This window comes from Sarcophilus harrisii, chromosome 3, assembly GCF_902635505.1.
Source record: "Sarcophilus harrisii chromosome 3, mSarHar1.11, whole genome shotgun sequence".
In the NCBI taxonomy this organism is placed as follows: Eukaryota; Metazoa; Chordata; class Mammalia; order Dasyuromorphia; family Dasyuridae; genus Sarcophilus; species Sarcophilus harrisii.
The window spans coordinates 568150127-568220840 of NC_045428.1; the positions used below are offsets into that span (position 1 = coordinate 568150127).

At 45.1% G+C, this 70714-nt stretch overlaps 1 protein-coding gene across 3 annotated transcripts; it reads right to left on the reverse strand.

The window, feature by feature from the left end:
* Nucleotides 1-1432: 1432 nt before the first annotated feature.
* Nucleotides 1433-58380, reverse strand: PLEKHM2 (pleckstrin homology and RUN domain containing M2). Of its 3 annotated transcripts, none has more exons than XM_031962808.1 (20): nucleotides 58203-58380; nucleotides 27478-27584; nucleotides 25657-25766; nucleotides 24935-25034; nucleotides 22881-22968; nucleotides 21962-22148; nucleotides 20310-20369; nucleotides 16234-16459; nucleotides 13923-14741; nucleotides 13503-13572; nucleotides 13004-13094; nucleotides 12251-12315; nucleotides 11686-11774; nucleotides 10306-10438; nucleotides 7600-7790; nucleotides 7405-7470; nucleotides 6388-6547; nucleotides 5820-5999; nucleotides 5622-5738; nucleotides 1433-2545 (listed from the first exon to the last, which is right to left on the reverse strand). In XM_031962808.1, exons 1-20 carry the CDS (start codon nucleotides 58260-58262, stop codon nucleotides 2408-2410), a joined length of 3057 nt encoding a protein of 1018 aa, XP_031818668.1. In that variant the 5' UTR covers nucleotides 58263-58380; the 3' UTR covers nucleotides 1433-2407. The 3 variants fall into 3 exon arrangements, with proteins under 3 accessions (XP_031818668.1, XP_031818667.1, XP_031818669.1); XM_031962807.1 differs by having other exon boundaries at nucleotides 20310-20390; XM_031962809.1 differs by lacking the exon at nucleotides 20310-20369.
* Between the last annotated feature and the right edge of the window lie 12334 nt (nucleotides 58381-70714).

The window sequence follows — 70714 nt, forward strand, 5'->3', positions numbered from 1 at the left end:
TTGGCAAAGTTCCTGACACACAGTAGGCATAAGCCAATCAATAAATACCTACTATGTACCAAGATGTGCTAAATGATGAGCAACAAAAAGGAATGGTAGTCCCTGACCTCGAGGAGCTCAGTCTAATGGTGAGTAATAAAGGTGATAAATCAATATTTGTTCAAGTATCAGTCTTATGCAACATCTCCCTGGGCTGAGTGTGGTGCTGGTTTGAATATGCCCTTATTCCAGGTGAGCCCTGACCAGGATAGGGGATAATAAAACTGTTGATATCTTGTTAATTCCTGATTACTCCATCTATAACTCATTGGTGCACAATAATTGTATTTTCTTTCCTCCACTAGATAGTAAGTTTTTTGAGTGACGAATGTCTTTTGCCTTTCTTTATATCCTCAGTGCTTAGCAGAGAACCTGGCATACAGTAGGTGCTTAATAAATGCTTACTATTCTCTGGTCGAGTGGGGCATTTGTGGGGGACTTCTGGCCCGGAGAGTGGGAAGAACAGCACCAACTGCATTTGGACTCAGTGGATTTGGGTTCCAAATCAGGCTCTCCTGTTTGATCTTGGCAAAATCAGGGGACTCCTTGGGAGCTTAGTTTCTTCTTCCACAATGCAGACTGGCTGGCTGATCTCCACAGGCTTCAAATCTCCAGATCTGTGTGGCTGGGTTATAGGTGACAAGTCCCCAGAGCACAGGAGCCCATTGGACTTGAGCCCCGAAGGGGTGTCATGGTCCTTGATCTCAGGCAGGGCAGGTCACCTATCCTCTCAGGGCTTGACTTATCGTTAAATTGAAGGGGCTAGACTATATATGAGAGACCTGCTACCTGGAGTGCACATCCCATGAAAAATAGGTCATTCAAGAGAGAGCCGTGACCCTTGGCAGCTGGCGCACACTTGTGGGTGCTTCCAGGATGGGGGGGCAAGCTGACCCCGATGCAGGAAAGGGGGGGTTTAAGGGACCTGGCAGCCACCAAGACCCATTGCCTTGTCTTCTAAATGAAGAGGCTGAGTTCTGCAAAAGTTGTACCTTGTCCAGGGTCCCCAAACAAGGTAAGGAATTCGGATCCTGAGTCTTTGGTGCCTCTTGTTCAGCTCTGACCCTTTATGAGCTCCGTGATCTGCTCCCCTCCTAGCATAGGGCGTCCAGCACCCCCTAACTCATGGATTTATTCTGAGGAAAGTACTTTATAGAAGCTATTTGGGCTGGGGATGAACAGCTCCTGTTTTTGACCAGTAGTCAGTCAATAAGCACTTATTAGGTGCCTACTGTGTGCTGGGCACTGGGGACAGGACAAAAAAACAAGATATTCTTCATTCTCAAGCTTAGAAATCTCTAGGAAATCAGAAATAAAAGAGAAGGGAATTCAGAATCCCAAGCTCTTGAGGAAGGGGTGTCAGGGGTGGGGATGGGAAAAAACTACAGATAAACTGGGATAATATAATGTCTTTTATTTAAAAAAAATATCCAAACCCTTTCCCGTCCCTCCTTCCCGAGGGGAGGGGGAGTTGTGGCTATTCCTGTAAGTTCCTGTGGAGGAAGGGGCAGTGGCGATAGAGAACGGGGGGCCCCTCTGCCCCAGGGCCTCCTTTTTATCCTGGCCCCTCTTCAGATCTCGCCTTGCCCCGTGTTGCCTCGAAACCCCTTCCCCATGGAGGAGACAAGATCAGGGATGGAGGTGGGGAGGGCTGCACCCCCTTCCTCCTGACCCCCAATCCTCTAGCTTCCCCTCCTGGACTGCGACTTCGGGCATCTCCTCTGACCCTGTGCAGGGTGGTCTCTGGGGGTGGGGAGGAGCTGTGTGTGAAAGGCGCCAGGCGCCCAAAGAAGGCACCCACCCACCCTCTGCACGGGACGCGGGCATGAAGCCGTGCACTTTGGGATGAGGCTGAAGAGATGAAAACATGCAGAAATCCCCCCGCAAACTCGGGGCATATGTGCAGGTGAAGTGATTGGGTGCTTGGGGGGGGGCCGCTCCTGAGATGTACCCGCTCCGCCCACCCCTGGCCACTGCCCAATGCCCAAAAGCGGAGACAGGACCTCCAGCCAGCTTGGCGAGAGCCTTTTATAGGATATCTGTATATTATTATTATTATTATTATTGTCATGGCTTAGAGCCAGCAGGACACCCCCCCAATCTGGGGTGTGGGTGGGGAGGGCAGCTGCAGAGCCCACAGGGCTCACTCTCTGTCTCTTCCCTGTTCCTTTAAGACGGGCACCTGGAACACAGCCCCAGGAGGCGTCCAGAAGACCCAGCCTTGGCCGCAGGGGGCTGCATCGTCCCAACCCAGAGGCCCTCCAGAGCCAGAGGAGGGAGCCCCTCTGGGAGCAGAGTGCTCCGCCTGGGGCCCTCGCTGCTCCCCTCTGGGGGGAGGCAGAGTCAGGGGCATGGTCCAGTTCCGGTCTCAGCACCAGGGGTCCCGAGAGGCTCGGCCTCGGCACAGGCTATCGCTCCTCTGCCAGGCACTGTGGATGAGGCTCAGGGCGTCCTCGAATTTCTTCTTGTTGGAGATCTCCTGGATTGCCTTGTGCGGAAGTTCTACCTGTGCAGGGAGATGGGGGAGGGAGGCAGAAGGAGGTGAGGAAGCTCGCTGGGGATCCGGGCCCAGCCTCCCGGCGCCAGGCTCCTGACTCAGAGGTAGTGAGGTGCGGGAGGAAGCAGGCAGGGAGGAGGCCAGGCTGAACGTGGCTTCCAATCCTGCCTCTGACACCAGCTGGCTACATGAGCCTGGAAAATGAATGGGGGAGACGCAAGGGTTGCCCACCCAAGAGCCGGCAACCCCTGAGACTGCTGCCTGTCCCAAGGTGCCAGACAAACTTGAGTCTCCTGCTTTGAACGTGGGGTGCACCCAGAGGAAAAAGTGGGGTAAGGTTTGGGGTTGAGAGACTAGGACCATAGGGTTCATAGATTTAAAGCTGGAAGAGATCTTAAAGGCCATTCAAGTCTAAACCTTTCATTTAACAGATAAGGAAACTGAGGCATTGGAAAAAAAGGGGGAATTTAAGTGACTCCCCCAAAGTCACAAAGGAAAGGATCAGCAGATGAGAATCTAGGTCCTCTCACCCCCAATCCAGTACTCTCTGAAATGCTCCATTCATGGATTAAAACAGGGAACTAACCCTAAATGCTCGACCGGCCTTTAGAATTAAAGGCTCCAATCCCCTCTGAGGCCCCAAGGTGATCTTGGGTAAATCCCACCGCCTTCTCCCCGGGTCTCAGTTCCTCCTGGATAAAGTGATTGCATTGGACCCCTGAAGTCCCTTCCAGCTCCAGAGTTACAAATTAAAGGCCTGCTTTTTTAGATTAAAACACAACTGCAGCCTGACCCAGATTGGATCCTGGGATTCGGGCCCAGCTTGGCCACAAGCAAGGTGAGCCCGAGCCCCCGCTGGCCCTTCTGCCCCTCTCCATCTCGGCCTACAGCTGGGGCACAGATGGCGGGCGAAACGGGTGTCTGTCTCAGACTGTAAACTCTGAAGTTCTAGATTCCAAGGGTTCTTCCAGGCCCCGGGTTCTATGACTATGAATTATCAGTATTAAATGGGTATTTATGAAGCAAGCCCTTAAGAGGCAGTGCACTGGATGACAGATTAGTGAAAAGAGCCCTCATTTGGGAATCTAAGAATCTGGGGTCAAATCTTGGCTCTGGATTGGTCAGCTTAACCTCCGGGAGGTCTAGGGGGGGAAACTGTCACCATCCTGGAGAGCGCCTCAATGGAAAGGGGCTCTGGAGAGCAGCCGGGCCAACTCAGACCTAAAAACCCAGTCTCTTCCATAACCTGTCCTTTAAAGGGTCTTCTTGCCAAGAACATCCAGTGAGCACTTCCCACTTTTGGACATTAAACCGCTTCTCTGGGACTTTAACCCAGGGGTCCTGATGTGAGGCCAAGAAGAACACTACCAATCAATCCCTCTTTCATGGATGGCAGTCACGTGCTTAAAGACAGTATCACATCCTCCCCCTGGGAAAAAAAGCCTTCTGGGAAAGGAGAAATTCTGGGCAAAGGCATTTTTGGAACTCTGCAGATTTTATCTGAGGGACAGAGGTAGCTGAAAGGGGATAATATAACTGGTATTGAAGTGTTTCAAAGGCTTTAATCTACCTCTTTTTTTTTTTTCTTTTTTTCCTCAAGTCTCCCAGACTATTATTGATAAGCCCTGTCCAATGACTGTCCCCGAGGTAGGGATTACAGGAAGAATTTTCACACTTTTACAGATGGGCAAACTGAGGCTAGCCGAGTGGAGAACACACACCTCACAGTGTGAAAGTGGGGCAGAAAGCGGTCTGGCTTTGAAGTCAGAATGAGAGACTTCCTTTATAGAATTGCTCTGACCCTGAGCCTGGAAAGTTCCCCCTCCCATCCTGGTACTAGAGCAGAGTTCAGGTCGGGCTGGGCATCATGTAAGCTCAGGCAAGGACCCAGGTGACTCTACTCTGGATGATGGTATGGGCAGGAGGTCGCAAAATGGCACCAGAACCTGAATCTGCCCCCTCCCCCCCCGGATCCTCTCAAGGCTACTGCAGGGCCCCAGAAGTGGAGAGTGGGGAGAAAGGCGAGGTTCAAGTCCATGGCTCCCTGTGCCGTGGACAAATATGGGAAACCATGTTGGACAGGACTTCTGATTTCAACAATGCAGGGAACTTCCAGCGTGGGAACTCTCTTCACCAATGAAGATCAGCTATTCTTCTGAAAACTAGTCTTAAGGGACATGTATGGGCCCCTGAGAGATCATGGTGGCTGGGACTGAAGTACACAGAGCACCAGGCCTGGAGTCATGAAGACCAGAGTTCAAATGTGACCTCACTTAGGTGTGTGACTCTAGGCAAGGCACATCTCAGTTTTCTCATCTGTGAAGTGGGGGTAACAATAGCACCTGCAGCAAAAGGTTGTTGTGAGGATCAGATGAGACATCACAGACCTGGCACATAGTAGGTGCTATAGACATGCTAGTCATTATCATTCTGATTAAAATAGGGATAATCATGGCACCTATCTTCCAGGAATGTTGTGAAATCAAATAAGAATATTTATGGTTTTTGTAAAGTAATTGGCACATAGTAGGTACCATAAAAATGCCATTATCATTACTATTAAAATAAGGATAATAATGGCCCCTACCTTCCGGGAACGCTGTGAGATCAAATGAGAGTATTTATGTAATTTTTTTTAAGTGCCTGGCACATAGTGCTATTAAAAATGCCATTATCATTTTTATTAAAATAGGGCTAATAGCACCTACCTTCCAGAAATGTGAGATCCAATGAAAATATGGTGTTTTTTTTAAATGTCTGGCACATCTGGTACTCTAGAAAAATGCTATTATTCTTATTAAAATAGGGATAATAATGGCACCTACCTTCCGGGAATGCTATGAGACCAAATGAGAATATTTATTTTTTTAAGTGCCTGGCACATAGTAGGTGCTATAAAAAAAATGTCATTCTCATTCTTATTAAAATAGGGATAATCAGGGCACCTACCTCCTAGGGATTTTGTTAAGACCAAACAAGAATTTTTTTTAACTGTCTGGCACACAGCTGGTGCTCCCTAAATGAAGCAACATAAAGTGTTTTCCCATTCCCCCCTGTAGGCCCCGGGCTCCTCCAGGAGCGTTACCTGGTAGATCGTTCTCCACCCCGAGGTCAGAGCAGACAGGAATCGGTCCAGTTCTGTAGTGCAGCTCAGATAGATGACCCAGGGCGGGAGCAGCTGCTGTTGGTCCTGGGAGAACTCCTAAGGGCAGGATACACGGTTATGGCCCGGGGATGTGCGGGAGGTCACCCTCCCCACCTCCCAGATGCCTCGGGCCCTCACCAGGACGCAATACTCCTTGCCGGGCTCTGTGGACACCGCCGCCACATCGGCCAGCTCCACGGTTCCCAGCGAGCGGAAGAAGCTGGTCTGACAGTCCTCGTGGCAAGTGAAGAGCCGGTCATCCGTGATCACCAGGCAGCAGGGGAGGCAGGGGCTGGGGGCGACGCCCTGGGGGATGACCTGGGCCAGAGACAGGGGAGGCAAGGGTCAGTGCCTGGCCTCCCATAGCCCACCGCGGCTTTTCCCTCCTCTTGGCTGCTGAGTCAGGGAGAGCGAGCACAGCTTTTAATACTAGAAGGAACTAGGTCGAACTCCCATATTCTACACAGGAGGAAATCCAGGGCTGGAAAAGCTAAGGAACTTATTCAGACTCTCACAGGGGGTTAAGTGGCTGAGGCAGGATTAGAATCCAGCTCTTTAGCCAACCGCAGGGTGAGCCGGCCTTAGCTTCCCACACCTCCATCTCAGTGGTAGCTGCAGGCCCGGGTGGCCCCGGGAGGCTGTGTCCAGGCTGTCCCTCCCCTCCCCTGGGGGTGGGGCTGTCGCTGACCGGCCACAGAGAACTCACTCCCTTAGAAACAGCCTGGCAGAGGTGCTGCATCCAGTCGGCCATCTCCAGTTCGTTGTCGGCGCTCAGCTCCAGGGACGGCCGGTCCGTGAGGATCACCTGGAAGGCGTGGGGCCGGTCTGTGGTGTTGGACCTTCGGCAGCCGCCACATTGCTCCCCTCTGGGGCCAACCGTGAAACAGGGTGAGGGAGGAAAGGGGAGGGGGGTGGGGACCCCAACCCGCCACCCCAGACGCCTCTGCGGGACGGGGCTTGTATGCCACAGGCCAAAGGAACCTTTGGGCTTTTTTTCTGCCTATTCTCCTGAAGGCCGGGCCCCCCAAGTACTCAGGAAGACCAGACAGCTCCCTGCCTATGGCCTGCCCCTGACCACAGTGCTCATCAACCTTAGCGCTGCTCCAGAAAATTCTGGGGCTCCCGGCCCTGGGTTCAGAGTCTGCCCATGTTCACATATTTCCTCCTGTAATAGCTTTCTCCTAAGGACAGAGAGGCAGGGGACAGGAGACGGCCTCAGGGTCAGTCCCGGTGGCCAGTCTCTTAACCTCTCAGTGGCCCCGGCAACTTCCGTGGACTACATTGCAGAACAGCTACCTGCACTAGTGAAAGAACTTTCCTCACCTTGGAGGTCCCAACCATAAAGAAACCACAGGTGGGGACTTTCCCTCTGGGAAAGTCTTTGTTGGAAGGGATGGCTCCTTGGGAGGGGGTAAAGGGAGGAATACAGGGGGAAACTTAGGTGATATCATTTTTTTAAAAAGCCATTGAAAGCTATCTTGTGTTAATAAGACCCTTCTCTACAACGTAGATGATGACTGGCTAGTGAGCCTCTGCTCGGATACTTCTCGTGATGAGGAACTCACCACCTGTCTATCCAGGCAGGCTGCTCCATTACTCCTGTAGTTCTGTCCTGGGGCCCTTTCCATGCAGATGGTTTTCACACCTAACTAGGCCCCAAAGCAGGGCCCTGGGGGGATGAGCAGAGGAGGCTGCCAGGCTCCTCCCTCTCCAGAATACCTACCCCATGTTCACGGAGAGCAGAGGGATGACGTCGGTGCGGTCTGGATACTGATAGAGGATGCCGTTGCTGTAGGGCGGGGAGGAGGTGGGGTTAGAGGCTTCGAGGAGGCGGGGCATCCCGGCAGCAGGGGGCCGCCTCCCACGCCGACCCCGAGGGGGAGGCGGGGCCAGAGGGCTCGAGCCCCGCCCGACCCACCTGAGGACCACGAAGCAGGACTTCCAGTGCTCCTTGCCCAGGTACGAGGTGCCCGCCTTGTAGTGCAGCATCCCTTCTTTGGTGACCGCGTTCTCCAGAGAGGAGTAGTGGCAGGGGGCCGGGCCCGGGCTCTCATCCAGGGGGTCCTCCCAGTGCACCAGCCCATAGAACCGCACCGTGACCGCCGACGCCTGAGGGTGGGGGACAGAGACGGAGGCAGAGGGAGAGACAGAGAGAGAGTCGGAGACGACAGAGGAGAGATAGAGGGAGAGAGATTCAGAAAGACGGGGAAAAGGAAAGATAGAAACAGAGAGAGGGAAAGAGACGGAGACCAGAGAGAGGAGAAATGGAGACAGAGACAGAGGGAGAGAGAGAGACAGGGAGAGGGAGAGACACAAAGAGAAATTAGAGAAACAGAGAGAGACAGGGAGAGGGAGGAAGAGAAAGAAACAGAGAGAGAGGAAGGGAGAGAGAGAAACAGAGACAGAGAAAGGGAAGGAGGGAAGGAGAGAGGGAGAGACAGAGAGAGGTCATGAGTCGGCTGCAGAACAACCAATATTTATGATATTCCCACTGTGTGCAGAAAGCCAACAAGCACTAAGCACCTACTGTGTGCTCAGCACTCAGTCATATAAAGGGAGGGAAAGAGGAGCTGACAGAGCACCGAGCTAGACACTGGGGAGGAAGCAAGGTTTGGCTAAAATCCAATGGCTAGGGGGCGCCCCAGTCCACAGGGTGCCCGGCCTGGAGTCAGAAGAGTCGAGTTCAAATAAAACCTCAGATGCTTATTAGTGGGTCTCCTAACCTCTGCCTGCCTCAGTGTTCTCAACTGTAAAATGGGTAAACAACAGTGTCGACCTCCCAGCCTGGCACACGGGAGCACCAGGCTGGTTTGTTGTCGTTGCTGCCATTATTATTATCTTCATCACCACAGTTAAAGGAGCCTGTCCTCAGGGGACTCAATCTCAGAGGGAAGAGTTCCCATAGCCTGCACTCCTCTCCCAAAGTCTGTGCTCCTCCCCTACCGCTCCTCCCGGCTGGGCCCTCCAGGCCTAGGCTGGGAGAGCACCCTCAGGTCTCTTCCTTCCCTCTCCACATTCTTAGCCTGGAGCTGGCCCCAGCAGCTCTGTAAGCCTCAGCCTCCCAGGAGCTGCTGATCTGCACTGGTGGAGAGAGTTTCCTCACTGGGGAGTGCCCCTTCATGGAAGTCCCAGGGTTCCTCCCTTTAACACCTCAGGAATCTTTAGGATAATTTGAAGCTGCTCCGCCCAGGGCTGGACGCTCTCTGTGGCCCCGTTCCAAGCCTGCTTTTCCGGCTTCTTCCAAACAAGCCTCCCCTTTACCTTTGGAAGCTGCAGCCAAGTTGGCTCCCACAGGCCTCTCCCCACACTCAGGCTGCCCTCCTGGCCTCCTTCCCAGAGCACCCTCCCCAGCCCTGCTTCTCGGCTGGCTGGAGTCCTTTTCCTTCCATCACCCAGATCAGGGGCTGCCTCCTCCAGGAAGTCTCCCTTGTCTCAGCTGAAAATGAGGGGGGCTCTCCTGCCTGACTCTTCCCTAAGATCAGTCACAGGATGGAGGTTCTGGGATACCAGAAGGCCCAGGGGGTTATGGGACTTCCCCATGATCACCCAGGTGGGAAGGAACAAACCCTGGGCCTCCAGCTCCAACACAGGCAGAGCCCTAGTATCTCCCAGCACAGGAGGGGAGGGGTCTCGAGGTTGGGAATGGTCCACTTTGGAATCCCCAGGACCAAGGCCAGAGGCCTGCATGTACCCTGAGCCCAATGCACGACCCTTGGCTAAGCTGCTCCTCCATCCCTCAAACTGCAGTGGCTCTGATCAGATCCGTTCCACTCCCTTCTGCGCCCTTCCTCCCTGGGCCTCATTCTCCCCCAGACCAGCCTCCTGGTCCATCCTCGTTCCTCTCTCCCCGGGCCATGGCACGGGAGAGGAGGGGGAGCAAGATGAGTCTTTCGGGCTTCTTTAGTTTCACCAGCAGCCCACATAGAGTTAGAGCCTAGTGGGACAAATCGGGGGCCTGCCTCGTGGCCTTTAGTGGTTCTACAGGGCGTCAAGGAACAACTCTCCCGGATGTGTAGGCTAACGAGCATCTCTGCCCTCCCGCTCCAAACCCAACCGAATCTGTTCTCTCCCCCCCCCCCCCCCCCCCCAGAAGTTCTGTCTCTGTGTAGATTAAGTATCTGTTCCTAGGAACACGTGTTACTGCTCCCAGGAGAACACAGTTGCTCAAGGCCGGGAGAACACAGCTCCTCAAGGCCAGGAGCCGTTTTGTTTTTGAAAGGAAACAATGTGAAATAAAATCCAGAACGCAAATGGGTTTCTGTTTCATCCTAGAGGTAACGGGGAGCCATTGAAGTTTCTGGAGCCCTGCCTAGCACAGTGGCTGGCATTTAATAAATGTTTGTTAGTACCCCTCACCCTCACTCCTGGGAGCTCAGGGAGCAGATCTGGCTCAGAAGGAGCTGAGAGCTGATCTCATACGTCTTAGCCTTTTGGGGAGGATCCCCCTCCCACTGCCAACTTTAGCAGAGAGAAAATCTCCCCCACTCACTGCCCGGGCCTTGAGTCCCAGTCTTCACCCTCGCTCTGTAAGGATGGCAGGCAGCCTGTCCTGCCAACAGCCTGGCTCCCTGGCCCCATCAATCAGCCCCTTCCCTTCCTCTGTCCCACCCATCCACACTCCTACCTCACATTTTGATTCCTGGGCCACAAACTTGGCCAGTGCCAGCTTCTCCATGGTGGCATCGGTCAGAACACTGGGGTACGGGGGCTCCCGGCAGCCTTTGATCATCGCCGACTTGAGAGAGACCAAGAAAAACCTGAGGAAGGAGGGAAATAAGTGCAATAAGAGGGCATGTGAGGAGAACCCCCCCCCCCCCAAGGGGGATCCAAGGCCAGGAAAAGAAAAAAATAAGCACTTATTAAGCACTTAGTATGTACCAGCACTATGCTAAGCACTTTACATCTCATTTGAACCTCACTATAGCCCTGGACTATTATCACTCCATTTTTACAGGTGAGGAAACTGAGAGATGCTTGCCCTAAGTCACTCAGGTAATAAAAGGCAAAGGCAGGGTTTGAACTCAGACCATTAGTGCCCACTGTCCTCCACTGCCTCCCATTGCTCCTGTCCCATCAACCAGAAGCTTCTCCAGGGAGCAGCCCCAGCCTTTACCTTTGTCCCAGAGCTCGGCAGGGGTTCTGCACAGAGGGTCAGAGAGCGTGGACCCAGAGCCAGAGGGGACATCCCTCACTATACAGATGAGGAAACTGAGTCCCAGGGGGATTTCCGCTTCCCAAAAGTCACACAGGTGGTGAGCGGGAGAATTCGATTTTGAACCCAGTTCCTCTGACCCCAAATGCAGGCTCTGCTGACCCAGCATTTAGGTGCTGTGTTCTATGCTGTCTGCTGGGGGTCCCAGAAAAACAAAGGGGGGGGCTGGTCTCGAGGAGCTGATGTGAGAGGTGGGAGGAGGGGTAACAGAGACCATCTGACAGATCCCAGGTCACGCAAGAGAGGAAGGAACATCGAGGGGTCTGTCCAGGAAAACAGCCTGTGAACTGCTCCTGGGTGAGGGAAAGCCAGAACACAGATCCTGGAGATGGGGATGGAACACCTAGCAGAGGAAATGACAGCTGGAGCAGTGAGACCGCAGTGCAAAGTGGACGCAAAGGAATGAAGTGGAAAAGCCCAGAAAGGGAGACTGAGGCAAGAGGGAGCTATCGAAGGTGCCTGAGGGCTGACCCTGGGCTGTGACTTTGTGTCTGGACAGAGGGGCTTAGAGAGGAAGTATGTTGTAGAGGGAAGCACCAATAAAATGTGGCAAATGATCAGATATTAAATCCTTTATTTGGCATTCAAGGCCTTTTATAATCTTATCATCCATCCTTCAGTCTTAGACCTTATACTGAGGGTGTGATGGATAGAACCCTGGAGACCAGGGTTCAAGTCCTGTTCTGATGTTAATTCGAGTCATTTCCCTTTGTAGCCTTAGTTTCCCTAGCTGACGATTTTTAGAGTTGGACTGGATGATCTCCAGTCCAAGGGGTGGGATGGAAATCTTACTCAGCCAGGGTCACGTCAGCCGTGTCGAGAAGAAACTGCTTCCTTCGGTTGGTGCAAACGAGTTTCACAGTCTGCTGATCCAGGCCGACCTGGTGAGAGCCCCAGAGAGAGCCTGTGAATGTTCACCGAGGATGTGCATCTGTACAAACGCGGGATTCTGGGGGCTCCCCGGCATGGGACTGGGGAGAGTGCGGGGGAAAAGGGATCCTGGGTCTGAGAAGCTCCTCGGTGTCAGAGGCTGCAGCAAACCCCAAGAAGGGGCTTTTGGTCTCGGTGCCCACAGCCCCAAAGCTGATGTGCTGCCAGGCCTGGCAAAGCCTCTGAAGCTGCTGCCAAAGTACGTGTGAGTCAGCCTCCTGACCTTGACCTCAGACGGCCAGGGTAGGGGATGATGGCAGCAAATGCCCTTCTCTGAGGCTGCCCGAAGGGATGGCAGCTGGCTCAGGCGGTGATGACCCCGGGGGGGTGGCAGCCCCATCTCCTGCTATGAGAGCTAACGGGGGAATAATCGGGGGCCAGAGATCCGGGGGACCCTGTCCCGTGCCCCTGGACAGTGAGAACTCACCGAGATGTAGTCCAGCTCATTGTAGGAAACTGCCTCTTCAACCAGGTATGGCTTCTCTGTGGCCCCTAAGAGAAGCCAGAGGTCTGTCTCCAGAGCAGCAGCCCCCTCCCTTCCTTCCCTTCCAGTGGGGAGTGGCTCCCTTTCCTGCTCCCTGGCCACCAGATTCTCCCAAGAGTCTCCAGGAGGAGCTATGGAATGCATCCCTCCAGGGAGTCAGGACTGTACTAGCTCCTGCCAACGCATCAGGCTCTAGGGCATCCCAGGAGGAGGTGGGAGCCACGGGGGAGCCCAGCCTGGGCAGGAGCATCGGAATGGATTCGACCTAACTCAAAGCTAATCCCATCCAGTCTAATTGTCCAACATTTCTTAAACGCCCACCGAGTCCCAGACAGTGTGTTAACTTGGAGATCCAGAGACAAAAATAAAATGGTTCCTGCCCCCAAGGAGCTTATAGTAAAAGAGTAAATGCAAAATGGGTACAGTTATTGGGGGGGAGAAAAAGTGGGGGAGACAGCAGCAAAGTCTTCCTTGAGGAGGGAGCCTTGGATCTTAAAGGGAGCTAGGGATTCTGAGAGATAGACATGAGAAAGGATGGACTTCCAGGCGTGGGGCACAGCCTGGGCAAAAGCAGAGTGGGAGGCCACACATCATGCCAGGTGGCCCATTACAGCCAGAACCTAAAAGGGCATCCAGGGGAGTGAGGGGACATGGAACCTCCCCGCTGCATCAACAATCAAGGGAAGTCAGAGCTACCTTTTCGGAGCAGGTAGATATAACAGTCGGTCAACAGCACGTACAAGAGCTGGAGGTTCCCTTCCATATGCCCTGTGCTCATACGGATCATCTGGGTGGCCAAAGGGAGAGAAGGCCCCTGCCTGTTAGAGACCAGGGGCTTTCAGTCTGTCCAGGCATCCGTGCCCCAGCCCCCCACCACGACCCACGTGGACACAGGCTCCAAGTGCTTGAAAGCACTTCAGGAAAAGAAATCAGAGAAAAGCCTGGACAGAAAATGGTCAGCAAGGAGGTTCCCAGTCAAGGTCCTAACTTCTAGGTCCTTGCCCAGTGAGTCCCAGTTCAACCTGCCTTGTAGGGCAAGAGTGAACCCCAGCTTCCTGGCCCATTACCTCCCCGAAGATACTGGAAGGGTATGAGAGGGTGTGTTGACTTGCGCCTCCCCTGCCCCACAGTATCCTGGCCTTGCACCCCTGCCCCTACCCATGGCCTCCCTCTTTCCCTCAGCCTTTGGACTTACCCTGAAGAGCTGCTCTTCATTTTCCCGAAAGACGTGAATCATCAAGAGGAGCAAGTGGTTGTTGTCAACTCTGTGAGGGCCGGGGAGAAGGGAGAGGAGGGGGTGAGAAGGGGGGCAGGTGGGTGCAGCGCAGGGCATGCAGAGGCGGGGAGGGCACCAGGGACAGGCAGTCCCTCGCTATCTGGGAATAAGCCATATCCAAGAAGAAGAAAAAACAGAGCGCCAGTGGGGGCCTCTTGGGGACTCCTAGCTCGGGCAGGGCTCCACTGCTCCATTCACAGCCAACAAAGTCCCCTGCTCGAGCCTAGATGAAGCCCCCTTAGAGGGAGGGTCCTATGCCCGATAATGGGGGCCCCCCCAGACCCTCCCTGTGCAGGGAGCTGCTTTCTCCAGGTGGGCGGATGGAGACGGCGCCCTCACCTGAACTCGGACGGGTGACTCATTTCCAGAGGGCTCCCCTGGCCCTCGTCCACTCCGGAGTCCTCTGCGCTGCTCACACCTGGGCTGGGCTGCTCCCTCTTGATGGTCTCTGGGAGTCCGGGCTCCGGCTGGGACGCAGGGCACTCTCTGGCCGGCTCTGCTTCTGAGGGGGCATCCGGGGGGCCTTCTACAGAGGCAGGTGTCTGTACGACTTCTTCTCTTCCTCCTTCTCTTCCTCCTTCTTCCTGGCCAGCAGCCTCAGCGCTACCAGGAACATGTATCGGTTGGCCAGGCCCTGTAACGTCATGGTCGCCACTACCTGATGTAACAGTGTTTGGACTCTCGACGGTAAAGCGGTAGAAGTCCATTGGTGCCGGAATCCCCTCGCTAAAGTTGCAAAATGGTGGCCTTTCCGGGGTGTCCCCGGGAGAGCCGGTCCGAAAGGACTGCCCCGTCCCCTCGACGTGGGAGGGCCAGCCGCCAGGGTCCAGCTGCCCGTTGAGCCGGTCAATGACCTTGCTCAGGGGCTGGCCCACACTCTCCATGGATGTGTCCTTCATCTCGGGGATGCGCAGGCCCATCTGGCTCAGCTCCGAGCGGTCACTGCTCCCAGCCGTGCTGCTCGGGCCCTCGCCCCCCTCCTGGGGAGATGTCGGGGCCGTGCTCGGGGGCTCCACTCGGGGCTCGGGGCCGTTGACGAAACTGTCGCCGCCGCCTTGCTTGGTGCCTTTCTCCTGGGCCATGCTGGGGGGGAGGGAGCTGAACTCTTCTTCGGACCTGGCCTTCTTCTTCTTGCCCGTTTTCTTCTTCTTGGTGACCCTGGACCAGAGTTACAGGGATGGAGAAGGGCAGATGCTGAGTGGAGCTCCGGGAGCTCAAAGACCCCAGAACCTCCTGCAAGTGCTCTCCTGGGTGCATGAGCTAGAACAGGAAGGCAGAGGGCATCTGGGCAGGGGAACCCTGCAGGGGGTCTATGGGGAGAGTGTTAGGGCAATGGTGATCACCAGCACCCTGCAGAGGATCCATTGGGAAAACACCAAGGGGACAGTGCATCATCCAGCCACCCCTATACATAGCATCTCATTTGAATCTCCAAACAGCCCTGTGGGTGCTATTATTATCCCCATTTTACAGCTGAGGCTTTTGAGGCCCAGCCAGTAAGTATCTGAGAGGAGGATTTGAATTCAGGACTTTCCAACTGCAGCTTCCTGGACTCTACACAGCCTAGCCATTGCCAGGATGAAGCATCTGGAGTCAGGAGGGCCCAAGTTCAAATGCAGCCTCAGACATTTAACACTTCCTAGCTCTGTGACCCAGGGCAAGTCACTTAACCCCCACTGCCTCAGCAAAAATAAAAAAAAGAAGATACTATCTATCTATCTACCTTTCTGCTCCTCTATCTACCTACTTACCTATCCATTTATCTCTCAGCTCATCTATCTATCTATCCATCCATCCACCCATCTATCTATCCATCCATCTATCTACCTATCTATCCATCTATTTATCTACCTATCCATCTATCTCTCTGCTCATCTATCTATCTATCTACCTACCTACCTACCTACCTAACTATCCATCGACCTCTCAGCTCATCTATCTATCAAACATCCATTTTAAAAAACTTTAAAGCCCCATGTAAATAATAGCAATTGTTATCATCATTAGTGAGAAATATGCTGGGCTTGGGAGTCAGGAAGCACTGGGTTGAAATCCTTCATCTGATACTTACTTACTCTGTGACTTTTCATCAGTCACTTAAATTCTCTGGACCTCACTCTCCTCATCTGTAAAGTGGGGGGGGGGGTGTTTCAAAATAATACCTGCAGTGTCTGTCTCTCAGGGCATTTAAGGGAATGAGACAAGCCAATATATTCAAAGCACTTGAAGGAGTTTTAAAAAGCTCTCTACAAATGCCAGTTATGGTTAGTATCATTATAATATAACATGATATGATGCAACACAGTGTTATATATTATGTTGCACAGTGACTATTACGGTTGTACTGTTACATTGTGTTATATCCCCTAGGCCTAGATCCTAAGCTGTAGCACTTGAATTTTAGCCCCCTGAGTTGCAGCTCCCCGTGCCCACAGCACTCAGAAGTGCAGGTTACTTTTTACCGTGTCCAAAGAAAAAGCCCACCTGCCCTATGAGAGCCTGCCTCACTCTCCTGGGCTCTAAGAGCCCAACAGGATGGCAAGACTGGGCTAAGTGAAGAGCCCAGGGATAGCCTGGTGAATAGGGCTCCTAAGTGGGGGGCTGCCTCCCTAAGAGCCTTCTCGGGAGGGGGATCCCCTTCCCTGCTGACCTGATCACCTCCAGCTCTGAGCTGGTCTCTTGCAGATCCAGGACCCTGGTCTCCCCCTTCTCCTGAGAGGTGTGCACAGGGGTGGTCTCGGAGGAGGACACAACCTCTGCCCGGTCCTCGTTGAAGGGGTTGTAGCGTGGTGTGGGGCTCTTCCTGGAGGCCTTGCCACTGGTCAGGTCCGAGGCGGTCGAGCGGGGACAGCTGACGGTGTCCGTGAGGTCTCCATCTGGGACGAAGAACAGAGCGGGGAGAATCGCCCGTCAGCCACGGCCTTCCGCTGCGCGCCGGGGCAGTCCTGGCCTTGGGAAGGGAGGCAGCAGGTGGACCCGAGGTTCTGAGGGAAACATGGGCCCGAAACCTCTCCGGCTCCTAAAGAGCTGCCCAGGGTCCCACTGGGGGTAGAGCTGGGAAGGGTCCTCCCAGGTTGATTAACCTGCCTTGAGGGATGCAGGAGCCAGCTGCTAAACTCACTTCTTTTTCCTCCAAAGTACCCTTTGTCACCAAGAAGGCACAGGATGCACAGCTCAGCACCTATTCAGAGGGCTACTCTGGCACACTGGAGTATCTGCTCCATTCAATGGGTCAGTAGCCAATTTGGCCCAACTCTCATGAACAGGAAGAGCCCAAACTGCTACAGAGGGACCTGGGGGGAGGGGGAAAGCATAGGGATGGGGGACACAGAGAGGGGGAGGGGGCAAGCACAAGAGAGGGCAGAGACCAGGGGACAGGAAAATGAGGAATGAAGATGACAGACAGAGGCGGGGCACAGGAAGAGAGGCAAAGAACTGGGGTACAGAAAAATGAGGAACGAACCTGAGAGGCAGAAGTGGGGGATAGGAGGAGAGGCAGAGAACTGAGGAACAGGAAAATGAGGAATGAACTTGAGAGGCAGAAGTGGACAGAAGGAAAAGCAGAGAACTGGGGGACAGGAAAACAAGGAACAAACTTGAGAGACAGAACTGGGGGACAGGAAGAGGCAGAAAACTGGGGGGCAGGAAAATGAGGAATGACTTGAGAGGCAGAACTGGGGGAAAGGAGGAAAGGCAGAACTGAGGGACAGGAAAATGAGGAACAAAATGGGAGACAGGACAGATGAGAGGCAAAGAAAGGGGGAAGAGGCAGAAAGGATGAAGAGCTGAATAAGCAGGAAAGATGAGGAGCCAAGCAGGGTAGAGGTGGGGAGTGGGGCTGGAAGGACAAGTTTTGGAGAAGGGGGGCTGGAAGGATCAGGAACAGAATGAAGGGACAGAGAGGGTCAGAATAAAGGAGATTGAAATTTATAGGACAGGACCATCCAAGGCTGCCTCCAGACCCCAGGCTCCTCATCTCTGCTCTTCATCTCACTAACTTATTCCTCATCCTGTACACGAAAGAGGCCCCCAGACCTGAACAGTCATCTTTCCCGGCTTATTCTTGACCTCCCTCCAACTTGGACGAAGAGGCTGGGCACTTGGCAGCTGGGAGATGCCCCTCTGGAAGAGCTCTCACTTCAGAAGGGAGGTGACTGTGCCCTCAATCCTGGGGGTGGATTGGAGGGTGTGCCAGGATGGGGCGAAGAGCCACCGTGAAAAGCATATACACACAGAGCATTCACCAGACAAAGATGGAAGAGACGAGAGTCCAGCTGGCTGAGCAGCCCGGCCGAAGGTTAATGGGGTGAGGGACAAAGGACATCACGCTACATTTCCCGGCTCATGCACATCTCCCTGCCCATTATCTGCCCTGGGTAAATGCGGTTTCAGCCCTTCTTCCCCCAAGCCCATCTGGAAGGGCCATCTCACTGACAGCAGGTCCTCAAAAACAACAGGGCAGCTGCCTGCTGAAGACAGCAGATTTCCTTCTAACATTAGAGGAAGGGAAAGGGCTGAGTGCTAGTCTCCTGTCTCCTGGAGCCATGATCTTCACCTTGCAGCTTCACTTACATGAGGACTGGGAACGCTACAGGTTGACACAGAGGCTCAGATACCCCTGGGACCAGACTCTTAAAGACTTAGAGCAGGGAAGAATCTTAGCGATCAATCTAGCCGGCTAATTCATTTTATAGAGGAAAAAACTGGGATCCAGAGATTTGGCTAAAGCTACAGAGGCAATAAAAGTAGCTGAGGAGAGACTTGAAACCAAGCCCTCTTTCTCCTCTACCATGTTGCCTCTGGGTATTCTCTCCTAGGTATACATATCATTCCCTTCGACATATACAACAATCCACCTGGACTCATCCCCCAAGAAGATAATTACCAGTAGGACTGAACATCCCGGGCACTAATACCATCGAGAGGAAAAATGCTGGATCTCAGAAACCCATCAACTCTGCCAGCCAAGGACCACGGAAAAGCTGGCCAATCAAATCGCTGATATCACGAGCAAGGGAACTAAAGCTGCTCTGATCAAAAGAAACCCAGGAAACTAAAAATGCTGATCATCCTGTTAAAGTCCCAAAGCTAACCCTCCACCAGCCAACAGTCTTCCTAATTGGCAAAGACTAGCCCCAGGGTTTCTCTTGGGAATTCTTTCATCACTTAAGAAATCTGAGAATATAAGTGGGGGGAACTAGCTAACCCTAGGGACCCTGTCTTATATGGAACGATCAATGCCATGAGTGCTGTTAGTTCTTGGGCAACTGGAAGCTCTGAGGTGCTGCAGAGCAAGACCAAGCCCCATTCACCAGATGACGGCAACAGGCAAGAGAGAGTTTGATTTGAAGTTGTGGTTAGTTGTTAGACTGATGAGAAAAAAAAACAAACAAAAACCCAATGCACATTGTGTGTGCCTGGAGAAGAGCTGCTCAAGGATGGAATTCTGGATTTCGCACGCCAATTGTAACACAAACATGGGTTTGGGGAATGCCCCTGAGGAATATTTCGGTTTCAGGAGACTATCTTGTTGATCGGTTTTGTATTACTTTGAAGATTCGGTGATAATGGTGAGCCTGGTCTACACGGTGGCTGAAAGCTTCACAAATTCATGGGATTTTTGACTAAAAAGGATCTTAGAGATTATATCAGACATAACTGAGGCCAGAGTGGGAGGGAGAAATGGTGAAAGTATGGATGGTCACTTGTCAAAGGGTATTTAGCTAATAAATAGCAGAGCTAAGAATTCAATCCAGATCTTTTGATCTCAAATCCAACGTTCTCATCAGCTTCTATACAGGAGGAGGGCGGTCAATATGCCTTTTCATCATGAAGCTGGGTTATGATTAATTTCAATCTCGGACTTTAACCTCAAAATAATCGAATCTTGAGTTCAAGAATATTTTTGTAGAGGAAAATCTATGGCCAAGGAGGAAGTATTATCTGTCTTGAGAACTAGTAAAAATTAATAAGAGTATTTGCTCTTAGTAATCACAAAAACCTAGCAAATGGTCCTATTCTTCTAAACAGGCTATGGGTAAAGTGTGACCTCTGGGATTAATACTGTATTTAATGCTGTATTAGAGGCCAGATAGCTAAGGTGGGAATCAGAGATGACTAGGCTGATGGATTTCCTGAACCTGTTTTAGAAGACGTCCCAAAGTGCTTTTCCCTTAGTAAAAGCCCTCAGTGCTTCCCCCAAAGGGTTCCAACGATCCTAAAGCAATCATTCAGTTTATTTCACCTGCTCCCATGACTATAAGTGACAATAGGCCTTTAGCTACCCAGAGGAAAGCCACTCATTCTGAGAAAGAGCTGCTGGATCATTTGACTTGATGAGTCTTCCAGATGGCACGCTCAATGGAATCATAAGTTGTAGGGGACTGAATAGGAGCGGTGCTTCCTGTTACACACACGAGCCAGAGAAATGAATGAAATTAAACTTGAGGAAAATGGGCAACCTGGCTGCTGAAATGCATTCATTGAACAACAGCCAGTAGACATTCCTGTAAAGACAGACAAAATGCCTCCAGGACGACCCGGAAAGGCAAAGGGCGCGGCTAAGCCAAAAGGCTACGGTCTCCTACAGAATTCCATCGGAATCAGAAGGCCAATTTTTGGTTTGTTATCATCACTGTTAATGAACTGATTTCAGAACATGCAGCAAGCTTGGCATGGAAAAGGTGCAAACCACAAAAACAGGCTAGCAGCGGGCTATATCCCCACCTTCCCAGTCTGTGCTGGGGACAGACGGCACTGCTGGAAACACATCTCCAAAATCATAATCTACAAAAATGAGGGACAAAACTGAGGATTAGAAACACAGGCCATTGGAAAGAGGAAGGGGGGAGCAGGTCAAAGGGGAGGGGAACATGGGAAGAAAACATGAGAAAAAAAATTTAACTTTCTACATTTCATCAAAAAATTGAAGAACAATTTGCTGGCAACTCCAGCATGGTGACAAGTTAGCTCTTCTCTGGACCAGCCTGAGAAAGACCTATTTGGTTTAAAAAACAACAACAGTCAAATTCAGATAATACATACACGCATTTACACACATGCAAACAAAAGATAAAATAAATATAAAAACAAAATATAAAACGAGTACAACTTGAGTTTGACAGAAAATGTGCTAAGTCAGGACTATTATGCTTGGGTCCATAATTTATGGGATCACAGACTTGGAGCTGGGAGGAAGCTTAGAAATTACTGAATACAAACCTCTCTTTTTGAGGGGAGGGAAACTGACCCCCAGAGAAGGGCCCAAAGTCATTTGCCCAGTAGTAAGGGGGTAGAGGCAGGATTAAAATGCAGGTCCTCAGATTCCAAATAATAACAATCTGCTTCCTCTACCTTTTGCCTTCTTTGGAGGACCCTGGTACCTGCTACAAATTTCCCTCTGGAGTGGGCATTCAAGATCCATCCCTTTGTCTCCTTTCTGGCAAATTACTTCCCCCATTACCCACTAACTCATCCTAAGAATCAGTTAATTCCTTGTGGCTCATACAGCTAGCAGAGAGGAGGCTTTCATGCTAAGGCTATTCTCAAGGATTGGATGCATTCTGAACCTTTCCCTCTGGTCCTGGAGCTGGAGGGCTAGGTACCCTAGCATGAAACAGGGTAGTGACAATTTCACCAGACCACTTTTGTAAATGAACAAAACTCCAGGGAATCAAAGGTGTCAGGTTGCAAGCAAGTAAAAATTCTTTTTTTTTAATCAAAAAGAAAAAGAAAACAAAATACCCATGATCCTGGCAACCAGCTTCCCTAGTCAACACGAGGAAGTTTTGTTTTTTTAAAAATACATTTGAAAAAATTTTATTCCAAATTGTCTTCCTCCCTTACCCCTTACCCCTCCCCCCACTCATTAAGAAAGCAAGGAATATGCTACTCATTATGCGTATAAAGTCAGCATGAGGAAAATTAAGAGAAACTGAAAGGGCTGATAATTTTCACTGATGGATAGATTTTTTCTGAAGCCTCCAATCTACATGGTTTGGTCCCAACCCTTCCAGGGGGTTGATCGCCTCCCTGGCAAGGTGAGATGACTTTTCTAGGACGAGACACCAGGGAAGATTCCCCTCTCAAGCACAGCAGTCCCACCAACTTACAGCCATGAACCTGCTCCCATCCAGAGATACTTAACCCTCCCCACCAATCTCCCAAAGCGGAACCTGCTCCTTTGGCCTCCATGGGGCCCTAAGTGAGAGAACAGTGTCCATCGACCTCTTGCCCCGACCTGGATGCAGATCGCCAAGTGGTTAGCCAGGCCAGCCCAGCGAGCCAAGAAAGCTGCCCCCACGCCCACGCTGCCTCTGGAGGAGTCCAGCCGTCCAGCAGAGCCCCGCCTCCTTCCCACGGCCGGCCATGTCACTGACCCTCACTAGATGGGGCGATGGCGCTGTCGTCCCATTCCAGGTTGGTGGAGGTGACTGAGTTGAAGGAGTTGAGGGACAGACTGTCCGAGCCACGGACCGAGCTGGGCAGACGGTCTTCAAAGTCCAATAGGTATTGAGGTTTATAGTAATCTGGCATATAGGGAGCTAGATCTAAGTACGGAGCATCCTGAGAATAAAGCGAGATGCAGGAGGGCGTTAGGCTTGGGCTTGGATGGAGAGCCCTGGCCCTGGCCGGGAAGCTGGGGGCAGAGAAGGCTGGAAAGGGGATGACCTGGGCAATCCTTCCAACCCACCTAGACAGCCCTTTCCTGGTCTGGCTCTGTCTCTTCCCCAGGAAAACCAATCAATCAGTAAACATTTATGAAGTGCCTACAATGACAAGGAGCCTTTCCTTTATTCAAGAGGCATTTCCCGGCCCATGATGCTCTCCTTCTCATCTAATAATAGCTAACGATAATTGCCAAGCTCAGTAGAGCATTTTGCATATATGATGTCACTGGATCTTCACATCATCCCAGTGAGGGAGGTGCTATCATTGTGCTCCTTTTAGAGGTAAAAATAATTATAGTCTTTATACAGGGCCTGAAGAGTTTACTTTCCACAGCTTATCTTTTTGATCCTATTTGTTGTCCAGTAAGGTCAGCCACATGATTATCCCCATTTTACAGATGAGGAAATTGAGGCACTCAGATTAAAACTGAGCCCAGGATCACCCAGCCAGTTTGTGTCAGGGGCTGGGCTTGAACCCTGCTGTCTCTGCCTCCAAAACCAACCCTCTCTGACCCTGGTACCCTCCCATGGGGTCCAAGAAAGCTCCTGGTGGTGTGGTGATGGGGGAGGAGAAGGAGACATGAAAGCCAGCTTGCCCCTGCCAGCCCATACATGCCCATGTGCTCACCAGATCCAAGTCAAACCGGATGAACTCCAGCCCGGACACCAGCGTGAGGAAGAGCGCCAGGTGGTCGTGGCTGCAGACCAGAGCATTCCTGAAACACAGGGGGCCGGATGGGTCTGAGTCTGGGACTGTGAGGGGGGTGCCTCCCCCCCCCCCCGCCCCGGTCAGCCCCAGGCCCCTGGATCGCTCTTGTCTTCTCTCTCCCAATGGGATGGAAAGCGGTGATCTAGGCGTGGGGGAGAGCTCAAAACCCACCAAGGCCCTGAATTCTAATTCTGCCCACCTCCCCCCAGCCCCAAATCTGGCGAAGAACACGTGGAAATAACATAAAAGAAGCCACACTGAAAAACGTCAGAGCTCTGGTCGATGCACTGCCTGGTGGGAGGTGGGGGTGGGAAACATTGGGGAGAAACACAGAAGAGGCAGCTCAGACTTTAGGGACCATGGAGTCCAACCCTCTGTTCTACAAATGGGGAAACTGGGCCCAAGGAAGGTGGCTGAAGGTTACACAGATGTTGTGGGAGTCAAATCTATAGGCCTGGCAAAAGGAAGCAGCAGAGGAGAGTGGGGCTGTAAGTCCAGGTGACTGGGAAGATGGGGAAACAGAGAAGTTTTTCTTTTCTTTTCTTCAGGGTTAAGTGATTTGCTCAAGGTCACACAGCTAGTAAGTGTCTGAGGATGAATTTGAACTCGGGTCCTCCAGATCCCAGGGCGAAATAGAGAATTTGGAAGAGGGGAAAGTTTCGGGGCAATATGAGATACATTTTATACTCCTAAGCAAGCCCAGGAGACCTGAACCACTCAAGAGAACTATAACCAGGATGCCTAGGACTTTGGGTTAAATCAACAAGCATTTAGTAAGTGCCTACTATGTACCAAGCACCATGAAAAGTGCAAGGGCCTATACAGAAAGGCAAAAAGCCAGTCTCTGATCTCAAGGGGTCCCCAGTCTAATGGGAGAGGCAACTTGCAAACCCCTATGTACAGAGGAGTTATAGACTGGAGAGAATCCAGGGGGGAGGCCCTTGCATTAAATGGAGTGGGAGAGGAGCCTTGCAGAGCTGCATGTAGCAGGGACCTGAAGCAAGCGCAGGAAGCAGAGATGAAGGGGACAGACTCGCAGGGATAAAGCACAGCCAGAGAAAATGCTTGGTGGCAGATGAGGAAGAGCAGGATTACTGGATCAGAGTACGTCGCTGGGTGTAAAGGTAAAGGGAGCGCTGGGATTTGAAGACTCTAAAAGCAAAGAGCGCATTTTGTATTTGATCTTGGACACAAAAGGGAGCCACTGGAGGTTATTCAGTAGGGGGTGAGCTGCACTGTAGGCAAATCACTGCAATGTCTGAGTGGAGGAAGGATGGAGTGTGGGGGAGGTCTGAGGTGGGCAGACCCTCCCTCACTCTCCAACAGCTATTACGACAGTCCAGGTGATTAGGGTCTGCACCAGGCTGGGGGCAATATCAGAGAAGAGAAAGGGACGTATTCATGAGATGCTGCAGAGGAGAAATCCCCGAGTCCCAGAACCTGATTAGTTATGGGGAGTCAGAGACGGAGGAATCCAGGCCTGCTCTTAGGTTGTGAGCCCGAGGGATGGGAGATGGTGGAGCAGAAGGCAGGGAGGGGCAGGAGCAGCTAGGTGGTGCAGTGGATAGAGCACCAGCCCTGAAGTCAGGAGGACCCGAGTTCAAATCTTGCCTCAGACACTTAACACTTGCTGGCTGGGTGACTCTGGGCAAGTCACTTAACCCCAATTATCTCAGCAAGGAAAAAAAAAAAGAAATAAGTTGTTTGGGAAATGTGGAGTTTAAAATATCTACGGGAGAGGAGGTAAGTAGGAGAGGTGCTACAAAGTTGGAGGGCCCAGGGGCATCCCTGGCAAAGCTGTGCCTGCAGAGAGAGCTCGATGCTTTCCAATGCTGTTCTTCCTAGGGTGCCTCATCCCAGGACCCACCAGGGGGGTTTTGCCTTATGGGGGGGAGGGGAAGCTGACATTTAAGGGAGCTCAGGGGGCTCGTCACTGCGGAGGTGTGATCCCTGTGAAGTTGTGCCGTACTCACTTGACATAATATTTGTGCAGCAGGCTCAGGTTCTCCTGGAATAGCCGCAGGTAGCTCTCCAAGGAGTTTTCATTTAGGGCCAGGTAGAGCCAGGCCCGGCCTGCAACAAGGGACAGACATGACCTCCAGTTCTGAAGGGGGAGGGAGGAAAGGGTCCCAGGGGAGCAGAGAGAGGGCATCAGGAGCAGCGGATGACAAATTTAGACCTGGAAGGGACCCAAGCTTTCTCATTTTACAGTCAAAACCCAAAGCCCAGGAGTTGGATTGCCCAATGGCACACAGTATTACAGTGTAATAGTAGAGGTCAGTTCAGAACTCAGATCTTTCTAGGACCAGATTTCAAACACACTAGCATCTACTGCTGCCGTCAGTAGACAGAGGAAAAGAGGGAACTGCCTCACTCAGAAGGAGTAGGAGCTGTAAAATGCTCTCAAAACTCCCAGTATCTTTCCAGTTTCTTAACTTAGGGTACAATCCTAGATTTAGATTTGGAAATGATCTTAGAGGTCATCAAATCCCCAACACCAACATTTGACAGATAAGGAAACTGAGGCAAAGAGCTTGGAAGGTACCATCAGTGTAGTTTTGTTTGGCACTTTGCTTGTCCAGCCAACCCTCCACTATGATTCATGTGGGGAGGAGGACGGGGGTCGGGGGTGAGAGGTAGCACAGCCTGCCCCTGAGCCCATCCCCCCAGGCCACCCCCCCCCCAGGGTACTTACTGCGCCCTAGGTTGGTGGTCACTTGCTGTAACACCTCAATCTGCCGGATGGCTTCTTTTCGAGTGAAATGTACCACCAGGACCCAGTAGCCGGAGGAGAGATCCTGCAACCTGAGAGAGCCACAGGATGGGCGTCAGTGATGGACTAAACCAGACCAGCCGCCGGCTGGTTGCAATGACCAGACCCACCAGGCTCACAGCGGAAAGTTTAAGGGACACCGAGGCACTCTGGCCAAAATCAATTTGTTCATGGGATGCGCTTTCAGAAATGATGAATAAAAGAAACCCAAATCAGCTGGTGAAGCCGTATAGGAACTGATGAAGGGAAGTAGAACTAGGGAAACCGTGCACCATGATTACAACAATGCAATTGGAAAGGACATCAATGACCAAAAAGTAAAATAAAATAAAATAAACTGAAAGAGAATGCTGGGAAATTACAATTACAATTCAATCGTGACTTGAAGAAAAGGAAAAAAATATATATTTCCTTCCTTTTTTCCCAAAGGCAGGGACACTATGGATATAGAATATTGTATATATCACCAGAGGCCACTGATACATTAGTTAGTTTTTCCAAATACTGTTTTGTCTCCTTGGTTTTTATTCGGGGATGGGGGACAGAGGAGACAGAAAGATGTATTTGGAAATGCTGGTCATGTAAAAACTAAAATTATCAATTTAAAAAATAAAGTCAAATCTACATTTTTAAAAATTTGCATCATGCAGAGACGCCATAGACACCAAAATATTTGTACCAGCACTTTTTTTTTCTTTTAGTGCTAGCAAAAGGTTGGAAATAAAGCGGGTGCCCATCAGTTGGTCAGTGGAAGAATGAGGTGTGCTATGTGAATGTCACAGAATATTTTACCGGGCCATAGGAAGTAAGGAAGATGAAAAATCTGGAGGGACATAAAGGCCTTGTTGATTAACTTGTAGGACACAAGGTAAAGTAATGAGACCCAGAACAACATACAAATTGGCAACACCCACTAATGCTGAGAGGCAGCTGAACTTAAATTAACTGAGATGATCATTCCTAGTCTTAGAGGATAGATGATTAAAGTGGGGGACCATGGGAGCAGAGTGTTTCATATGCTACCAGATGCAAACATTTTGCTGACTAACTTTGCTTAAGTATTTCTATTTATGAAAAGGGAGGGTGAGTATATTTAAAAATGACAAAGGTATTAAAACACACACGCACATACATAAAAGTATCATAAGCTCTAAAAGGGCAGAGCTGGGATTCAAACCTAGGTACTCCAACTCGGTAACATTTCCTTCCTTTCCTCCTTTCTTTCCTCCCTCCCTTCTTCTTTTCCTCTTTCTTTCCTTCTCTCCTTCCTTCTTTCCTTCCCTCCCTCCTTCCTTCCTTCTTTCCCTCCTTTCTTTCCTTCCTTCTTTCTTTCCTTTGCTTTCCTCATTTCCTCTTTTCTTCCCTCCTTCCTTCTTTCCTGCCTCCCTCTTTTCCTTTTTCATTATTATCTTTTATTATTATTTATTTATTATCTCAATAAAAATATAAATACAACAAATCAATTCTTGCTGAAGAGGCCAGAGAATCCCCGAATGCCTTCATGCCATCTTAGATACCCACACCTCCCCCAGTCCTTTCTTTAGCTTTGCCCTCAAAGGCATTTCACCTAGATAAGTGCAGGAAGGCAAAGGGTTCACGTGTCCTTCCCAAACCTTCCCTGGGGACAGTGATACCTAACAGACACTGCCCAGGAGTTCTTTCTGGAGGCAGCTCCTCCTTCCCCACTTTGCCTGTCCCTTCATACCTCACAGACCCAAATGACCCAAATGCCGGCTGCCTTACCCATAAAGCAGAGCGTGGTCCAAATGCTCACAGAGACGCTGAAGGACCTTATCATGGTTTCGGATGGCCGGGGTCTCATCTTCACAGGCAGCAAAATAACTCTGCAACTGGAGAAAGCAAAACAAAACAAAGACAAAAGCCTAGAATTGGCTATGGATACAGAGATGCTGTTATTGAGGAGCAAGATGTTCATCTTGTCTCCTGAATGGGAATCTCCACTATGACATCAATATTTCCTCAAAAAGCATTTATGAAGCAGTGTTAGGAACCGGGATCACATCCTACCCCAAAGGAGACAATCCCTGCCTTCAGAGAAGCCTCCTTTCTACGTCCCTTTGAAAACATAAGTTAAAATATTTTCCACATGAAGCCCTTTGAATGCTGGGAGAGTTGCTGGAGCCTCACTAAGCCTTCTCTTCTTCAAGTGAGACACTCCTAGATTCAAGACACCCCATCCAACTTTACAACAGCAAAGTTTTTTACTCAGTGTCAACACATCCAATATTCTGGAGACCGATTCAGCCAGGTCTCAATTGTTCCTGGTGGTAGGAAAAATGCAATGAAAGGAAGAATTCCACTTAACAGGCTATAGATGGTTGAGCATGGTATAATTCCTACTACTTAGAGGGAGACCAAGACTGGCAGGTCTCTTGAGTTTGGGAGTTGTGACAACATGGCTAAAGCCAATGTGATGGGAGCAGAGGCCCACCATCCTGCCTTAGGAGGGGCAAGAGAGCAGGTTAAAGCTTCCATACCAATCAGCATTGATATTGGGCCTTGTGAGTGGTCCATATACTTCAGGCCCGGGTAGGACTCCCAAAATGGAGAGACCAAGGCTCAAATAAAAAAAAAAAATAATATGCATTATTTATTATAATAGATATAATATGTTGTTAAATAAAATTACATTAAATAAATATAAAATAATACTAAATGAAATTAAATGTTTAAAAATGCTAGAGTTCAGAGGACCTATGATGAAGCATCTTGACTAAAAATGGTACAGGATGAAACATATTTTGAATACAGTCAATACATACATTTGTTTTATTGGATTTATGTTTATTTGTTACAATAGGAAGGTCGTTTTACAAGGGAGAGAAAAACAGGGGGATAAGAAGTCAATGATAAGCATAGGGCTTGAACTTCTGATTTTACTGAGATAGAGAATGCTGGATGAGGAAATACTGTCTCCAACGTAGATTGTATTTTATAAATTAAGTCGTCGAGTTGCCTTCTCAAACTTTTTGGTCTCAGGATGACTTTATATTCTTAAAAATTGAGAGTCTTCCTAAGAGCTGTTATTTATGTGTGTTATATCAATAGTTACTGAATTAGAAATTAAAACATCTTAGTAGCATATTATAAAAATAATTTTGACTTCATGGACCCGCTGCAGAAAGAGTCTCAGGGACCATAAGGACTATACAGACCACACTTTGAGAATTGCTGACCTAGGTACTGAAGTACCTCTGGAGTACAAAGCCCAGGTCTTTTGGAGTAAAGCCAGTTTTCTAGCTACTACTCTATACTATCACTTATGGGGTCGCTAGGTGAAGCCATCCTGTAAAAAGCATCAGGTCCAGAGTCAGGAAGATCTGAGTTCAAATGTAACTTCATACCCATAATAGTCTGGCTATGTGACCCTAAACAAGTCATTGACCTTGTTTATCTGTTCCCTCATTGGTAAATGAGCTGGAGAAGGAAATGGCAAATCAGTACAGTGTCTTTCCCAAGAAACTCCAAATGGGGTCACAGAGAGCTGGACATGACTGAAATGGCTCAATAACAATACTACAACTTATAAAATGAAAAGATGGAAAAAGGAAGAGGAGAAGAAGATACAGGAGGAGAAAAAGAAGGAAAAGAAAAAAGAACAGAAGGAGGAAAAAGGAAAGACTGTCAATGAAGCATTTTAAAAAATACACATAGAAGAAAAAAGTTCAGAGGGAGACAGATTAAGCAGGACAGTTGGAACTAGTGTTGACTTTATTATGTGCTTTTAAAAATACAAGTTATACATATTTAACATGTATTGGACTACCTGCCATGAAGGGGAGGGGGTGGGGGAAAAAGGGGAAAATTGGGAACAGAAGTTTTTGCAAAGGTCAGTGTTGAAAAATTACCCATGCATATGCTTTGTAAATAAAAAGCTATAATAATAATCATTAAAAAAATTAAAATACAAGTTACATAAAAACATTTGCCAAATTCAGAATTTAAAAAATTGTTAACAATAATTGCTGCAGAAATTGGGATGATGTTTATTCCACTTTGCATCAGTTGCTGATCTGAGATTTGTACGTTCCTGAAGGGCAGGATGCTGCTTTATCTGCCTTGCACAACCTATGCCCCGAAACATCCAAAGGCTCTGAGCAACAAGGAAGATGGTGGAGGGAAAGGATCGGTTCCAAGTCCTTGCCTTGCTGTAGGTAACTGGGGCAGCAGGGATGCTGCAGGGTTAATGTCAGATGAATTGGCTCTTTCCTACAGGGGACAACTCAAGAGATCGTGGGTGGCTGCGTCTACCAGAGGGAAAGAAGGCTTGATCCAGACAGGGAGTTGGGTGTGGGCCAGGTTTGTGAACCTGCTCATCCAGGTGGGGTGGGGGTGGAAGGGGCAGAGTTGCCAGAGGAGATGCTGACTCATGGGGATCCACCTGAATCAACACTGGGTGGAAACACAAGGAGGCTGATGAAAGCACCCCGAGTTCGCCTGTACTATCCCAGAAGGGCAAATACGAGGACAGCGACTCCCCAAAGAAAGGTTCTGGGGTAAGGGAGCGTCCCCCTAGCGCCCCATGGGTTCCTCCTGCTCTTCCTGGCTACATCTGAGCCTCTCCATTGTTCAGACGGCACAGAAGACTGATGGAGAGAGCGGGATTCTGGCCAGTTGGCTCCTCAGGCCCAGCAAAGACCTTCTTCTGGGTCTCCTGGTGACCGCTGCCAGCGGTAGTCAAGATAAATGCCCCCACCCCTCCAAGCACTGGTTCCTAGAATGGGGCCAGCCATTCACCCCCTATAACAAATGGAGCTTCTCTCTCCAGCAAGGTCCAGCCTTGCTGCCAATTTGGGATAATGCCATTAGGCTTGGCTGGGGATGCCCAGGACCTGGGAGGTTCCAGTTCAAATCAGGGGGCTAGCAAAGAACGATGGGTCGGTTCAGGATCCCAGCCCAAAGAGCCTGTGGGGACCCCTGAGCATCTCCCCTTTTACTCCCAGCCCAAAGTACGTGAGCTCTGAACTGTTAGATTCAGGAAGTTTGCTGCAAGAATTTTCTATTTCTGTGAATCTGCCAAGTGCTCCCCATGTAAAAGGAAGCGGTGTGGTTTGTGCCTGGAATGCCAGCAGTGGGAACAGAGGACCCGACTTTGAATTCTCACTCTGCCACTATTCCCTATGTAACCTGGGCTAAATACAATCTCCCAGGATCCCAGTTTTCTCCTCTGTAAAGTGGGGATATTCTAGCACCTACCTTGATCAAATGAGACAATTTTTGTAAAATGATTAGCATAATTCCTGGCACATAGTAGGTACCTAATAAATGCTTAATTTTTTCCCCTTCCCCTTCACCGAAGCCATGATCTTCAGTTATTTCTGATTAAGCCAAACCAACATAGTACTTGGTACTTGATGATTTCAGTGCAAAGTTTGGGAAAAGATGAAGATGAGGAAAATATATGGATTAAAGGATATTTCTGGAGGAAAAAATGAGAAATATTACTTATAGATTATATAAAAGCCTTCTACTTTTGTACCAAGAGTATTTAAAAAAAAAAGTTGGTAGGTTTGGAGTCAGGAAGGTCTGAGTTCAAATAGAGCCTCAGGCTTTTAATGGCTGGGTGACCGGGACACAGTGTCCTCATCTATAAAATAAGAATCACAGATGAATATGGAAATATGTTTAGATGCAGTGAGCACATGCACAAACAGCACCTGTCTCCCAGGGGCATCTGGGCCAAGCACGTGCTTTATCAACTTTGATTTCATGTGATGTGGAAAGAAATCAGGAAACATGAATTCAAATCCTGCATCTGAAGCCCCATATCTGATTTGCCCCAGAAAAAATCTCTGTGGGTCTCAGTTTCCCCACCTGTAAAATAAAAAAAAGGGCTGAGGGACACAAACTCCTAAGGTGCCTTACGAACCTGTTACCTATGACCACAAGAGTCATGGCAACTGTTGATCAGGATTTGGCTCCATCCATTTACTGCTGGCAAGTGCGCCTGCCCCCCAAGAGAAAATACAAATCTCTTGTGTGATGATCAACTACGATGGGCCTGGCTCTTCTCAGCAGAGCAGGGATCCAAGACAATTCCAATAGACTTGGGATGGAAATGACATCCATGCGCCCAGAGAGAGAATTAAGGAGACTGAATGTGGATCAAAGCACAATATTTTCACCTTTTTTTTTTTAGTTTTTCTTTCTTGTCTTGTTTCTATTTTTATCCTGATTTTTCTTTCCCAACGTGAATAATATGGAAATATGTTTAACATGATTATACATGTATACCCTGTATCAGATTGCTTACTGCCTTGGGGAAAGAGGTGGGAAGGAAGGAAAAGAGAAAAAATTTTGAACTCAAAATCTTACAAAAATGGATGTTGAAAGCTATCTTTACATGTAATTGGAAAAAAAAGAATACTATTAAGTGGGGAAAAAAAAAAAACATTTTAAAAAGAAAATATAGGGCAGCTAGGTGTGCAGCAAATAGAGTACCAGCCCTGAAGTCAGGAAGACCTGAGTTCAAATTTGACTTCAGATACTTAATACTTCCTAGTTATGTGACTTTGGACTTAACACAAGTCACTTGGGGTCATGAAAGTAAGAAAGAAAGAAAAAGAAAGAAGGAAGGAAGGAAAGAAAAGAGAGAGACAGAGAAAGAGAGAAAGAAGAAAAGGAAAGAGAGAAAGAAAGAAGGAAGGAAAGGAAAGAGAGGGAGACAGAGAAAGAGAGAAAGAAAGAAGAAAAGGAAAGAGAGACAGAGAGAAAGAAAGAGAAAGAAAGAAAGGGAGAGAGAGAGAAAGAAAGAAAGAAGGAAAGAGGGAGACAGAGGAAAAAAGAAGGAAAGAGGGAGACAGAGAGAGTAAGACAGAAAGAAGGAAAGGAGAGAGAGAAAGAAAGAGAAAGAGAGAAAGAGAGAAAGAGAGAAAGAAAGAAAGAAAGAAAGAAAGAAAGAAAGAAAGAAAGAAAGAAAGAACAAACTGGTACTGAGTGGAATGTGTGCTTTAAAAAAAAATTCCTTGTATTTTAATAAAACCTAAAGAAAAAAAAGAAAAAGAGTCTTTTCTTCAAGGCTCAGCTCAGGTAGCCCCTATTCTGTCTTCCCCATTTTCCACCTCCTTTCCACTCCCCATTCTACCCAATTAAATACTTAATTCATTTCAGATTAATAAAACATTTAATTTAATTATTAAATTAAATCTGGCCCCCCTTCTTACATTACTATTGGGTATTTCCTTGGGTTCACATATGTGGGCTTATGTTGTTCAACAATTTTCAGCTGTATCTGATTCTTTGTGGTCCTAGCTGAGGTTTTCTTGACAAATACTGAAGTAGTTTGCTATCTCTAGCTCATTTTACAGATGAGGAAACTGAGGCACACGGGATTAAGTGACTTGCCCAGGGTCATATAACCACTAAGTATCTGAGGTTGGATTTGAATTCAGATCTTCCCGAGTCCAGACCCGGTGCTCTCTGTGGACCATAGCACCACCTAGCTAACCTTGGCTTTATTAATCCAAAACATATGCTACCTGAGCATGGGATTGATAAACCCCAGGAAATAACGTGTGAAAGTTCATGGCCAATGAGATCTGCTACTGTTTTAGAGAAGGGCACAAGTAGTCCCAATTTAGGAAAAAGGAACAGAATGAAATCTACAACCTATCAGCCAGTGATGTCGATCCCTGGCAAAATTTTAGAATCTATTATTAAAGAGATGGCGAGTGAACCTCTTGAAAAGAACACGGTGATCCCAGAGGGCCTTTGGCAAGAACAGGCTACGCCAGACTGACTTTATTTCTTTGTCTGCCAGGTCACTCCACTGTAGCTTGGGGAGAGATGCTGGAGACAGAAGCCACCTGGATTTTTAGCAGAGCCTGTGGTGGAGTCTTCTGTGCTGTTCTTGCAGAAATGATGGAGAGATGTGGACCAGGCTTCAGTAGAATCTGATAGATTTGGCCACTAGTTCAGAAAGCATATGAACTAATGATGTAGAGAACTGTCTTTTTTTTTTTTTTTTTTAAACTTTATAGTCCAGGTTCCTTTAAATATATGTTGAGTAAAAATGAATGTAGGGATAATAGGAGATAACAAGATGGATAGTCCAAAGGTTGCACTGGAAGCTCCAAAATATGAAAAGAATCAGACACTGAGGATTGGTGGAAAGACAAGAATAAGAATCTTAAGGGATGAAAAAGTACAGATGGGCTGCAATCTGTTACAGTGAAGGGAGTGGTCACCATGAGATCATCACAATCCTTTGAACTATTGAGGTCTTACCTCCAGGACATAACCACAAACTATCCAGGTTTTTCTTAGTTAAACTGCCCTTCCTTCATCCTGGCTCTTAAACAGCAATATGGAACCAGCCCATCAGGAAGACCAGGGTTCGAGCTGGAAACCTGCTGGTTATGTGACCCTAGGCCTGCCATTTAAGATGGCAATCCACATTGATGAGAGGAAATCCCTTACTGGGTGCTCCTACAGCTAGGGGGGAAAAATCCAAAATGTGTTACAAGGATATCGCTGAACATCAATGGGCCTCAGTTTCCTTATCTGTAAAATAGTCTCTGAGGCATCTTCCAGCACTAAATTTATGACTTCATGATCCATGGTGGAATAAGGGCAGGATTCCTTCATCAATTATTGTTTTAATTAATGACATGAATTTAGCCTATAATCAGTATTATGAACATGAATATTAGTATTCATATTGAGACATAATAGATATGATATAAAGCTGACCTCAAAGTCAGAAGGAAAGAAAGTACAGCCTATGGCCCTCTGGCCATATGACCTTGGACAAGTCACAACCTCTCAATCTACCTTTAAATCTCTAAACTGGGGAAGAGCACCTCTTCATTAAATGTCCATCAAACGTGGTTGTCCAGGGAGCTCCCTTTCAGAAGTCACACCGATTTCAGGCATTTCTGAGTCTCCTTTGGCATCTTTGTTTACCAGAAGAAACCACTGACCATCAATTTATTGATTACAGGCTAGCCTAATTAATACATTGATTAATAAATATTGGAAAAAATTAATTGGGGAAGAGTTACAATCTTCTTTGGCGGAGGGCTTTCTCCATCCAGGAGAGAAATCACAGGAGTGGATCACCCCCGAAAATAAAACCAAAATCTGCTCCGGAGCTTACCCTGCCCCCACGTCCTGCCAGCTCTTTTCCCAGAGTTCTGTCCAGCTTCTCTGGGAAGAGGCTGTCAGCTGACCGTTCTCCATCCCGTGGCTGCCCTGGCTGCTGGCCTGACTCAGAGCATTGTAATCTGGGCTAGTCCCACTCTCAGTGAGGGACTTCCCGGCAGCCCCTGGTTTGGGCCTCTGCCCTCCTCTCCCCTTCCACCCACACCAGTCCTGGGGCTCAAACTAGGAACTCCTCCAGTCTGGGGTTCCCATAACAGCATCTGTGGAGTATGAAGAATGCTCTGTTACTCCCTGGCCCCTGCCCACAGTTGGGGGTGGGGTGGGAAATACCTCGCTTTCACACAGGCTGAAAATTTAGGGTGCTGGTCTCCTCCCTCTCTCTTAGCTCAAAGGAACCAAGGATTTTAGATTAGGGACCTAGAAGGAACCCCAGAGATTATTAAATCCCACCCACCCATTTGACAGATGAAAAAACTGAGTGAGCCCAGAGAAAGGGAGTAACTCGGATTTATCGATCTAGCATCAGGAGGGATCTTAAAGTTTACTTGCTACATAGTCTCATTTCACAGATGTGGAAGCTGAAGATCAGAGAAGGGATGTAATTTGTTCAGGGTCACACAATCGGTAAATTCTGTGCCAGGAGATAACCTGGTGGCTGGGCATGTGTCCAGGTGTATAAAAAGTGCTTTGAGTTCCTTAGGAACTATGGGGATGGGTGCCTCCTACCCAGGGAATCCCCTCCTGGGCATATTGTCGAAGGAATTAATTCAAAGATGGGGAAAAAAAACTCTGTATTCACAGCAGCAATTGTTGTGATAGCAAAACAAGTGGAAACAATGTGAGTATCCACTGATTGATAGTTGGAAAGAAATTTGGCAAGTGGATATGACTTAACGTTGTTGTTCAGTCATTTGAGTCACATTTGACTCCTCATGACCCCATCTGAGGTTTGCTTTGCAAAGATATTGTAGTTAGTTGCCATCTTCTTCTCTAGCTCATTTGAAAGATGAGGAAACTGAGGCAGATAGGTTTAAGTGACTTGTCCAGGATCACACAGCTAGTAAGAGTCTGAGGTTGGATTTGAACTCATAGCTTGCTGATTCTAAGCTCAGTGCTCTATCTGCAGGATCACCTGGATGCCTATACTGGACTGACTAACAATCCTGGGTCAATCCCTTAACTTCTCAATGCCTCTAAATATTGCGAAACAATTGCACATTTATATCGGCAGAATTTCCTCAATGCGCACTCCTTACTGGTAAAACCATTGGATCATGAAGGAAGGGACCTTAGAGGTCATCGCATCCAAGCTTCTTATTTTACAGACAAATGTTTTGTCCAAGATCACTGTCAAGTGTCAGAGAGGAGTCCTGATTCCAAGTCCAGGGCTCTACCCACTGGACAACCCTGCCTTTGTCATGAATCCCTCAAAGACAAGACAAGACAAAAATATGAGGAATTGAGAGGAATATGAGTAGACTCTCATGAACCAAGAGAATAATTCACACAATGTCTACCATGATAAGACCAAAAACAACTCAGCTGTATTTTAATTTACTTCAATGTCTCCTCTAGAACTTGAAGAACAAATATTGACAAATCTTTCTCTTCTTTGTCAAGATGTGAAGGGGCAGTTAGTTGGTGCAGTAGTTAGAGCATCAGTTGCAGAGTTGGAAGGACACTTACTAGCGGTGTGATCTTGGACAAGTCACTGAACTCCAAATGTCTCATCAAAAAAAAAAAAAAAAAAAAAAGAAGTAGGGGACCACAGATGCAGAACAATACATTCAGTGTCAGACACTTTTGCTACACTGATTTTGCTCAACTGTTGCTTAGTTACTAAGAAGAGCCCAAAGAGATTGGAGGTATTTTAAAAAATGTCTCTGGTGTTTAAAAAGAAAGAAAGAAACTTCAAAAATACAGAAGAGAAATATGGGCTTGGAAATTTGTTTAAGCCATTTCTCATCCCAGGGCCCATTCTGCCTTAGCAATGGAGAGGAAAGTTTGTGTGCCGAGGGATACAGTAGCTACTCCAAAGGCCAGCTGCTCCTCTGGGACCTTCCCCTGGTACAACTTGCTTTTGGTACTCAGGGAGGGAGTTGCCAAGCAACAGTTGTCTCCCTGATGGTCCCATTAAGACCAGATGCATCCAATCTGCAGATCAAACAGGTCTTTCCTGCCCTGTGGCTAGGATGTGGTGATCCCAAACAAGATCGGACCTTGGTTGGGAGGCATGGACCTCCCACAGGACTCATGTCCTGTTAATTCCTAAAGATTATATAACATACAGAAGATGAAGATGCTTAAAGAAATTCAAATCCACAAATTAAAAAAAAAACAAAACTGAACCTTGGGTAATTACACGGCCAAGTCTGGCCCCTCAGAAGAGAGATGAGAATTTAATTCCCTTCCTTCTTTTTAGTAGTGAGCTCTGGCTGTGGAACATTTTGGCAAGCATGTACTTTGTATTTGGTTGGGTTTGCTCAACTGCCTTTCTCCTCTTCTCTTTCTTTTTTATTCTTTGTTAAAAGCAATGGATTCCTTTAGCAAATTTATTTATTTTTATTTGAATAGTGTTTTTATTTTTCCAAATATATGCAAAGATAGTTTTCAAGCAATAGTTTCCCTTAAGGGGAAGGAAGGACATATTGGGAAACGAAAGTGATGTGAAATCAAAAGACATTAAACATTTTTTTTAAAGAAAAGAAAGTCCTCCTCAGGCATCATTCTTGGGGAGTACTTCAATCAAGAGATGAGAGCCATGGGAAATATCTGAGGCCTCCTTCTGCACTCTGAGTCACGGCTTAATCACTGATTTGTTTTTAAAACCTCATGACCAAGTTTCATATTGACACATAGTTTACAAAAGCAGGACAATATCACTAAGACTGCGCCAAATCATGAGAAATGGAAATCAAAACAAGCCCGAGAGTTTCCCCTCACCTCATATCCAGAAAAGAGATATATTATTACCATGAAGCTAATAATAATAGCAGCAATAAAAATACCTAGCAATTATGTAGCACTTTAAAGTTTGCTAAAAAAAAAAAACCATACAAACATTATCTCACTTGAAACTCACAACAGCCTTAGTATTATAACCATTTTACAGATTAGAAAACTGAGGCAGGCAGAAATTAGGTGGCTTAAGACATCAACAAACATAAATCTCATTATAGATTGGGCCTGTTGGACATCTAACATCCCTTCCAGTTCTAAATCCATGATCCTGATGGAATGACTGATTTTTTTTTTTAGTGTATTTATTTTTAATACACATTGTTTTATGAATTGTGTTGGGAGAGAAAAATCAGAGCAAAAGGGAAAAACCTTGGAAGAGAAAAAAAACCCAGCAAAAAGAAGTGAACAAAACATGTGTTGATTTACATTCAGTCTCCCTAGTTCTTTTTCTGGATGCGGATGGCATTTTCTGTCCAAAGTCTATTGGGATTGCTTTAGCTCACTGAGCCACTGAGAAGAACCAAGTCTTTCATAGTTGATTATCAAACTCTCTTGCTGTTATTGTATACAATGTATTCCTAGTAAACATTCTTGCTGTTATTGTATACGATGTATTTCTGGTAAACATTCTTGCTGTCATTATGTAAGTATTCCTGGTTCTGCTTTGTTTCGCTCAGTATCAGTTCACGTAAATCTTTCCATAATTTTCTATGATCAGCTTGTTTATTGTTTTTTATAGAACAATAATATTCCATTATCTTCAGGTACCACAACTTGTTCAGCCATTCCCCAACTGATGGGCATTCACTCTTTTTCCAATTCTTTGCCACCACAAAAAGAGCGACTACAAACATTTTTACACATGTGGCTCTTTTTGCCTCCTTTATGATTTCCTTGGAATACAAACTCAGTAATGGCACTGATGGATCAAAGCAGTTTGACAGCCCTTTGGGTAGAGTTCCAGATTGCTCTTCAGAATAGTTCAATTATTTCACAACTTTACCAACAATTCATTAGTGTCTGATGGGACGAGTGTTGAATTTCAGTTTCTCTATCTGCACAATAGGCAATCATACTTCCTCTCCAACTGGTGGTAACCTTTTATCACTGCTTATATTTAGAAGTTGTTAAGTGGCAGCTCATTAGGTCAGAGTGGACTGGACTCAAGAAAACCTCATTTTGAATCCTGCCTTAGCTACTAGGTGTGGTCATTTACCTTCTCTTGGACTCAGTGTTCTCACCTGTAAAGTGGGGATAATAATAGCATCTACCTCCTAGGGATGCTGGGAGGATATGAGTTTACACATATAAAGTGCTTTGCAAACCTTAAAACATTAATATAAATTCTAACTCGAATTACAATTGTTATATGGAGATATATGGAGGACAGGAGACACATCCTGTCCTTAGAATGCCTGAATCTTTGATCACCTCTGAATGCCCAATGTGTCCAAAAAGGAGTGCCTTCATTCTCCAGAGTGGGGCTGGTGGATTAAAGACATAATAATGATGATGATGATGATGATGATGATAGATGGTATTTATATGGTGCCCACAATGTGCCAAATATTCTCTCACTGGACCCTCAGGACAACTCTGGAAGGGATGTGTATTTTGAGAAACCCAGGACTCGAAATCCCACTGACAAGCAGGTTACCTGGAAGGTTTAGAATTAACTCTGGGTTTAAACTTGATGCAGACCTGCATTTCATCAGTAAGGGGAACTAATTCAATCCTGAAGTGGAAATTCCTTCCACTAATACAGGTCAGGTAACTTAGAACCTCAGTGTCCCAGGCATGGAGAGGATAAGGTCCAAGGTCACACAGCTCATATGTGTTAAGAGACAGAATTTGAAGCAAAGTCTCCTGACCCTGAGGCTGTCACCCTTATTACTTCATCAATCTGTTGCCCAGGATTTAGTTAATAGGAAATGATGGAAGAGAAGGGAAGATCTCAGGGGGTATTAGATGCTTTCTCCTGTTGTGCCAAAGTTGTTATAGACATTCCTTTGTAATGTTTGACAAGATAAAGGTTTATCCATTTTAGATGTCATCAGAATATCAGTAACCTCCCTCCATTAGGTTATCCCCACCTAGGTACCTCCATTATATCATTGTTCTTGTTATCCTTGCTGTTCCGATGATCCTCGGGGCTAGACTCTTTGAGAAGATTAGTCTAGTCTAGCCCTGGGATCAACCATGGATCCATTGGTCCCAGTATTTCTCTCCATTTAATAAACTATTGAACTGGTCTCTTGTCTTGCTCAGTTTCTTTGGCATTACACTCCCTGGATCATCTGAAGGTGCATCTTCTGTACAAAAGAAACTTTACCCATTGCTGTGGTACTCTTCTGCTAACCATCCCCAGCTGGGAAGTTCCTGATCCATTCTCCCCAAAACAGATATATACAAATACCCAATGTGATCACCTAAGCTGGCCAATCCTACTGTCTGGAGGACGAGATGTTGCCTTGGTGGGGAGGGGCCGGGCAGATACAGGACAGGCTGTACCCCAGGTCCTCCTGGCATTCTCTCCTAGTTCCTGGCTTCCTTCAAGCCTGGTACCTGGCTCAGGTGCTGCTACCTCCTCCAGAAGAGGTTCTTGGACTTTTTCCTCCTTCCTCTCTTAAAACGACTATGAATTCTGCACACATCTATATTGTTGTCTCACCACACTAGAACTATAAGCTTTTTGAGGGCAGGTGTAAAGGGTGAGAAAAAAAAGTTCCACCCTCTACATGTCCTGCTTTCTTTGAGTATTCAGTCAATCCGGATGGACCTTGCATATTTGCGTATGTGTCCTCCAGTAAAATATCAGCTCCTCAGAGGGTAGAGACAGATCAGCACACTGCCTGGCATATATTCTCTCCCCCCCACTCCCCCTTTATCTTGGTACTGTCTGTCCTCCAGCCTAGAATGTCTTCTTCTCCTTCCCTCCTCTCTCTTATCTCCCCAACTGTCAGCATCCTCCCTCCCAAAATGCCTGCTATCCATTAATTTGCATTTACCCTCTTTTCATTTATTCTAAATATATTTACATTTTTACTGTCTATCTCATTAAAATGTAAGAATTGTTTCATTGTTTGTATTTTTATCCCCAGGGCAAGGACCCATCATAAAGCAAACATTTAATAAATGCTTGTGAGTCTTTTATTAACCACACCTGTGACTTCACCAATAGGTGCTTAATAAATAATAATAAATGCTAGTGAGTAGTCTATTTACTATACTGGTCATTTCATCAGTAGATGCTTAATTAATGCTTGTCATTATTCACCAGTCCTGCCAATTCAGCTGTAGGTACTTAATGTTTGGGAGTGATTACTTCACTCTACCTATCATTTCAACAGTAGGTACTTAATAAATGCTTGTATGTGGCTTATTTACTATACCTAACATTTTATCAGTAGGTGCTTAATTAATGCTTATGAGTGATTTATTTACCAGATCTGTGATTAAGGAGTATAAGGCTGATCTGTAGGACAATTTCTAACCTAACCTCTCATAGATTGGGAATTGAGAGGTAGCATCTGAACCCAGGTCTTCTGGCTCCATGACCCATCCCTTTCCTACCTTGCCAAGTAAGCACCTGTCTGAAAAAAAAGCTCTGAGGAGGGGGCAGCCAGCTGGCACAGTGGATGGAGCACCTCTTGGAGTCAAGGGGATCTGAGTTCAAATCCAGCTTCAGACCCTTAGCAGCCTGATTGATTCCAAAAAAAGAAATGAAATGATCTAAAGAACAAAAGTAGACGCCTACCAACTGGGGAATGGCTGAGCCAATTGGGGTTCCCAGATCATACAATGAGCAGCCAGAAGAACTCATAGATACAGCCCCCTTCTCTTACACAGAAGAGATAGCACCGCAAGATAACTGTATAAATATGTATACATATATTGGATTTAATGTATATTTTAATATATTTAATGTATGGGCCTACCTGCCATCTAGGGAAGGGGTGGGGGGAAGAAGGGGATAATTTGGAACAGAAGGCTTTGCATGGGTCAGTGTTTAAAAATTACCCGTGCATATGTTTTATAAATAAAATAACAATAAAAAAGGGGAGAAAAAAGAGAGAAGAGATGGACTCGTGTATGTGCAGAGACAGTTAGAGGTGGCTGATGGGGGGATTTGTCTTGTTCTGCTCTAACTCAATTTCTTCCGAGTAGGGACTGGGGGAAGGCAGGAGAGCAGCCAGATTTTCATTTGAAAATGAAATAAAATTGAAATAAAAATCTAACCAGGCAGATGGATATAATGGAATGTTCTTGCATCCTAAGAGATAACGGGAGACTTCAAAGAAGCAGACGGAGGATGACCTAAACTGATGATGCAGAGTGAGGTCAGTGGAATCAGTAAACTATTATAATCAGTAAAGGTAACAAAGCAAATGCAAAGAACAGAGGAAAGGGGACAGTCTATCCTTGTCCCCTAGAGTCAAGAAGACCGTAGTTCAACCCCTTACAAATCTCTTCACTTTAATCAGCCTCAGTTTCCTCATCTGGAAAATGGGGATATCAATAGTATCTACTTTCCTGAGTGGTTTTAAGGATCAAACGAAATATCCGAAAAGGTTTTGCAACCCTTAATGTGCTACATAAATGCAAGCTATTATTAGTTATTGTTAGGGAGTGCTCCATGGATTGGGGAGAAGAGAGGAATAGATTCAGAAATAAGTGTGATATCACATATAATGCCTTTCCTCATCTAGAAAATTGAAATAATAGTTGGGAGTTCCTCCCTTATAGGGCTGTTGTGAGGAGAAAAGAAAAGGGGTATAAAATAGAGTTTTGTGAATTTAAGGCAATATCTCAACATCTCCATTTTGTATTATTGTGAATATTACATTATGTATAATGTTATTATCGTTCATTTGTATCTGAGTCATCATGACCCCCTCTGGGGTTTTTGTGGCAAAGATACTGAAGTGGTTTGTCATTTCTTTCTCCAGCTCCTTTTACAGATGGGGAAACTGAGGCAAATGGGATTAAGTGACTTGCCCAGGATAGTATAACTAGTAAATATAACTCTGGGTACCATTTTGAACTTGGATCTTCTTGGGGCTCTTATCTACTGGGCCACCTAGCTGTCCCTAATTCAACCATATAACATCCACATTATTTAAATGTGTGGCTTCTCTGTCTCCTCAAACACTATCACCTTCTTCATTAGCATGGGAAATCATGAGTTCAAATCCTGATTCATTTGTCACAGAAGTATTTTTAAAAATCTTTTTAGTTTCTCTAAAAATATTAAGAAATAAAATTTCTTCCTCTAGATCTCTTTACAGGGACCAAGGGAAAGCTCCTGGATGGGACACGTCCAAGACAAAGGGCAAAGGGTTTTTCATTAGGTGACTGGGATAAGGGTGATGGGAACTTCTCAAAGAGGACATAGGAACTTAGCCTTCTTCCACCCAGCCTTGTGACCAGGATGTTGACTCATGTAAAGACAATCTCCTCCCTTTATCACTAGGAGGGGTTGGACACAGATCCACCTCAGGGGAAATGGCACAACCCACTTCCACTTAATTAAAATATTTAGTTGGGATTCTAGAGGAAAAACCTGTGGGAGGATGGACAAGGGATATGGTAGCTCTGTTTTAAAATGTCAATCCTTGCTGTATTTTAAGACAGCTTTTCCTCCAAGATTCCTGAAAAATGTTCCCTGAAACTATCTTAGGGCTCAGGAAGTAATTTCGGAGGGCATGAGTGACTGTCAGTTTGGAGAAACCTCCCTTCTTCTTTTCATCTCTCTCTAGATCTCTGTCTCTGTATTTCTCTCTCTGTGCCTCTCTTCCCCCTCACCCCCCATCCACCTCTCTGTCTCTTCTTCTGTCTCTCTCTCTTTCCCTCTGTTTCTGTCTCCCTATCTCTATCTCTCTTTCCCCAGCCTCTCTCCTTCTCTCTCTCCTCTCCTCTCCTCTGTCTCCTTTCTCTCTCCCTTCTCTCTGTCTCTTTCTCTCTTTCCCTGTAAATGTGTATGTCTCATCTCAGTCTATCACTTTCTCTGACTCTGTCTTCTCTTATCTATTGCTGTCTCCTTCTGTCTTTCTATCTCTCTGTCTCCCTTCTCTCTCCATCTCTATCTTTCTATCTTCGTGTCTCTCTGAATCTGTTTCTCTCTCCCTCCCGCCTTCCTCCTTGAAATTTTAGCTTTGAAATGATACAGGCTTTTCTAAATGCCCTGTATTATCTGACTGGATCCTCACAATAACCCTGTGAGGAAGGTACTAAAGTAATTATTATCCTAATCCTGGGATAATATTCCTGGAGTGACCCTCAGTCACTTAACTATAGCAGCATTATGGGAGGCAGTTTCCCAGAACCTAAACAAAAATAAAACAAGCTCCAAACTAGTCTCAATCTGCCAGGGTTAAGGGTGAAATGAGATGATATACAGAAAGGGTTTTAGTGTGTATGTGCGTGTGTGTGTGTGTGTGTGTGTGTGTGTGTGTGTGTGTGTGTTCTGAAAGGGGAAGAAGGGTTTTGGGGGATTGATCAGCAGTTTAAAGGTTCTGGCCCAATAGTGAGGTGGAAGCAATCTGTGAATAGTTTGAAATGCTTTCTCCTTGCCATTCTACTCTTATAATCACCTGCCTTCTTCACCCTGACAAGCAAAACCCCCCCATTCCTAGAATGCCCCCCCCCTCCTGGCTCCCTTCAAGTCTCAGGTGAAGACCCAGCTCCTCCAAGACCCCATAATGATCTCCCTGCAGGCTGGTGCCTTCCCTCTGTTGGCTGTCTCCAACATATCCTGTCTGGATCTTATTTGTCCTAAATTGTCTCCCTCATTAGGGGGTGAGCTCCAAGACGGCAGGGACTCTTTTGCCTTCCTGTGTATTCCAGTGCCTGGCACATAATTTGCTGTTACTTATCCTTCATTTTGAAGAAGACCCCTGAAATCACAGGGGGTGTCTTGTCTTGAGAATGAACTGGATTTAAGTGAGACAGAATTATCATCAGCCTCACCTCTTCCAGAGTCCTCAAAGTCCAAGTGGACAGAGAGAAGAGAGAGTGGAGTAGAGGGGGGCAAAGGGGAAAGAGAGAGAGACAGACAGACAGAAAGAAAGAGAAAGACAGAAACAGACAGAGAGAGACAGAGAGAAAGGAAAAAGAGACAGAGACAAAGAGGGAGACACACTGAGAGAAGAAAAAGAGAGGGAGACAGAGATGGAGACAAAGACAGAGACATACAGAGATAGAGACAGAGAAGGAAAAAGATATTCCAAGTCAAAATAGGAAGAGATGGATGAAGGTGACCAAAGGTGGGTGAGCAGCCCAAAAAGGGCTCAGCAAGCCTCCCAGAAGAAGTACTAGTCTCCCCTAAACCCCCCAAACACTGCCTGGCACACAGTCGCTGTTCAGTCACGTCTCACTCTTTGTAACCTCATTGGGGGTTTTCTCAGCAAAGATGTTGAAGTGGTTTGCCATTTCCTCACTCCAGTATCTTCAGGAAAACCCCCAGTGGGGACACACACAATTGAATACAACTGAAAAAATGAGGGAATAATAGCCCCTACCTGACAGTTTTATTGTCTAGAGGTGCTACATGATGCTAGCCATAAGGATGAGAGTTCCATTCTCTTCCTTCACTGATGGGGCTGGAAGCCAGAGCTTGGCAGAAGCCGCTCATTCTGCTTTCCCAGGCCTCCCTGCTACAACCTAAGTATGACGACCAAGAGAGCTTTCTAACATTCCAGTTCAGCTCATCAGCCAAAGGGCAGAAACTCTCCCAGGCAATTTTCACTTTCTTACTTTTTCCTTAGCTAAGCTAGGACCTGAGCTAGGTTCTAGGTACTCCTTCTGGAACCCAAAACCTAATCACCAGCCTAAGAGAATGAGAGGTCCATGAAGACAGGGACAGCTTCCATCTCTGTACTTTGCACTGCATGCCTTAATGTTCTTTGTAAAAAAGCAGAGTTCTACTTTTCATGATCTCAAGCTTTTTCCAATTACTAAAGGCTCAGTTTTTTGTTTTGTTTTGTTTTTAAGCTAAGGTGAATTCTTGGTTTTTTTACCTTATTTTTAAAAAAAATCATCTATTTCCTTTGCATCCTTTGCATCTGTATATTATCTCTTATTAAGAAATTTTAGGAACATTTTGGAGTACATTCTTAGCCTGTGTTCTAAGGGCCTTCCCATCTCTGATACCCTGGGTTCTAAGGGCCCTCCCAGCCCTGACCTCTTGGGTTCTAAGGGTCCTCCCAGCTCTGACATCCTGTGTTCTAAGGGCATTTCTGGTTCTGACATTCTTTGTTTAAAGGGCCCCTCAGCTCTGCCTTTCTCTGACATTTAGTCATGTTGCTTTCTCAGTTCCAGGCTTGGGGATACCGATCAGGGGAGGAGACCAGCCCCTAGGACTGGAGATTTCATTCTATGTCGGTGCATCCCATCTTGACCAGCAAGTCCCTATGTGCAAGCTGACATTAACAGTTCTTAGAACTTCCTCATTTCCACCAAAAAAAAAAAAAAAAAAAAAAAAAAAAATGGAAGCAGAGAAGGGTCCAAGAGTTACTCCAATGTGGACGCCAGCCATATTCTTCCTTCTTATCTGCCAAGCTTTGGCCCAAGTCACGGCTCCATGATGGGCCCAGCACACATGTGGGTGGGAAGCTCAGTCAGTCCTTTGGGGCTCTGGTGGCTGAAGTGTCTGAGGAGGTTCGCGGAGGGAGGAGGCCTGGAGCAGCACTGGCTTAAAGGGAAGGCTGGGGAATCCTAGATAGTAACCTTTAACTCCTGGGCCAGCAAGAAAGCCCTTGCCTGGAAGTGCCTTTGGAAGTGCTTCCTCCTTCTCTGCTTCCAGGACCAAAGCAGCCAAGTGGCTCTCCCCGTTCTGAGTCTGAGCTAATTACCTGATCGATGTCCTGATCTTCTGGCTGCTGCCAAATGAACTGTCCCCGAAAAACCTCCCTGCCAGGAATCAGAGCCATAAAAGCCTTACTGAGGAAAGGAGGAACAACATAAAACGAGCCACAGACAGGGCTCCCTCTCCATAAGATGGCCTTTGAAGAATGAAGTCTCCAGGCCTTGGGCTGGCCAACTTCCCTCACCAAAGCCAGCACCCCCAAGGCCGGAGCTGGAAAACCTGTGTGCCCCCAAACCTAGCTGGTGGTGGGACTGGCATCAAAACCCAGAGGAAAAGGCCGGAGTTCATCCCTGGAAGCTTCAACGTCTCAGGCAGACTCTGAGGTGAGGAATACTGATAGCTGGAAGGGAGGGGAGCATCCTCTGTACTCTCCAGAGGCAAGGATGTCCCCCAACTGGGAAGCTTGGGATATGAATGGCAACCTCAGGAACTTCCTCTCTCTTTTATAATATATGTTTTATCCCCAGATAGACCATAAGCTCCCTGAGAGCAGGCAGGGACCGGTTTCCTTTTTCCTTATATAGTCCTAAGTACAGTATATTTGATCCTTAATAAGTCCTTAATAAATGTTTTTTGACAATATTTTGATCTTACTAATAGTTTTGGTTATTTTATCAACTAATATTATTCTTTTTTTATGTTCTATTTTTTTCCTTTATTAAAGCTTTTTATTTTTCAAAACATATATGCATGGATAATTCTTCAACATTAACCCTTGCAAAACTTTGTTTTCTAATTTTCCCCCACCTTCCCTCCAGATGGCAATTAGTCCAATATATAGTAGAAATATATGTTAAATCCAATATATACATACATATTTATATAAATATCTTGCCACACAAGAAAAATCAAATCAAACTATAAAAAAAGATGAGAAGCAAAATAAAATGTAAACAAGAAAGAAGAGTGAAAATGCTATGTTGTGAACCAAACTCAATTCCCACAATCCTCTCTTCATCACAGGATTATTAGAACTGGTCTGAATCATCTCATTGTTGAAGAGAGCCATGTCCATCAAAATTGATCATCACATAATCTTTTGTTGCCGTTACGCTATTCTTTTTTAAAATAAATTTTGTTGCCTCAGATACTAGCTGTGTGACCCTGGGCAAGTCAGTTAATCCTCCTCAAAATAAAATAAATAAGCTTTATTAATGGCTTTTATCATTTCCAGATGTACTCTCCATCAAATTATAAGAAGTTTGTTAGGACCTAAAGGAGCCCAGTGTCCCCACAGAAACCTTTTAAAGCTCAAAAAATACACTAACAGTCACAAATGTTAAAGAAAATTAAAGAAAATCACCCATATACTTCCCCATCTTGCCCTGGACTATATTAGGAGTTTTTCAGGAATTTTCAGAGATTGGGGATGGGTGAAAGTGCTAGGACAAAGCAGCCTGCCCCACAGCCAAGGCCCTCCTGCCCATCTTCAACAGGAGGCAGGCCCAGCCCTGGGAAGGACAACCCAGAAGCTTCATTTCCATCAAGGCAGTAGACAAGCCCAGTCCAGAAGGGTAAACCAGGAATCTCATCCCTATCTTCAACAGGAAAAAGGGCCTGACCAGCACTTAGCACTATGCTTGGTATATAATAGGTACTTAATAAATGCTTATTTATTGACAGACTGACTATTCAATATCCTGATAGCCTGGGCCTGAACCACAAGATGAGATAAAACCAGATAATTCCTACAGAAAGAGAGACTTTGTCTTCGCCACTGAACTCAGGCAGAAGCTGCTCCAACCATACAGGCTGCTAGGTGACACAGTGGCTAGAACACGGCTTGGAATCAGGAAGAATCATCTCCATGAGTTCAAATCCAGCCTCATATACTTACTAGCTACATGACCACGGACAAGTCACTTTAGCTAGTTTGCCTCAGTTTCCTCATCTGTAAAATGATAAACCATTTCAGTATCTCTGCCAAGAAAACCCCTGAAAAGATTCAGACATGACTGAAATGATTCAACAATGGGGGAAGAGAAGAGGAGAAAAGAGGGAGAGGGAAAGGGAGAAAGGGATAGGAGGGAAGAGAGAGAGAGAGACAGACACTTGGGGAAGGGAGGAAGGGTTTGTGCATACTTCTGAGGGTTCAGCTGTCTGACAATTTCCCCTTGTTGAGTAACAGCTGCAATCAGTTATTAAGCCCCAGAAGACGCCAAAGAGAAACTCCTGCTGGTCCCAAGGACCCTAAAATAGCTGTCAGCCCCAGAGAACCGAAAGAAAAGATTTACTTCCATCTTCCATGCTGGTCTGACCCAGACAGAACTGGCAGCAAATGGACAAGCAAGGGTGAGAAACCCCGGGGATAGGATGCTACTCAAGCAGAGGAGATGAAGATCATGGTCACTCTTAGTTCTAGACATGGAAAAGGAGGGAGAAAGAGCCAAATCCCCACCTGCCCATACCAACTACCCTGATTGACGATCACCCACTCTGCGTTCTCCAAACAGCATCCCAGGGAACACTGCTTTCTGAAAAAGAAAGGACCTCCAGAGATGCTCAATCTTACCCATATCACCAAGCGCTTTCCCTGACCTTTGGATTTTCCATCTCTGGTATATCTGAGATGGACTTGGCCCACAGAATGGGTAGGCAGGTCCAAAGAAAGAAAGCAATGGACTACTGTGGAATATACATTGGCTTTGTTTACAAAAAAACACTTAAAAACAAGAGTTCTCTGTTCAAAACCAGTCACAGCAGCCTTATAGCTAAACACCCCCTCAAAAAGAAAACTAATGGAAGTAGCCTCTTTGTCCAAGAAAAGGGGGACAGTTTTACATGAACTATGAGCTGTTAACATAATGGGACTGAATAGTATTATTAAGAGTGAGTATGACGAATACAAAGAAATATGAAAAGATTTGATGAAATCCTGCAAGCAAAAAGATCTCAGAAGAATAGAGGCCATCTTCACAGCAACCACAAGAAGAAAAGTGGGAAAGAATGAAGGAAAGAGAACCAAGGGGACTGAATGTGGATCACAACATAGTATTTTCACCCTTTTTGTTGTTGTTTGCTTGCTTTTTTTTTTTCTTTTTAATTTTTTTCCTTTTTGATCTGATTTTTCTTTATGCAACGTGATAAATGTGGAAATAGGTTTAGAAGTATTGCACATGTTCAACCTATATTGGATTATTTGCTGTTTAGGGGAAGGGGGAAAAGGAAAAGAAGGGAGAAATATTTGAAACACAAGTTTTGCAAGAGTGACTATTTAATATGTATTAGACTACCTGCCATCTAGAAGAGGGAGTGGGGGAAAGGAAGGAAATATTTAGAACAGAAAGTTTCGCAAGAGTCATTGTTGAATAATTCCCCATGCATAGGTTTTGTAAATAAAAAGCTTTAATAAAAATTTTTTTAAAAGAACTTCAGTTTGATGAAATCAGAAAAAAAAAGAGTGAATATTGAAAACTATCTTTGCATGTATTTTGAAAATAAAAAAAACTACTATTAAAATTTTTTTTAAATCAAATTATGGGGGGGAAAAAGTGAATAGAGGATCAGAGGCAGTGACCAGGAAAAAAAATCACCCTACTTGATGTGTGGAAATGATTCATTTAATTGTACCTGGTGAAATAAGTGTAAACTGTTTGCATTTTTTGTTTTTCTTCCCAAGTTATTTTTACCTTCTGAACCCAATTCTTCCTATGCAACAAGAGAACTGTTTGGTTCTGCACACATATATTGTAGCTAGGATACACTTGACATATTTAACATGTATAGGACTGCTTGCCATCTAGGGGAGGGGGTAGAGGGAGGAAGGGGAAAAGTCAGAACAGAAGTGAGTACAAGGGATGATGTTGTAAAAAATTACCCAGCCATGGGTTCGGTCAATAAAAAAGTTATAATAAATTTTCAAAAAATGAAAAAAAATTGTACCTGGTGAGGAGGCAAGTTCAAGAACTAACATTTGATATTAAATATTTTAATAAAACATTAAAAAAAATTTTAAGCTGTAATAGAAAAGCCTCTCCCCTAGGAAAAGATTAGCTGGGTTAATCAGGTCATAATTTGGAGCAACAGCTAACCAACAACCGTTTTAGGGTGGCTGTTTTTCCCATTCTTACTCAAGGCCTTGGTGGATTCCAAACTGAAAATGAAAGCCCAGCAGCAATCATGTCCATTGAAGGAAAGAGTTGTTTTGTTTTTAGTATTTTTTTTAAAAGAGTAAGCAAATATCTTAGTTTGAAAATTGCAGGAGACTAGCTGTATGTCCCTGGGCAAGTCACTTAATACCAATTGCCTCAGAAAAAAAAAAAAAAGAAAAAGAAAATTGCAGGAGATTAAATTGCAGATCCTTGTGGTACTCACATATTGCTTGAAAGTTAGACCCAAAGCTACTCTTCCAACCCTATCTCCTATTATTTCCCTTCCTACTAATCATCTAATCAGCTTAGCATCCAGACTGTGGGCTCCTTAGTACTGCATGCTAGAGCTCATCAGCTATGGAAAGAACTCCTGGAAACTGAGTCCAAAACCTTCATTCAAGAAACAGGTAACCCAGAACTTCATTTGACAAGTGAGAATACTGAAGCCCAGAGACAAAGCTGAGGTTATGAGCTATGGAGTGGTTTGCCATTTCCCTCTCCAGCTCATTTTACAGATGAGGAAACTGAGGCACACAGAATTCATGACTTGTCCACACAGCCAGATTTGAACTCAGGAATACTCATCTTCCTGTCTCCAGCCCTGGTTCTCCACTGTGCGCAAAAAATCAAACCGAATGTCCCCTTGACCCAGCTATTGCTTCATCCCTGTCTAAGATGCCAAGGATGGTCCTTGGAGACCATATTTCTCTTGAATTATTCTCGCACCTGCAACCACAGCTTGTACCTGTGAGATCTCTGCTGGCATTCTGGCTCTGAGAACATATGGAAATTGCTTCCATTTTTTTATCCTTTAAATTTGAATCAAAAGCTCAGATCTCTCAGTTCCTTTTCTAATGAACCCATCACGTGCCTGAGTCAGGAGGGAGCCAGGCAGGGTAGGGTAGTGAGGACGGCCCTCTCACCTGTCCTATCCCACTGGGCTGCCCATCCCCACGAACTCCAAGCCTAGTAGACACAATTATAATGCCAACAGAGGATTAAAGGGAGCAGAACACCATGAGTTCTAGAGCAGGAACCTCCTCATTTCGCAGACAAGCTAACTGGCCCACCATCCCACAGCTGCTCACAAATCACACAGCTGGGATTTGAGCCGGGGACTTCTGTATCCTAACACTCACATCCCCATCTGGATTACAACTTTCTTTCTAGAAACCCAAACCACATCACCTGCATCCTCCTATGAAAGAGGAAGAGAGGGGTAAGCCCATTCCACGAGTGGGCAGGGAATTCACACAGTCGACTGGTATTTATTAAGCACCTACTATATGCTGAGCACCGTGCAAAGCACTGAGCATACATCAGAAGACGCTTCCTGTTTTCAAGGAGCTTACAGTCTAGTGGAGTAGAGATCCTGGGAATAACTATGTACAGACAAGAGAGAGCCAGGATAAATTGGAGATAATCCAATAGGGAAGGCACTGCATTCTGGGAAAGGCTTCTTGGAGAAGGGGAGACTGCCTGAGACTGGAAGGAAAGCAGGGGAAGCCAAGAAGAAGGGTGGGAGGAAGAGAAAGAAAGGAGGAAGAGGAGAACATGAGGAGGAAGGGAAGAGAGGGAAAAGGAGAGAAGGAGGATGAAGAAAGGAAAAGGAAGAGGAGGAGGAGGAGAGGAAAAGAAAAGGAAGAGGGCAGGAGGAGGAGGGGAAGAAGAGGAAAAAGAAAGGAAGAAGAGGAGGAGAAGAGGGGAGGAGGAGAAGAGGACAAAAAGAGGAAGGGAGAAGGAAGAAAAGGAGTAAGAGGTGAAGAGGTGGAAGAAAAAAAGGAAGAGGAGGAAGAAGGGAAGAGGAGAAGGAAGAAAAGGAGGAAGAGGAAAAGAAGAGAAGGAAGAGGGCAGGAGGAGAAGGAGGAGGAAGAAGAGGAAGAGGCCTTGAGATTGCAGGACCTATTGTAGTCACCATATTGATGAGAATCTGAGGGAGGTAGCTCCACTGAGACTTTTCTGATCCTATAGACTGAAATGACTTTTTTTAAAAAATACAACAAACATTTATTAAGCACCAACTGTGTGCTCTACCTTGCAAGCCATACAAATTATAGATAAGATAGGTTACCTGTCCTCATGGAGCCCACAGTCTAGTTTGAGGTATTACTGATTGTAACACAGAAGTCAATGGGTCATACCCCTTCTATTTTGTAAATGAGAAAATCCCAGCTCTTAAATTTATTACACTTATCACACTTGTACACTTCCCTGGGCTTCATTTCCTCATAACAAAATGGGGGAATCTGGGCTAGGTGACCAAGGTCCCTTCCAATTGAAGCTGCTGAAATTTAATCATCATCTATACTAAGGGAGACATATGATAATGCTGCCTACATGGGCAATAATGATTAAGCATCTCTAGTGTCAATTAATTAAACAATCAATAAGCATTTGTTAAATACCTACAATGTACAATAAGCATTTATTAAACACTTACAACTGTACTGGGAATTTTAAAAAAATGAAACAGTCCCTGCCCTCAGTGGGCTTACATTTGGTAAAGAAGTGGAAAGCAGACAACACAATACTAAGGTGACTAAGGAAGCCCTGGAGTCACCCAATGCTGGTGAGCTTGGCCTCTAAGCGTGACTCCCAGGCAAAATACTCCCCCTTCTGGGAGCACATGCCAGAGCCCTGAGGCTCCCACCTGTCTATCTCTCCTTTGCCACCCATTCTTTAAAAATGATCAACAGCAGCACCCAAAATGGGCTTGCTCAAACAGAAGATGATGGGGCTCCAAGTGTCAGAAAACAGACCCAAGTCTTCAAAGATGAGAGGGCCCTAGTACCTGGAGCAACAGTCTGGCTCCAAAGGATAGTCTAGGGGAAGGGCTGGAGGAGAGTGTGAGTGTGAGTTTGAATTCCATCTCAGTCACTTACTACCCCTGTGACCTTGGGCAGGTCATTCATCTCTCTGAACCTCAGTTTCTCTATCTGAAAAATGGGAGGCATCACAGTCCAACTGTTGTATTACCAGCAAAGTAAAGTGAAGAGTGAGATCAGGGTTTAAATCCATTTAACAGAGATAATTATAAATAATTATAACAACTAACATTCACAGGGCACCAATATATGCCAGGTATTGTGTTAAGGACCAGGAGTAGGTGAAGGGGCAGGTCATTTCTCCGAGAGCCTCCATAGCTGTGAATCATGGACTTGAAGGAGTTGCAAAGCAGCTTGTTCCTTGTGGACCGGGAATGAAATGAAATTGGAAGCAGAGGGAAGTGGAGAGGGGTCAGAGAATGCAACTGCCTCTCAGTCTCCTTGCATCATCATCATCATCCTCTCACATGAAGAGATCCATTCTACAAGTCTGAGTTAGACCTTCAGCAGCCACTGGCAGGTGGCTTCCGTATTGTACTGAGTACTTTATAATATTATCTTATTTGATCTTCGTAACAACCCTGGATAGTTGGGACTGTTATTATCCCCATTTTACAGTTGAGGAAACTGAGGCAAATAGATTAAATCACTTGTCACTAAGTCATACAAAATGGATTAGATCCATTTTTCCCACCTAGCTGTGCTCATCTATGTAACCTTGGGCAAGTCATCTCACCTCTAAAAGCCTCTGTTTCCCCATTTGTAAAATTGGGAGTTTGAATTAGGTGGTTTCTAGCATTCTTTTCGGCTCTAGATTTATTTAAGATCTTGTGATCCCAGGGTCATCCAGGAGGATCAGCATAATCACTGCAACGCACTTATAAATGTTGGCTACCGTTAATATAGCACCTACTACATGTCCAAGATAGTTGCTAAAGGAAATTTTGCATGTTGCCTAATGGTCTCATCAGGCAATCTTTTTACGCAACCTAGTTTGTAGGGTTTGAGATGTAGATCTGGAAAGGGCCTCTCTGGTGGTCATCTGGTTCAACCTATTTCTTTTTTTCAGATAAGGAAAGTAAGACACAAGGAAACAGAGACACAAGGATCTGCACTCAGCTCTTGGGCCTCCAGAGTCATTGTGCTCCCCCTATTTCGCATCCAAGCCAGCACCTTCCTTTCCATCACCTTTCTCTGGGTGACTTCCCTCCCCCAACCCCCCTGACTCCAAACATATTAGAAACAATTGACACACTTCCTGACCTCCCAGAACGATGCCATTACTGGCACAGATAAGATCAGAAAAGTCAGCAGTCCATCCTTCTCTTCCATTCAAAAGATTTATTGCTTTTTAACAGAGTGCTTTGTTCCCTCAGCCTTTCCTGGGTAAGCAGAAATTATGTGCCCTAATAAAAACCAGGCAGCAATTTTGGTCCTGCTTTGGGGTAAAATAAAACAAAACAAAAACATGAAACAGCCAGGCTGGAAGGGACCCCACGAGCCAGCTCATCCAAGCTGGACCAACAGAAAATAATCATCCGCTCAAAGGGATCAGTCATCTCAGTGAAACTGGGACCCTCCATCCAGCAGGGCAGATCCCAACTCATCCAGACCTGCCCGCTCTGGCTTCACACTTGCCCATACCCCCCTAAGTCCACCAGAAGGGACCTCACCCACTAGTAAAAGCCTCAATTTTTTACTTATTTGAAAGCCAAGGAGGCCCATGTATTTTACAGATAACGAAACTGAGTCTCAGAGAGGTGGAAGGCTCTGGCACCTCAGTCACAGTGTCACCAAGAGTCCTGAGAGGAGAGTCTTCTGGACTTGAAGCCCAGTATTCTCTATTGCAACAATCTCCTGGACAACAGGACATCTCCTAGAAGATGCTAAGGGGGGAACCCACCTCACTTCCAGAGGCAGCCATCTACTCTGAAGGCAAGCGGGACAAAGCTCATCTCACAACAATTATGACCATGATAATAGCAACAATGTTAATAATGATGATGGTCATCTTCATCATAATAATAGAAGGGATTTTTATAGCATCTACTATGTATCAGGCACTATAAAATACTGTATAAGTATACAAGAATAATAGAAGGGAAGGGAATAAACATTTATATAACCCCTACTAAGTACTGAGCACAATAAGTATTATATAAATATATAAGTATCATAAAAGGGAAGGGAATAAGCATTTATATAGCACCTACAATATACCAAATACTAATAAGGATATTAGAAGGAAAGAGAATAAGCATTTATATAGCACCTACTATGTACCTGGCACAATAAGTATTATATAAATATATAAGAATCATAAAAGGGAAGGGAATAAGCATTTATATAGCACCTACAATATACCAAATACTAATAAGGATATTAGAAGGGAAGAGAATAAACATTTATATAACCCCTACTAAGTACTGAGCACAATAAGTATTATATAAATATATAAGTATCATAAAAGGGAAGGGAATAAGCATTTATATAGCACCTACAATATACCAAATACTAATAAGGATATTAGAAGGAAAGAGAATAAGCATTTATATAGCACCTACTATGTACCTGGCACAATAAGTATTGTATAAGTATATAAGAATAATAGAAGGGAATGGAATAAGCATTTATATAGCACCTATAATATACCAAATACTAATAAGGATAACAGAAGGGAAAGGAATCAGTATTTATATAGTACCAACTGTGTGCCAGGCATAATAATAATAAGGTAAGGAAACAAATATTTTTATAATGCTCATCATATGCCAAGCTTGCATCATTATCATCATCACTGAATGGAAAAGAATAAGCATTTATATACATGCCAGATACTCCTAAGCACTTTTTCAAATAATAACTGATTTGATCCTCACAATAATCCTGTGAGGTAGATACTATTATTATCCCCATTTCACAGTTGAGGAAACTAAGGCAGATGAAAGATAAATAAGTTGCCCACAGTCACATGGCTGGTAAATGTCTTAGGCAGGATTTGGACTCAGGTATTCCTAATTCAAGGCCCGGTATCTTATCTATTGTGTCATTTAATTGCCTCAAAAATAATCAACAGTATTATTTATAAGGATAAATAATATAATTATGAATAAATAATAACAACAACAACATCTAGCATTTCTACAGCATTTTAAGTTTTGCAATACACTTTCCATAAGTTACCTCACTGGATAACCTCACAATCACCCTGGAAGCTGAATATTTCAAAGATGAAGAAACTGAGCTTTCTAGAAGTGAAATCTGACAAGACCAATCCTTAATATTGATGGTTCATTCTGTAATCAATTTTTTTTAGAAAAGAAATTCTAGTTTTCTCTGACAGTTACTTTTTCAAGTGATTTAAATTAGGACTAGAGTGAAGATAAGAACACACGGTCTCTAAAAAGAAGCATTTATTTACTTATCATTTTATAAACGGGGAAACACTGGCAACAGGGGCAGAATCAGGCGCCAAGGACTGGCTATTCTACATCTAGGGCATTTCAGGGAGTACCGGGATGCTGGTACCCTATTCCTTGAGACTGTGTCCCTTGGGTCACCTGGCTCTCTCACTCTTCTCCAGCAGCCCCTCCCTCAATTTCATCTGCTCATGTCCTGGGGCTGTCACCAAATCTGGAGAAGATCCATGTAGACACCTGGAAGACTACCCTTTCCATACAATCTCTACCAACTGCCATTCTCCAGCCTGGGGCATCCATGCCAAACTAAAGCCAGCTGGCCCTCTGGGACGATTTTCTGCCTAGTCTACTCCATTCTCCAACCAGCCATGCCCCAAAATGTTCTACTTGGAAATTCGAGGGGGGAGGAAAGAAAGAGAAGGGCGCCTTCTAATGCTTCCCCAAGAACGGCTCTGCTGGTTGGTCACTCCTTGTGTCCCCCAAAGAACGTCCCCAATTCTGCCCAAGAGAGGCAAACAACCCTGAGCCAATTCGTCTCAGTGAATTTAGGGAAGTCCTTTCGGAGCTGAGCGGCAGTGGCAAGTGGGAGCCTCGGACTTGTCAATGGAGCCAAGAATTCCTCTCCAACTCCCCCAAACCACTGGGTCCCCAAGGACAGTCACGGGGGTAAAGTTCCCGGCTGGACAGAAGAGGGCAGAGGCAGGTCTTGCTGGGCAGCTCCACTGGGCCAAAGTGGGCAGGTATGGAGTGCCCCTGGCTACCAGGGGCCGGAGACCAGGCTGGGGGGAGGGGAGAGGGTGGCCGGTCTGATCGCCGGGGCTGTCATTTCAATACCCAGAAGAGACAGACCTCAACCCAGCTCTTCCAAAGGAGCCAATGGGACTCAGGTGAGTGCGTTCCCCTCCAGGCCACAGCCAAGTCGGGGTGAGGGGCTAGGAAGGGGGGATGGGGGCGGAGCCGGCCCCTCCCGATGCCCCCCCCCCCACAGCTGGCTGCAGGAGACAGGGTGATGTCATTGGGCAGGAGAAGCTTTTGGAGCTGGAGGTGGGGCGAGGCTCCCCCAGGAACTTCTTGGGGGACAGAATCAGGATGGGGGCCTGGCAAGACCAGAGGCTCTCAGAACTGGAGGAGGAGGGGAATGGGTCGGATTGGGAGGCGCGCTTGGGGTGCGGGGCAACCTCACCTTCTTCACCGAGAGCGAGATGTTCTCTAGGATGCGGTCCTTCACTTCTCCCGGCTCCATGGTGCCGGAGGCGCTGCCAGTGCCCGGGCCGGGGCCACCGCCGCCGCGCCGTCTCCTCCCGCGCCGGGCCGCCCCCACCGTCGCCAACCGCTCCGGGGGCTGCTCCGGCTCCGGCCGGCCGCCCCGCGCCGCCCTGCGCTGCTGCGTTGCCCGCCCCGCGCCCCGGGCCCGGGGCTCCGCGCAGGCGGCTCGTGGGACCGGGCCGGGCCGGGAGGGAGGGCAGGCGCGGCGGCCGCGGCGGCGGCGGGGGAGGAGCCGCGCCGGGCTGCAGGAACTGATGTCAGGAGAGGGCTGGCTCGGCTCCGCCCCGCTGCCCGGACCGACCCTCCACCCCAGATCGCGACCCTGCGCGGGCTCGGGCTCCCGGCACTAGGGCCCCTCAAACCTGCCTCTGGGACCCCGGACTCTCCCGCACTCGGCCCCCCAAAAAAACCTGCCTCCGGGACCCGGGACTCTCCGGACCCGCGGGCCCCCCAAATCTGCACCCGGGATCCGGAGACTCTCAGGCACCCTAGACCTGCCCCTCCGGAACCTGAGGCTCTCACTCTCGTAGTCTGTTCGGGACCCCAGCGCCCCTGCTGAGATCCTTCTTACACTTGGAGCCCTTTGGTGCTCTCGGGATCCTCAAACTCAGACCCTCAGGCCCCCTTGGACCTGAGCCCGGGACTTTGGGATCCTCCTGATTCTCAGGCCCCTTTGGACCTGAGCCCGGGAACACTCTTCTCGTCTGTCCCGGACTCCAGCTCCTATCCCGAGTTCCTCCTGGCCCTAAGTTCACGATACTCGGACCCCCTTGGACCTGCTCCCGGGACCCTGGAAGTCCTACTCCTCTAAGCTGCCGAGGGACCCCCCAGCTCCGCCTCCGGGACCCCGCGAGCTTTCGATCCCCAGCGGCTCCCGAGACGTTGTGACCTCCCTGGCCCTCTAGCACCCGCCCCCCGGCCTCCGCCTCCCCGGTCCCCAGGACACTACGAACTCCCTTACCCCAGCTGCCCCTTTGGGGCTGCTCCCGGGACACTCTGACCTTCCGCGTCCTTTTAGTACTCTCCCCCGGGACACCTTGGCCTTCCTGCTCCTCGGCTCAAATCCTGGGACCCCCCCAACCCCTATCCCTCATCCCACGGCTTCTCCCTCCTCCGAGCCTTATCCCCACTCCCGCCCCTGCTTTTCCTCTAGAAACACTCTGACCTCCCAGTCCCCATAGACGAGCTTCGCGCTCCTGGGGACACTCCCACCTTCCTGGCTCTTAGCACCTGTCCCAGGATTCTCTGACTCTTCAGCTCTTCTCCCGGGACACCTGCTCTTCCCCTAAATTGGGTCCCCTCCCCTTTGGTGCCCTCTCTCGCGCCCCCTCTCTGCAGCAGGGAAAGTCCCCTAAACTTGGGTTCCCTCAGTCTGAACTCCTTACACAATCCTCCCTCCCCCATTTCACTTCTGGTATTCTCCAAACCCATCAGTTCATCTCCCGGGAACCCTGCCCATCCTCGGCCTCACTGAAGGCTCCCTGCCTCCTCAGCCTTTTTAGACTCCCACCCAAGGTCCCCTGGGTTGCTTGAATCTGGGCAATTCTGATTATTGATTTTTCATATGCTAGTTGATAACTTGGGATCTCTCCTTTGAAAATTTTCTTTGCTTATCTATTGAGGATTGGGACGCCTAATACTGCTGCCCCAGCCAAGGGCTTCAAGATACCTTGAAGGCTCTCACCGATACTTCTTCGGTAGCCCCCCTATTCCTATCTAACACCACGTGTTGCTAACTCCTTACCTGAGACAACTATTCCCCTAGGATGAAATAATAATATCTATATAGTGCCTTCCTTGCAACAATGTTGGTGACAGGCAGGTCTTTCAAATAATATTATACCCATTTTACAGATGAATGAACAGGATCAGAAAAATGAAGGTCGCATAGCTAATCCAGATCTCCTGACTTAAATTCAGCCTTATAACCATATTACCTAACTGTCCACAAATATCAAAACATACCTGTCTCACTCTGCATTTGTTTTTGAAAGAGGAGTCCTAGAAAATTTCCTGATTTAAGAAGCAGGAGGATTTAGGGAACTGGAAGAGAGATGCGAGGGATTTCTCACAGGATTATTATTTCAGGATTGCGGTCATCTATAGCCTAGCTTATTAAATTTTTTTCTCTTGATCCCTTTTTCCCCTAGAAATTTTTGCACGACCCTGGACACATAGGTATTTAAAATAGTTATACAGGCCAAATATATACTGATAATACCATGTTTTTTCCCTTTTGCTCTGATTTTCTCTCCTAACATGATTCATGTGTGTATTAAAAATAAAAAAAATTATTACCAAAAAAAGAAAAAACATAAACTGATAATAAATCATAATTTTTCCATCCTCACATTGTTAGGAGACCCTATATGGAATCTATAGCATAGTTGAGGCTTCTCCCCTGTTTCATTTTTTACCATCCTTTAAAGCCCAACTCAAATGTCACCTCCAAAAAGACTTCCCTGATTTCTCCCTCTTATATGACCAGAGTAATCCCTTCCCTCAGCCCTTTTATTGCACTTTGTTTTGTAACTCTCTGATATATTTCTCATGTAATAGTGGATTATAGTCATCTTGGTGCTTTATCCCCTTTGACTCCTTGTGGATAAGAATCATGTCTTATATAACTTGGTGTCTCCCTAGCAACTAGCATGGTATTTTACAAAGAGCCATGTATTTATTGTACAAAATATTTTTGTTTCATTTAATCACCTCACCCTCAGTTTCCTTATCTGCAAAACAAGAACAGAATACTTATGAGTTGTGGAGAAAATATTTTGAAAACTTTTAACCATTACAGTTATTGTGTTGGACCTGATCTGACACTTCATTAGTGTGAAGTACATAGCATTGTACCTGGCATAAAGTAGGCATTTAATTCATGTTGAATGATTGATTGGCATGGGGAATTCCCATTGAGGAAACTCTCTTTTTGTATCATGAGAGCTCAGCACCTACTTTGCAATTTAGAGTCTTAGGGAGTTTTCTGAGTCAAATGAGAGTTAAGTGACTTGCCCAGGATGAAATTGCCAGTTTATGTCAGAGGGTAATGTTGTTGTTGAGTTGTGTCTGATTCTTCATGACCCCATTTGGGGTTTTCTTGGCAAAGATACTGGGGTACTTTGCCATTTCCTTGTTCAGCTCATTTGATAGATGAAGAAACTGAGGCAAACAAGGTTTAAGTGACTTGCCCAGGGTCACACAGCTAAAATGTCTGAAGCCAGAATTGAACTCAAGTTGTCTTTTTGACTCCACGTCCACTCTATCTACTAGCTATCCCTCAGAGAAATTACTTGAACCCAGGTCTACCTGACTCCAAAGTTTCATGCATTTATCCATTGTACAATGTTGATTTTAAAATCGCAACACACACACACACATATTTAAAGGGGCTCTGACTACTGAGTTTACTTGAAGAGCGTGGCTAACATCTTCAACCCATCAAGTGACTGACTCTCCTTCTCACTCCACCCAAACCTACAGTGGTGACCACAGGCCCAAACATGTCCCAAGTAGTTCTTGATCTGGAGGAACATCCATTCTGCCCAAAGGTAAAAAGGGATTTGTGAACATAGACAAGTTGTACAGGGTCAGATGGCACAATCTCCTTTCAAAGCATGATCACACCAGGCCACAACACCCAAGATTCCACGAGCATCAGACTGGTTTGGAACAAATGGGTTATGTGGGATTGCCATATAGGAAATTCTGAATGGGAAAAATTCAGAGACAGCTAGAAAATCTTATATAAACTGAAGCAAATTGCACATATTTAACATATATTGGATTACTTGCTGTTTAGGGAGGGTGTGGGAGGAAGGGAGGGGAAAAAAAATTTGAAACACAAGGTTTTGCAAGGGTGAATGCTGAAAGCTATCTTTGCATATATTTTGAAAATAAAAAACTATTATTTAAAAATAAATAATTAAACTGATGCAAAGTGAAATAAGTAAGTCTATTGTTTTCAACCACAGAAAGAACAGCAACTAAACTCAATGTTATATAATTATGAAGATTGAACTTCTCTCCAAAGAAAAATTTACTGAATTTTGCAGAAATGTGAAGAAAATGCTTATCCCACCTTTCCTCCTTCCCCTACTTTTTTTTTTCTGAGGTGATTGGGGTTAAGTGACTTGCCCATGGTCACACAGTTAGGAGGCTAGATTTGAACTCAGGTCCTCCTGACTTCAGGGCTGGTGCTCTATTCATTGTGCCACCTAGGTGCCCCCCTTCTCCTACTTCTTTGAAGAGATGTATACAGGTATGGACTGTTGCATGTAAATGGGATTTTTCCCATTTAGTTGATTGGCTTTGTTAACTTTTTTTTTCTTCTGTTTAAAAAAAAAATTCCACACTAAGAGGCATGATTCCCTATTGGGAACAGTATTTAGAAGAAAATCTAGATGATGTAAAAATAAGAGATCTCAATAAAATCTGTGATTTATTTATTTGCTAGCCATTTCTGTTTCTTATCATGACAATAATATTTGTATTGAGCTTTACATACATTATTTCATTTGATCCCTACAGTAACTTTGTGACACAAGTGCCAATATTATGAAGTAGTTACTACAATTATTCCCATTTTACATCATTTTTCAGAAGAAGAAACTAAAATTGAGAGGTTGTTATAAAATCTACTATTTTAAAAGGGAGGGAAGGTGAGAAAACATAACTCTCCCTCCCAGAGGGAGATGGGGAACCATGGATATGGCATATCAGATTTGTTTAAAAGTTTGACTAGTTTTTAATCTATTTATTTAGCGCTATACCAATCAGACTCCCAAAAAACTATTTTAATGACCTAGAAAAAATAACAACAAAGTTCATATGGAAAAACAAAAGGTCAAGAATTTCAAGGGAATTAATGAAAAAAAAATCAAATGATGGTGGCTTAGCTGTACCAGATCTAAAACTATACTATAGAGCAGCAGTTACCAAAACTATTTGGTATTGGCTAAGGAATAGATTAGTTGATCAGTGGAATAGATTAGGTTCAAGGGATAAAACAGTCAACAAATATAGCAACCTAGTCTTTGACAAACCCAAAGATCCCAGCTTTTGGGATAAGAACTTACTGTTTGATAAAAATTGCTGGGAAAATTGGAAACTAATATGGCAGAAACTAGGCATTGATCCATACTTAACGCCGTACACCAAGATAAGGTCAAAATGGGTTCATGACCTAGGCATAAAGAATGAAATTATTAATAAATTAGAGGAACATAGGATAGTTTACCTCTCAGACCTGTGGAAGGGGAAGGTCTTTATGACCAAAGAAGAACTAGAGATCATTACTGATCACAAAATAGAAATTCGATTATACCAAACTGAAAAGTTTTTGTACAAACAAAACTAATGCAGACAAGATTAGAAGGGAAGCAATAAACTGGGAAAATATTTTTACAGTCAAAAGTTTGACTAGTTTTGCTGAAATTCTTTGTTGTTCTTACTCTGTAACTAGGGATGGCTTTCTGGATGTGGAGGGGAATTATTTGGAAATGTGGGAAGTGCATTACAAAAACAAAACATCAAAAATATTTGAGTTCTTAAAAACTAGGGAGAAGGGGATGGCTGTCATCACAGAACACAGGCTGTTGGGAAATCCTAATATTAGAAGCAGTTGGAAATGGGACAGTGAAACCTATTCCTTTGGCCTGGCCTTGTTGTTCTTCAGGTCACGTGAAGTGGTGACAAGGGCGGGCACATAGGGCATGGGATTATGAGTCAAGAGTCTCCATGAATCAAAATTTCTGAATCATCTCATATTGCAGCCTTAGCCAAACCATAATCTTCCAATTCTAGGGAGGGTAAGAGTTCTTTTTCATTAGCTGGTTGGAAAAATCTTAAATTGAAACAGGGAGAAGCAGAGGACAAACAATCATAAAACAGTCTTACAGAGATGTATATGTGTATGAATATAGATATCTATGTATATGTATATATCTGTGTGTATATATGTATATATACACATATAGATCTATATGATGTGATTAATTGTAGCCTTCTTGAGGGTTGGAGAAGAAGGGGAGAAAAAGAATAAAGAAGAAAGTACACAGCCAAGAACAAAAGAAAATCTACAAAGAAGAATAGAGAAGATGGACGGCTCTAAACAGTGTCTGATATTTATTATATAGGCTTTCTTGAAATGAAAATCTATTGCTTTACATTTCAAATCCTCCCTAAGGTTCTGTTGTGCACATGGCAAAAATTTTTTTTCCTTTTTCTATTTAAGTTTTAGATAAATTAATTTTAAAAAGTAAAAACATATAGTGCAAAAATATTAAAATAAGGAATTTAAGGGGCAGCTAGATGATGCAGTGGATAGAGTACTGGCCCTGAAGTCAGGAAGACCTGAGTTCAAATGTGACCTCAGACACTTAATACTTCCTAGCTGTGTGACAAGTCACTTAACCCCAATTGCCTCAGGAAAAAAAAAAAAGGAATATATTAGTACTAGAATGCCTTATTCAGAAGGAAAAGAGAAACCCAAAGAGCAAAAATGAGGACTCCACTCTTTGGTCACTTTTCTTTCCAAGGTGATCCTTTGACAGAAAGTTACATAAATGAGGGGGATCAATATATCTTTTGAGTCTATGATATATATGTGTGTCTGTGTATGTATGTATATACACACATATATAAATATATACATTACATGCACATACATATACATATAAATACATATATATGGCGGAAGTGTAATGTAAAACATCAAAAATATTCATGTTGTCCTTAAAAACTGGAGAAGGGGATGGGTTGTCATTACAGAGCACAGGCTGTTGGGAAATTCTAATATTAGAAGCAATTGGAAATGGGAAACTGAAACCTATTCTTTTGGCACAGGCTTGTTCTTTAGAACAACAAATATGTATATGTGTGTGTGTGTGTGTGTGTGTGTGTGTAGAGAGAGAGATATATATAGATATAGAGATATAGATATAGATATATGAGACAGACTCTGGATATAGGTGGAGATGGAGGGGAAGATTATTGCTCAGCATTGTAATTCAACTAAAAAATAAAAAAGGGGAAGATGATCTGAAAGTTGATGAGGTTTCTAACTTCAAACTCAAGACAAAAAAAAAAAAACAAAACGTTTGTGGTATTTCCAGAATGGGTAAATATTTCCTCTGCAATAGCTTGAATTCAAGAATTTTCTTTTCCATCTGGAGACAGCAAGGAGAACATACTTTACCCATTGCCAAAACAACATCAACCATGTTCTCATAGCTATCCCAGACTGAGGGTGATGGTGATGGTTATATAACAACAATGAACATAATAACAACGATAATAATAATGGCCATGATTGCTGAGAAGCCAGTGGAACAGTGGGATAAAATACTGGGCTACAAATCAGGAAACCTAGGTTCTGATCTGGTTCCAGACACTTGCTAGCTTTGTGATCTTGGGCAAGTCATTTTGCTCATTTTGCCTCAGTTGCTTCATCTGTAAATTGAGTTGAAGAAGGAAATGACTCCAGAATTTTGCTGGAAAAAAAAAAAAAACCATGGATAGTGCAATCCACAGAATCATGAAGAATCAGACATAACTAAACAACAAATGTGAATCTCACAATTCTGTGAAGTACTGCAATTTTGACTTCAATTTTATAGATAAGAAAGTGGAGGCACAGGGAGGTTAATCAAGCAATAAATACTTACTCTGCACCTATAATATAAATAGATGAGAAAGTAGAGGCACAGGGAGATTAATCAAACAAATATTTATTCAGCACTACAATATACTAGATGCTGTGCTGGGCCTGGGAGATGCCCCCCCCTCTTTTTTTTTTTTTTTGGCTGAAGCAATTGGGGTTAAGTGACTTGCCCAGGGTCACACAGCTAGGATGTGTTAAGTGTCTGAGATCACATTTGAACTCAGATCCTCCTGACTTCAGAGCTGGTGCTTTATTCACTGCACCACCTACCAGCTCCAAGATGTCCCCTTCTTAAAAAAAAAAAAAAAAAAAAAAAATCAGGCAACGTCCTGTCTTCAAGAGTTTACATTTAGCAGTGAAAAGGGACAGCATGTACACATATGAACACAAAATTTAAACAAATAAACAAAATTAAATTAAAAAATAAAAGATGACTTTTGAGCAAAGGGTAGGAAACGTTATCAAGAAAAGCATACTGTAGAACAGGGGTTTCGAATGAATCTAGGATTCTTTTTCATCTTTTTCAAAATTTATTCTTTTTTTTTTTAAAAGTTTAAAAATTTTTAAATTTTTTAAAATTTTCATTTTCATTTTCAAACATTCCCCTTCCCTCCAGCTTTCTGACATGCACTGAGAAGACAACATTACATTCGACATGTGAAAATCATGCAAAATATATTTCCACATTAGTAATGGGGGGGAGGGGAATAGCAAGAAAAATAAAGGAAGTGAAAAAATTATGCTTTAATCTGTACTCAGAGATCATCTGTTCTTGCCCAGGAGGTATATAGCACTTTTTGTCATGTGTCCTTTGGAACGAGTCTTTTGGATCACTGTATTGCTAAGAATAGCTAAGTCATTCACAATTCTTCATTGAACAATATTGCTATTACTGTATACAACGTTTTCCTGTTCCTGTTCACTATGCCTCAGTTCATGTAAGTCTTTCCAGGTTTTAATGAGAGCATCCTGCTCATCATTTCTTATAGCACAGTAATATTCCATCACAATCATGTATTACCACTTGTTTAGCTAATCTCTAGTTGATGATCATTATTTCAGTTCCCAATTCTTTCCCATCACAAAAAAAAGCTGCTATAGCTATTTTTGTCAAATAGGTCCTTTTCTTTTTCTTTTTTCTTTTTTTTTTTTATTTCTTTGGGATACAGACCTAGTAGTGCTACTGCCGAGTCAAAGGATACGCACATTTACAGCCTTTTGGCATAGTTCCAAATTGCTCTCCAGAATGATTACGTCAATCCACAGTTCCACCAAGAGAGCATTAGTGTCCCAGTTTTCCCACATCCTCTCCAACAATTATCATTTTCCCATTCTGTCATAGTAGCTCATCTGAAAGGGATGAGGTGGTATTTCAGAGATATTTAATTATATATTTCTTTAATCAATAATGATTTATAATATTTTTTTTCATATGACTATACATAGACTTAATTTTTTCCTTTGATTTCTTACCAAATAGGGAATTCACTTGTGTTCTTATAAATTCAACTCAATTCTCTTTATAGATGAGAAATTAAACCTTTATCAGAGATACTTGCTGTAAAAGAAAAATTCCCCCCAGATTTCTGCTTTCCTTCTAATTTTGGTTGCATTGTTTTGTTTTGTTTTTGTGCAAACCCTTTTTAATTTAATATTAAAATTGTCCATTTTATATCCTGTAACGCTTTCTATCTCTTGTTTGGTTCTAAATTCTTTCCTTCTCCCATAGATCTAACAAGTAAACTATTCCAAGCTCTCCTAATTTGTTTATGGCATCACCCTTAATGTCTAAATCATGAAACCATTTTGTTCTTATCTTGGTATATAGTGAGAGATGGAAGTTAATGCCTAGTTTCTGCCAATCTGCTTTCCAGGTTTTTTTTTTTTTTTAATAGTTTTTGTCAAATAATGAGTTCTTGGCCCCAAAACTTGAATCTTTGTGTTCAAACATTAGATTATTAGTTTAATTTAATCCTATGTATTGTATATATAATCTATTTCACTGGTGTATCACTGTTTCTTAGCCAGTACCAGATTGTTTTGATGATTACTGCTTTAGAATACAGTTTGAAATTTGATACAGTGAGGCCACCTTCCTTTACATTTTTGTTTCACTAATTTCCTGGATATTTGTGACTTTTCATTTTCCAGATGAATTTTGTTATTACTTTTTCTAGCTCTATAGAATATTTTTGGTAGTTTGATTGGCATTGCATGGATTAATTAATTTAGGTAGAATTATCATTTTTATTATATTGGTTTGGCCTAGGCCCAGTTGGTCATTATTTGGGTCTTGATTGACTCAGAGTGAATGTAAATAGCAATATTTCTCTTTGTTCTCAGAAATCCTGAGGGTCTTCCCCTCCCAGATTTATTTATTTGATTATGTGAAAGAGGCCATTTTTTTTGCCTCAATTGTTACTTTGCCTTAATCACTGAATGGGTGGCTTCTGTTAAACTGAGACCTCTTGAAGATCTTAGCTTTAAAAAGCCATGGTCTCTCATTGCATCCAGGGCCATCTCCACACATCCTGATCTATGTCTGGCCAATGGGCCCTGATTGCTCTGAAGGGGAAAGTGAGGCTGATGATCTCATCCAGCTCTCCCTCACATAAATCCAATCACTTGTATGTCATAGCATCATTTCTCTGATGTCTTGGTCCTTTTTGAAAATGAAGGACAAATAACAATTGCTTGGACCTACTCATGAACAATTAATATTTTTTCCAGTTGTTCAGATCTGTTTTTATTTCTGTGGTTGTTGTTTTTTGTGGGGGTGGTGGTCAAGTAGACTCTCAAGTATTTTATATTATCTATAGTTATTTTAAGTGGAATTTCTTTTTCTCTCTCTTGCTGCTGGACTTGGTAATATATAGAAATGCTGATGATTTATGTGGATTTATTTTGTATCCTGAAGCTACTAAATATGTTCATTTTTTTCAAGTAGTATCCAATTCCCTCAGTTTCTTTTTCTTCTTTTATTGCTACAACTAGCATTTCTACTAAAATATTGAATTATAGTGAACATCTTTGCTTCATTCCTGACCTTTTGTCTCTATTACAGATAATGCATGTTGATGGTTTTAGGTGGATACTACTTATTTTAGGAAAATTCCATTTAATCCTATGCTTTGGAATGTTTTTTAAAAATAGGAATGGAAGGGGCAGCTAGGGGGCACAATGGGTAGAGAACTAGCCCTGAAGTCAGGAGAACCTGAGTTCAAATCTGGTCTCAGGTACTTAACACTTCCTAGCTTTGTGTGATCCTGGGCAAGTCACTTAACCCTAATTGCCTCAGGAGAAAAAAAAGGGGTTAAGAAATGACCAGTAGGACGATTTCAGAGAGACCTGGAGAGACTTACATGAACCAGTTCCTAATCTGATGGATGTGGCACTCTTCAACAATGAGATGATTCAAACCAGTTCCAAATGTTTGGTAATGAAGAGAGCCATCTACACCCAGAGAGAGGATTGTGGGAACTGAGTGTGGTTCACAAAATAGCATTCTCACTCTTTCTGTTGTTGTTTGTTTGGACTTCATGTTGCTTCTCTTTTTTTCTGTGTGGCATGATAATTGTATAAATACGTATGCATATATTGGATTTAACATATATTTCTACCATATTTAACATATATTAGACTTCTTGTCATCTAGGGGAGGGTGTGGGGAAAGGGGGGAAATTGGAACAAGAGCTAAAGTTGAAGAATTGTCCATGCATATGTTTTGAAAAATAAAAAGGTTTAATAAAAAAAATTAGGAATGGTGTATTTTGTAAAAAGCTTTTCTGAATCTATTGCATTAATCACATGATTTCTATTGGTTGTGTTATTGATATAGTCAATTATGCTAATAGTGTTCCTAATACTGAACAGCCCTGCTTCCTGGTAGAAATCCCATCTGGTCATATTATATAATCATATGATATAATCATCTTGTTAATATTTTATTTGAAATTCATTAGGAAAACTGGTCTATGGTTTTATTTCTCTGTTTTTATATCAAAAACATATTTGTGTCATATGAGGAATTTGGCTTACTGATATAAAATTGGAAAAATAACTTCTAATAATTGCTTTAATTTAGTCTTCATTGGTAAATCCACCCTTTTCCTTTTTTATATTAGTAATTTGTTTTTTTCTTTCTTCTTTAAAAATCAAATTAGCCAATCATTTGTCTACTTTATTTATTTGTTTTTAAATAAAATCAGCTTCTAGTTTTAGATGTTAATTCAAAGTTTTCTTACTTTCAATTTTATTATTATGCAGTTATGTTTTATTTTATTATTAATTTCTCATTGCCAGATTTTCCAATTTGGTGTTTAATTAGGGATTTTTAGTTTGAGTTCTTAAAGGTTCTTTTAGTTTCACACTCAATAAATTGATCTGTTCTTTCTCTATTTTATTGATATAAACATTTAGAGATATAAAATTTTCCCTAAGTACTGCTTTGGCTACAATCCATAAATTTTGGTATGTTGTCTCATTATTATCATTTTCTTTAATGAAATCATCGTGTTTAGGGATTACATATGTCATCTTCCCATTTAAGCTTTCCCCCACAATTCAAATGGAGGTGATTCAGTTTTTTGACATGATGCTAGTATGTGTCCAGGTTTCACAGGCATACAGTAATAAGGGCAGTGCAATGGCTGTGTATGTAATGTTCTCTTCTCTAAATTATGATTGTTCTCTGGGAGTAGGTTTCTTGGGGGCTTCTGGAGGCAGCCTTAGTTTCAGTTCAGTGTAATAATCACCTCAAATGCAGC

Coding starts and splice junctions, on each gene's coding strand:
- PLEKHM2 (XM_031962807.1), bottom strand. CDS start 58,262: ATGGAGCCGGGAGAAGTGAAGGACCGCATCCTAGAGAACATCTCGCTC. Junction 27,585..58,202: donor TCTCGCTCTCGGTGAAGAAG/GTGAGGTTGCCC, acceptor TGCTTTCTCCAG/TTGCAGAGTTATTTTGCTGC. Junction 14,742..16,233: donor TCAGAGCTGGAGGTGATCAG/GTCAGCAGGGAA, acceptor ACTCTGGTCCAG/GGTCACCAAGAAGAAGAAAA.